At 39.4% G+C, this 72,089-nt stretch overlaps 3 protein-coding genes across 4 annotated transcripts; 1 reads left to right on the top strand and 2 right to left on the bottom strand.

The window, feature by feature from the left end:
- Positions 1-37,297: 37,297 nt before the first annotated feature.
- Positions 37,298-38,432, bottom strand: LOC110906079. The gene is made up of 5 exons (XM_022151392.2): positions 38,311-38,432; positions 38,125-38,209; positions 37,888-38,020; positions 37,597-37,805; positions 37,298-37,490 (listed from the first exon to the last, which is right to left on the bottom strand). The coding sequence occupies exons 1-5, from the start codon at positions 38,390-38,392 to the stop codon at positions 37,379-37,381; spliced, it is 621 nt and encodes a 206-aa protein (XP_022007084.1). The 5' UTR covers positions 38,393-38,432; the 3' UTR covers positions 37,298-37,378.
- Positions 38,433-43,282: 4,850 nt separating this feature from the next.
- Positions 43,283-51,189, top strand: LOC110904311 (putative E3 ubiquitin-protein ligase LIN). Of its 2 annotated transcripts, none has more exons than XM_022150158.2 (8): positions 43,283-43,717; positions 44,170-45,778; positions 46,414-46,614; positions 47,338-47,972; positions 48,082-48,226; positions 48,738-49,004; positions 50,318-50,630; positions 50,710-51,189. In XM_022150158.2, the coding sequence occupies exons 2-8, from the start codon at positions 44,195-44,197 to the stop codon at positions 50,823-50,825; spliced, it is 3,261 nt and encodes a 1,086-aa protein (XP_022005850.1). In that variant the 5' UTR covers positions 43,283-43,717; positions 44,170-44,194; the 3' UTR covers positions 50,826-51,189. The 2 variants fall into 2 exon arrangements, with proteins under 2 accessions (XP_022005850.1, XP_022005849.1); XM_022150157.2 differs by having other exon boundaries at positions 46,411-46,614.
- Positions 51,190-51,767: 578 nt separating this feature from the next.
- On the bottom strand, positions 51,768-54,926 carry LOC110904312 (acyl-lipid (9+3)-(E)-desaturase). The gene is made up of 2 exons (XM_022150159.2): positions 54,816-54,926; positions 51,768-53,130 (listed from the first exon to the last, which is right to left on the bottom strand). The coding sequence occupies exon 2, from the start codon at positions 53,099-53,101 to the stop codon at positions 51,965-51,967; it is 1,137 nt and encodes a 378-aa protein (XP_022005851.1). The 5' UTR covers positions 53,102-53,130; positions 54,816-54,926; the 3' UTR covers positions 51,768-51,964.
- Between the last annotated feature and the right edge of the window lie 17,163 nt (positions 54,927-72,089).

The following is a 72,089-nucleotide window of genomic DNA, read 5'->3' as shown; positions in this document are numbered from 1 at the left end:
TGCGCTCGATCGCCTGAACTTTCTCTGGGTTTACCTTGAATCCATCTTTAGTCACGATGAACCCAAGGAATTTGCCTTCTTCCATTCCAAACGAGCATTTCCCTGGATGGAGCTTTATGTTAACGATTCGCAGAGTCTGGAATGTTCTTTCGATGTCTGTGAGCATGGTATCTTCCCCCATGCTCATGACGACTAGGTCGTCCATGTAGATTTCGACACTTTTGCTTATTTGCCCGCGGAAAGTGTCGTTCATCAGTTTTTGATAGGTTGCGCCCGCGTTGCGCAACCCAAACGGCATTTTTGTATAACAGTAATTCCCGGTAGGAGTGCGAAATGCCGTTTTGTCTTCATCCTCTATTGCCATTTGTACCTGATGGTAACCTTTGTAGCAATCGAGGAAACACTTCCATCTGAATGGTGCGAGATTATCGACCTTTTCGTCGATTTCTGGAAGTGCGTAACAATCCTTGGGGCAGGCTTTGTTGAGGTCCTTGTAATCGACGCACATGCGCCAGCCCCCGGATGGTTTCTCTACCATGACTGGGTTGGATAACCAAGTCTGGTATTTAACTTCCCGCAGGATGCCTGCGGAGAGCAGTTCTTCGACCTGCTCTTGCATCACCTGGTTTTTAGCGGATCCAAGGTGGCGTTGGCCTTGGATCACCGGCTTGATACCTGGCAAGGTATTCAAGTGATGTTGCGCGATATCACGTGGGACCCCTGTCATGTCTGCGGGTGTCCATGCGAAAATGTCTTGGTTCCTGAAGAGAAGCTGCTTCAGGTGCGCTTTTGTGGTCGGGGACAAGGCGTGACCCAATGTAACCTTTTGTTCTGGGTATCTCGCGTTGAGAACCCATTTTTCTGGTTGGTTATTGGGGGTGGGCCTTGCGACCTTGGTCGGACGTATTTCGTCCGACATCATGACGTCTCTGCATGCGTAGATTATCGCGACCCCCGATTCGGTTGGAAAACCGACAGCAGAGTGGGGGACGGACGTAATCATATTGAAATCGCCTTGGGATTCCCTCCCAAGGAGTACGTCATATCTGGAGGTGTGAGGTAAAACCATAAAGTTTACCTCTTCTGTTCTTGTGTGCCTTCCGCTGGTAAGACGCACAGGAAAAGTAATCTGGCCCAGGGGAAAGACAGTTTCCCCTGCGAACCCGGTCAACGGGTAATCTACTACCTGCAACCGATCTTTGTCCTCCTGGTCGAACTGGTTGAAGCATTGTTCGTAGATTATATCAGAAGTACTGCCCGGGTCGATGAATAGACGCTCAGTGCAGTAATGCGCCAGTTGGCCTATAATAACGACGGCACGCCTGTCGCGCGGTCCGCCTCGGACTTTTGGAAAGACGACTTGCTCGTCTTTCCAGTCATTGTCCGGCCTTCTCGCCGCTTTGTGCGGCCTACCTTTACCTCCGTTGATCATGTGGGTGGAGGCCACGTGCATGGTCTTCTTCCCGGAGGAGGTGCCTTCGCCATGAGGGGTGATGCGCTTGGTGGGTTTCTGCCCACCCGGCAGAAGATGTTGTAGTTTCCCCTCTTTTAAGGCTCGCTCAATCTCAAGCCGGAGACTGATGCAGTTGTTTGTGGTGTGGCCCGAGTCCTTGTGATACTCACAATAGAGTGTGAGATCCTGATTTTTCTTGGACTTCATCGGTTGGGCTGGTCGCAAGAGCTATGCGTCCGTAAGAAGGACTTCGCTCGGCGACACGGTGATCTCGGTCCAATTGCGGTCCCGAGAATCTTTCTTTGGGGCCCGGTTGTCCCGTTGGGGATTGTAGTTCCTTGGGTCAAACGGGTTGGTCCGCGGGAAGTATGGTTTGGAAATATCGCGATTTCCAACATCCCGGTTGCGTTTATTGTTACGCTTGGACCCTTGGTGGGAGGTTTCGGCTTGGGGCTGTGCCTTTGCCACATGCGGTTCGAGAGACCGCTGCGTCTGGGCATATGTCTTGACCGCGACCATGACATCTTCCCATTTTTTAGGCAAGCCCTCCTTGCCAGAGATGGTTATGACCATCTGCCTGTCCCTAACGGCCTTGATGAAATGGTTCCGTGCCATTTGGTCTTGCACGTCACCTATCTCTAGGCACTCTTTATTGTACCGGACGACGAATGCTTCTAGAGATTTGTCGTCCCTTCGCCAGATATTCATGACATCCAATGAGTCACGTACGCGACGTCGTTGTTGGCTGAAATGAGCGAGGAACTTTGCATGCAAGTCCTCGAATGAGGCCAGTGATCCCACTGGCAAAGAATCGAACCACGCCCTGTCCAGGCCCGTAAGGGTCTGGGGGAAAAATTGCACCAGGTGGGTTCGTCCCACAGGCCGTTGCACCCTGCGCCCATGAAAATGTTCATGTGGTCGTCCGGGTCGGACGAACCGTTGTATTTCCCGACGTTGAATGGGAATTTTGTTGTGGTAACATGGGCGTGGGCAATTCGCGGGGCGAATTTGGAGTTTTCGGCCGCAGCTTTCGGCCTGTATGGCTGGTTCTCAGGGTGTTTTGAGGCCCTGAGGTATGTGTTGCGGGGATGGGTTGGAGGGACATAGTTGCGTCCTCCTGGTCTGCTGCTGGTGTCATGCGAATCCCTGATATATGTATGGTCGTCCGGGTCGGTGCGACCATATCCTTCGGTATACGGTTGCGGGCCCAATCGGCTCTGAATTCCAGAGCTATGTCGGGATGTGGACCGTCGCCTGTCCTCAACGTAAGGACCTAGGCGGGTATGCACTGGTCCCCTGGTTTGGGACCCGTATGAGGAATCGTCCTCGTTTATTGTGAGGACCTCACAGTAAGATGATCCGCGGTCTTCACGTCTGCTTCTCGAAGCTGGATGTGAATGTACCCTGCCTTCGTATTGTAGAATACGATCGGCAGGGGTGTGCGGTGCTGGGGTAGGCCCAGCTTGTATTTGCGCTTCCGCACAAGCGCGGTTGTATGTTGCAGTCAGGAGGGCTGCCTGCTGGTCATACCAGGTATGAAGGTCCGTGCCTGGTGGGATCACAGCTGTGTACTGTGATAAGTCATGTCCGAACGTAAGGGATGGGCCCCTTTGCGTCGACGTGCCAATGTGTCCGGGTTGCGAGTTTGAGGGATTGACCCCTATCGGACCTAGGTTTATGGGATTTTGGTTATCCCCAGTGTTGTTTTGGTGATCAGTCATGATCTTGTGAGAGGGAGAAGGATGGTTTAAAAAGTGCTAAGAGTAGCGGTGGGCGCCAATGATGAAACAATGGTTACCCGGGCAGGGTTAACTCACTGATCTCGTCAAGAAGGGTTAATCCCTTCCTCCCGAGGATCGTTGACTGGATCACCGATGGGTTGATCTCCTGCACAAGGAAACAAACCGTGACTCGTAACAAGGAGGATGGGATGGGGGGTGCTCCTTGTTACCACTCTCCGGCGTGAGAATCAGTAATCTGCTTGGGAAGCAAAGTATGATCGTAGTAGTAGTGAGAGAGTTGTGAAGAGATACCTCAAACCTGGTTTGGGGTTGGTATTTATAGCCGAGGAGTGAAGGAGGAGGATGATGGACAGACTGACGACATGCTGCACCTTTGCAGGTGTGTCAGGCTTGTCGGGTGTGGAGGTTACGCCACGTCAGTCTGTTGCTTACGTAGTCCTGACATATGACTGTCATTGGTGCTACTTACACTGTGTTGTCAGTCCCACTTGTTGGGCGTATAGGATGCGGTGCGAGCCGCATCGCTGCCTGCGGTAACATCTGATGTTACCGCGTCCCTTGCTTACCCGTTCCCGCACGGACACAAGTAGGTTGTTAGCTAGTGGGGGTTTTGATAAGGGTAATGGTCACTCGCGGTCGATGCTGACGCGAGATCTGGGACCATACCCCTTCAAACTCTCTCTCACCTTCATCGGAATCGAAGAACTCGCCAGCATCAGAACAACCATCGTTTCTCCTCATCACAACTCTCAGATCTCGCTTTTTTTATCGCCATCTCCATAAACACCATAGATCTGGACGGAACCCTAACTTCTCCTCCGCCGCCGGTAGTCACGTCTTCAACAACAAAACCCACCGCCGGTAGTCACGTCTTCAACAACTAAACATCAGTAATCAGACTGTTCTTTTGACTCTCAGATCTCGCCGTTTTTCTCATTCTTTTGACTATTCTTTTGTTCTGATCCAACTTTAATTCATCTTTATGTGTTGAAGTATGATGTTTAGTATATTAGATGTTGGTTTCTTGATCTGATTCTTGAGTTATATAGATTCTTTATGATGTTTTTGATCTGGGTTTTGTGTAATTATTTGTTTGAAGTCACCAGAGTTGATGTTTTTTGATTAGTTTAATCTCATTTGTATTTGTTGAATTATGGTGCTGGTTGTATCAGATGTTGTTTTCTTGATCTAATTTTTGAGTTTTGAAGATTCTTTATGTTGTTTTTTATCTCGGTTTGGGGTATTATTTGATTTAAAGTGACCAAAGTTGATATTTTGGTTGTCAGTTGAAATTTTCTTGATGATTTGATTGTGTATTTAGTTAATAAATTATCTTTTTTATGCTGTTTATAATCTGTGTATTCTGTGATTCTTGGTTTGAAGTAACTACAATTGATCTATTTGTTTATCTATTATAAATCTAGTAACAATTTGAGGGTTTTTGTTACTTTTAGTGAATCTTTTTGCCATGTTATGTTCTAGTGTTGTATGATTCTTGATTAATGGTAACAAAGTTAAAGATTTCTTAATAAGTTTAGAGTTCTTTTGTTGGCTTTAATGATTTGTTTGACAATTATAATCTGTGTTTTGGCTTTAATGATTTGTTTTACAATTATAATCCGGCTTTAATGTTTTTGATCTGTTTTTAATTCGATGTACACTTGTGTATTATGATTTTCCTCTGTTTTTAACGCGATGTACACATGTGTATTCTGATTTTGCTCTGTTTTTAAGGCGCTGTACACATGTGTATTCTGGCTTTGCTATGTTTTTAATGCGATGTACACATGTGTATAGCATCTGTTTTTGTGATATCTCATATTTTTTTTTGTGTATTGAATGTGTAAAGTTGATGTACACTTGTGAATTATGTGAAGTACTAATTGCTGAGTTTTTTGTGTTATTATAGGAGACGTCGTAAACGAGGAAAGTGGAGATGGAAGGTCGATAAGGATGATTCACGTATGAGGTCGATAAGGATGATTCACGTATGTTTGTTTGCTTGGTCGATAAGGATGATTCAGCATACAACGCGACGAATAGTTGTAAAAGACTATGTCTTTTTTATTTTTCCGATTATGTTGCGTTTATTGTTTTCACGAAACTGGAACTTGTAATTGTATGTTTTTTTTTGGTTTGGCAAACATTATGGAAATTGTTATTTGCTTAATATAAAATAGGTTTACAAGTTTTGTTTATATGTATGTATTATGTAGCTAATTACACATATGTACCATGCTGAGTACACATGTGTACTGTTCATAATCCGAATTCTGGTGGTGAAATCTAAAAAATAAAAATGAAATAAAAGATAATGGGGATAATGAATTTAAAATAGGAAAGATGTAACTTAATTCAATTATTAAAATAATGATTTAAATTTATTTTTTATATAATTACAAGCATACCCTTAACAACTAAAAAGGAAATCAATGGTCCAGATTAGTTCACGCAGTTCACGCATGGGATTAGGTTCACGCTGGAACCCTACCCTATATATATATATATACACGTTGTGATTTATATAAGTATTTAGAGGTTTAGGGATTTTGGATAAGTTCTTGTGCCATTAGTGCTACGAAAATATTTTTGACGCCAAAATGTGGCTCACTAGTTCACTAGGTTTTAGTTTGGGTGTTAGAATGGTAAAAATACCGCTAACTAGTTCGTCGGCGCAAAAACGGTGAAGTTGTGATCGTTGCGATGATGTACCGGAAACTTGTATTTCGGATACTCCATTGGTATCCACAAACCTATTTTAGAGTGTATTATATTAGCTACAAGTCATACGGACACTAAAATGCTAGATTCTAGTGTCGCGGACATTTTATTTTGGTTATAATTTGGCGCGGAACGGGAAAGTTAAGGTGTTTTAGTGTCTAGTGTCCCTAGTTAGGGATTTTTATTTGTATTTCATCGGTAAAGTGCGTTCATGCCTTTCGTCGCTTGTTCAGACAGTTTTCGGAACTTGCTGGCATGAATAGTGTGTTCAGATGAATAGTGTTTTCAGCATTTTGCCAACATATTAGGACATAGTTTTTAGTTTTCTCGTGACGTGGCGATTGTATCATTGTTGTTTGACATATATAACCATGCCCTATGATTGCTAGACTTTGTACGACCTAATCGTGCAATAATTAAATCGTAATGAACGTAATTAATCGTTAATTCGAGTGTTTAAGTTGTACGGAATTACCATTATTTTTGCCAGTTGTCACATCGCAGCTGCTGATGACGTGCTGTTGTGGCTGCTGCTGTGTAGGGGTGTGAATTTCTGACACGACCCGAAAACCCGACACGAACCTAACACGAAATTCATGGGTTTAGGTTTAGTCTAAAAGGGTTCGGGTCAATTTCAGGTTGAACCCGCGAACCCGTTTAGGTTAACGGGTCGGGTTCGGGTCAACCTGGTCGGGTTGGCAGGTTGACCCATTTAACACATGTATACTATATTATATTTTTTACAATATATTTTATGTTATAAATTTAATGGGGTGTGTATTTTATGCCATGATTATAACTTAAAAAGAGAAATTAACATAGGTTTTATAATTTAAACATGATATTATTATATATATTTGGGTTTTTTAAGTAAATTTTAATTTTACTATATTAATTTCAGAAAAAATTTAAAAAATTCGGGTTGGACGGGTCGTGTTCGGGTTAACCCACAAAATTTCGGGTCGTGTTCGGGTTGATATGTATGATACGATTTTCGGGTTAGGTCGGGTTGGGGTTCGTGTAAAATTTTCGGGTCCGGGTCAGGTTGAACCCGCCAACCCACGAACACGACCCGTTTAGCACCCCTACTGCTGTGTTCGCTGATCGCTGGCAGGAGACGACGCAAGAGAGGGAGGTCGGGAGGAATTATAAGGGACTATTGGGCTTATTTTAATTATTATAGTTTGAACTTAGACTGTGGGGTATGGTGGGGCTTGGGTTGGGGGCATGAGTTGACACGTGGAGTTGGAGCACTCCCCCCCACTGGTGAGTGACGTGTTCGTGGGGTATGGCGGGGCTTAGGTTGGGGGCGTGGCTTGGCAGTTTATTAAAAAAAATTACAAAAAATTAAAAAAATACACACAACATTAAAAAAAAAGCGTAAAATTTTATTAATTACAAAATAAAAAAAAAACCTAAAAATGATTACAAAATAAAAAAAAACCTAAAAAGCGATTACAAAATAAAAAAAAAACGTAAAGCGTTAGGTAAATTTCAAAAAGCGCGAGCTTGTCGAACGACCTTCGCTCCTTGCCTCGAAACTCAATGTTCGCCACCGCCACCCGGTCCTCGTGGCTTAACTCGCCGCTCAGAACGACTTCGTAGTAGGCCTTGAAACGATCGAGCTTGGGCCGTAGCTTGCGCCATTTATGTTGGCACGCGTTTAAGTTATGCCGGTCGTGTACGACGTTATGTCGGTAGCTTGCGAAGGCTTCCGGCCAATATCGTGTTTGGCCGGGTTGTCGCCCCTTCATAGCGTCAACGACGCTTGTGACGAGAGCTAGCTCTTCTTCGTGGGTCCAAGAGGCCATCGGTCAAGTGGGTTGGGGTAGCGGGTTCGATCAAGTGGGGGTAGCGGTGGACAACGATGGTTTGGGATGGGGTAGCCGGTGGGGTTGGGGTTGCATTTATAGGGGATGTTGACTGTTGGGGGTTGGGGTGATTGCTTGGCTTGGCCAAACGGTTAGAATTTAAAATTCAAACACCCGCTATGACATGGCCAACAAAGCAAATAGGAGGCCGCCACATCGGACCGCTAGCCCGCCCCACGCCCGGCTTCAAACCCAAGCCCCAAGGGCCACGCCCCAACCCAAGCCCACCCGGGGTGGTGGCTTGGGCGTTTTCCCCAACCCACGCACCAACCCATGTCCCATCCCCCACAGTCTTAGGTTGGGTTTGATTAATAGGCTAAGAATTAGTGGGCTTGTAATGCTTAATGAAATAGTGGGTTAATGTGTTGGGTTTTTGGGTTAAGTTGGGTAGTATAAGTTCATATAATTTAGATATTTTTTTTATTATAAATCAGAGTTTACTAAAAAAATTAAAATATAAATCGATAACATTTTTTTTATCTAAGGTGTGCGGACGAAAAATTCTAAGGGGTGCGGACGGGATTTTCAAAGGAAAAAAACATTAATTTTTTTTTTCCGTTGGTGTGCCCGCCCACCCTAGGCTGGAGGTGGGTCTGCCCCTAGTTGTGGGAGGTGATGGTGGAGTAGGGAGAGAGAGAAAGAGGTTTTATATATATGTTTTAACTAGGTTATAACCCGTGAATACTCACGGGTTGTTAATCTATCTTTGTAAAAAAAATAATACATACATATATATTAATAAATGAAATATTGCATGATGAATAAGGTGGATGAATAAATGATAAGAACGTCTATATGGGTAAAAATTAATAAAATGTAATACTGAGAACAACAAACTTCTCTTTTATTCGTTCATAATCATAGCATAAAGAACACTAAACAATTTAAGCAATACCTTCTTTATTAACTTCTTTTTTAACTTCTACTTTAACACGTCCAAGATGTCATTCAGGAATACGGACCAAAGCTTCTGTCCCTCTAAAAACCATCATATCAAATTTTGACTCAGAAATCATATCGAAGATAAAAAAGTGTTCATCTTCAATTTTCATGTCTTCTTTAATGCGATCCCATCTGGTAGTCATATAAAAATTGTCACCATGTTTTTCCATAACAACCAACCATGTACGGTTAAGAAAAGAGGTTATGGTAACATGTTTCGTAGGTGGTATGTTCTTCAACTTATGATGAACAAAAAATCTATCGATAAGCTGCAAGTATAAAAAAATATTTTATATTAAAGAAAGTTTTGTAAAATTTGTCAAATACCACTGTAGTACAAACATAAAAAAAATAAAATAATTACCAAGTGATCTTTATGTTCAGAGAATTGTGATGTTTGGCAATGTAAGAAATCACCTTGAGCAAGTGCAATCTAAAAGTTAGACTACCTTCATACTAAAACATAAGCAATGAATTCTTTGGTAATAGTAGTGACTGAATCATATTGAACCATCCGTCGTGAAAAAAGTACGAAGAACCTGCTTTCTAATTTTGACATTAAAATTTCTTTCATCAAGTGTAATGATTTGAAACATACCATCAGTAGCTAACTTGAAATCAGCTACCCAGTTGTGGTAACTCCTCGGTAAAATCTCTATGCAAAGTAAGAATTAATACAAACATATAATAAAGAAATAAAAATAATTATAACATCAACATACCCAAGAATTCATCTTGTTGTTTAATAGAAAACATAAAAAACAGTTAAGCATCTTCACTGATAATAAAACTTTGAATTAGATGAAGATGCTTTAGGTATTATCTATATTTATAAGAAAAAGTTATTTAAAGACAAATAATATGTAAAAACATGGTTATTCTATTTTCCATATATAATGAAAATTGTTAAACTTTTATTACACATATTTAACAAATTTCTTTAAATATAGAGATACAAATCTATGATGCAATTATCATTAATAAGTAAATGTAAATAATTACTATAATTAAAAATCAACAAAAAAAATGCAACCGTTTGTATTAGAAGATTATAAAATAAATAAATAAATGAATGGTAACTTTACAGGTAATAGATATTTCATCATTACAATCTACATTTATCAACACATCCATCAACTCACCAATCTTCATCATCTCTATTGCAAGAAAAAAAGTCTCCCTTCACCGTCGTTTGGATTCCGGTAAACTTCCTTCCAAAATCCGATTAGCTAAAGGTCGATTTTTTTTTTTTGTGAAATTCAGCAACTAAACATGTTTTAGTTATTATATGCAGAAGATACGGTGTTTTATATGAGACTAAATCGGTGTTAGACATGAAATTGAATTTTAGGGTTTAATCATCTTGAAGCTTTGATAAATTTGGTATGTTTGTCATCTAATATAGATATTTCGTGTGATTTACATTGTGGATTATATATTCAATGAAAACGGTATATTCGGATTTTGTAATGAATAATAAAGGAAGGAAAACATATATGTTATTATAAATTCATTGATTAAAACAAATTTTTTTAGTTGTACTCAAATAAGATGATATGAAAACAGTTCATTTAGTATTGTATATATGGATGTTGTCTGCTGTTAAGGATAATTGAAGATAAAAATATTGAAATCGATTGTTTCATAGAAAACATATGTGGTGAATCATTTGTGACAGTAAACCGTTACGGAGTTCTAAAGATAATAGTAAGTATACTAACATGTTTGATTCAATATTTATTTTGTTATACTTATCAACTAAATGGTATACATATATATTTAACAATAAAATGTTACATAACTTTTCAGGTGATTCCAGAAGCTTATATCACAAACTGTTACTCTTACTCCCCAGTCAACGATTGTTATAACATATATGTAGCAGGTCAGACTTGGAAAGTTGAGACCGACAAAATCAATGATAATTATGTTTTTAAAAAAGGTTGTCCGAAATTATTTGATGATCTTGAAATAGAAGAGGAGGATATGATGTTGTTGATGAAGATGGACACCGTTACATTTGAGTAAAAAAATTTATCGTAGAGGAGTTGAGGTAGTTTTAAGCAAGAAGGAAGAAACTGAAGATGACTCTCTGCTGGAAATACCTAAAGAAACATACTATGAAAACGTTAACTTTGTAAGTATTTTGAATTAAAGTAGCATGGTTTACTACAAAATACGACTTAGTTACACATATTATTGTATAACAGACCTTGTCTGAAGACGAACTATCAATAGATCAGTTGATTTCTGAGGTAATAAGTTTACATGTATATAGATTGGAATACATTACAATAAGATTTTGTGGATTTTATTAATTATCATACACAGATGCATGCAGTTGCTAACAAAGAAGAGGTGAATAAGAACATTGGTGGAAAACAAAAGTCGAAGGTAGGAAGAAAGAGTTTGATGATGGAAGAGAGAAACAACCCAAGAAAAGAAAATGTAATTATTTCGAACATAATAATAGATCAGTAATTTCATTCATATATGTAGACATATTTAGTTAATGATTGTTGGTTAATGTTATTTAACTTTAATCATTGTATTTGACAGTTTAAAAAGAAAGGGAAACAGATTGCGGCATATTGTAATCCAGACGATAGTAAGCGGTTGATATGCGGAACAGAAGTGGAAATGCCAAACGTCTCAACATTTAGACGGAGAACTCGCAGTCGGTTGGTATGCATAGAAAAAGTTCACAACATTTACTTATAAATATTTGTTATACATTAACGGATAAAATATACTACTCTAAATATAATGTGTATCTGTAATAATAAGGTTAACGAAAATGGAAAGAGATATGCTAATGCATTGAAGATATTGGATGTTGAACCAAAACGTGTTGCAAGGATAAATAATGTTGAAAAAACTGATAATTATGAATTCACAAAGAAGGGAAAATACCGCATGGTATGATTTTTTACACTAATCATTCATTAAGAGTAAAAGTATAACAATCATAAGCCTGATTTAGCTGTTAATTCTCGTATACATGCAGAGAATGCCTGTTGATGTAAGAATTGTCGGATTCAAAAATAAAGTGCATGAGTTGAAAGTGAAGAACATGAATGGAAAAACCATCGATATGAATCTTAGGCGTCAGAAGAATGGAGATGGTGTAAGGTATGCAATCGAAGGTTGGTCGATGTTCATGAAGGAGAATGGCCTTTGTGCGGTGACACAATGTATTTCACATTTATAAGTTCAGGAAATCTCCTGATCTTATCACACGTGGATGCAGTTAATGCAAGTTAACAGGTAATCTTATAAGCTAATGTTGAAGGTGTTTGTGAAGACGAAATCATGAGTCTTTTGTGCTACTGATTTTATGTATCTTTTTTTGGACATGCACGTTCTCTTCTTATCATGTTCAATTTTCGTCGTTGGTAGTTTAAGCTTGAAAACAATTAGTGGTATATTATCATGACAGATACCATATTTTTGAATATAACTAACAATGGTATCGACTACAAATGCTTGTTGATTATCGATGTTCAAATATATATATTTACAAATTAAGATGTGGTTGTTTATATGTGATTTGCATTTATTATATAAGTTCTAACTCATATTTACTAACAATTTAATGTAACCTTAAATGTTGAAGTAAACAGTAAAAATGAATTCCATAAAAAAATCAATGAAGAAAAATAAAAGTTGGAAATTACTATTACAATACTGAAAGTATAAATTTAAGAATATCTCTTTGTAGACTACATTGGTAATTTTATTAGTAATGTTCCCATCACTGTCTAAATATTAACATCTTTAAGCCATCCTTACATTTGAATCTTGAAAGCGTCACATATACTTGTCCGTGAGTGTTCAATATCTATTCAAAGAACCTTGAAGATGTTTGAAAGTGTGTAAAGTATCTGTATTTATAGACATAAGCTATAACTTATTTATGTAATTAATAATAAAGATTACTAAAATCACTTGCAATCAAATTAATGATCTGAAATATGGAAACAATCTTATATTTATAAGTTTGGGAAATTAAAGAGAATGTGTCAACTCTAAAATCGAGTTGCTATAATTACGATATTTCTTAAAATAACTATAGAAATGTAACTGAACTGTATAAATATTTAAACAAATGATTAATGTTCATTTCATGAAAAGTAATTCATTAAGGTCAAAAGTAAAATGTAATTTTTCATTTTCTTATTTTTATATTATCGGATGATTAAATTATGATACAATAAATAATAAATGTTGTCTTATAAAATAAGGAACATAACCAAACATTATTTCCAACCAAAAATAGTAAAGAATAAGTCAAAATGTCATAATATATAAGAAAACCATAAAAATGTATTCCAATAGTCCAATAACAAATAAATGTTTTATTGTAACCACCATTTGCAAAATCTCGTTTATCAATTCTTGCCTAAATCTTCGTCAAGATCATTATTCTCAACACACATGCGAGGCTTACTTGCCGCCGACCCCAATCCCTCTTCAATCACATAAACATCACCAAGATTACGCTTCAAATCAGAAGATGATTGCTTCAAGTCACCCACGTAATCCTTTGAAACAGGTGTGGAGTTATCCCCAGTGTAAGAATCACCATCCTAAAAAAATAAACAATTTATAATAACACAACTATTAAAAGTATATATCAATATATTTTTAAAGTTAAACCTTAGAGCATTTACCACCAGCATATTGGAACTCAGACTGACTCATACCAAACGAATCAGAGACATCAAGCTGTAAAAAAATCAAAAACAACAGACAAATTGTTTAAACATCTTTTAAACGGTTTTGTAAGTGCAAATATATTAATAAAACAATCGCTTACCTGGTCAATTTTCCATTTTTATTGAGCTCATCCAAGATGTCAACATCTGTGGTAACAACTGATATTCCATAATTCTCCACACCATTGACAATATTAAAGTCTGTTACTTTGATCACGAAAGCACACTTTAGGTTAACCAACGTTTCAAATTCAACAGGGTATTCTCTTGGAAGCTCATTTGTCGTGAGTAACTAAATTAAAAAAATCTCATGTGTGGTTAGAATGTATATATAAAAATCTAACTGAATTAAATATAAAGTAGTACTAAATAGAACCTCGTCCTGTATTTCTATAAGTTCCTTTGCAGTTTTCCCAACAAACTTCAATGCCTCATGGTCAAACAATGTGTAACACCTAGAAATTTTGTGTCCAATAATGTATTGACACGTGTCTTGAGTTTACACGTGGCATTTAATATTAAATAAAGGACTAATGTTGACAAACCTTGAAAGTATGTAAATTCGAGGGTTATAAATGTCAAACAAGGGTAAGTATACGGTATAGCAACCCTAAACGATGCTAGTACCATCAAACGAATAAATCATGGATCGTACGGAAGCGAAACGCAGAAGAAAGTGAGAGATTACAAGCTACAGGGGTTAACTGTGTCAACATGTTTAATTATACCTCTGAGTGACCCTTTGACGTACCCGAGGCTTTGTAACAGTAAAATACGCTCACTAGAATATACTGTATAAATTCCGCGAAGTTCCGTTTTAAAACGAGAAAGTTATGATCAAATTCGTACGAGAAGGGTTAAAGGCGTCAACAATGAAAGTTAAGGCTTTCCGAATAATTAACAAGATAACCGGGGACTTAACAGTGCGGGTAAATAACACCAGGCCCTTAGTTGTAAATAATCGAGGGCCAAATCGCAAAGTTACCCCTTCAAATCCGAAAGGTCAGGTTATTAATTACCAAAGATTTCGTTACTAATTACAAGATTTTGTTAATCATTACAAAAAGATTGAAAAAGATTTAAAAACAACCTTTACGGACCGCAAGGGTCCTGCCTTACGGACCGTAAAGGGGTGAATGATTAAGCTTGTCTCCGCCACAGGCTTACGGACCGCAAGGCCCAAGCCATACGGTCCGTAAGCGATGCCCAGCGACAGAAAGTTGGCTGTTGGCTGTTTAAAGCGGTAAAACATTTAAGAATGGGTTTCCCAGAGGTATGGGCGTCCCCTACTCGACCCATAGCACCTTAGGACACCTGCCATTCATCCATACTCATTTGTAGTATGTGTTGTAATGATCTAGAGGCAAGTTGTGTACTATAAATAGGCCTATTGTATGCATAAGTTCATCACACCTCAAAACACATTCTCTTGATCATCTCTGGAGCTTCTAAGCTTTATTCTATCATCCTAAATCGTGCTCAAACTTCTGTAAGTTGTTTAAAACGTTTGTGGTTTAGTTTTACTTAGTAATATAGCTAAAAATCAAACCGTCGTAATTACGGTTTGACTTCGAGATCTACAATGGCTCAGTCATATCTTGAATCAAAAGTAGTTATGTGTTGGTATTTATGTGGGTAATAAACCTCTAAAAGGGTTCCCCCTGATCACCACTCTAACTAGTTCAAATATCGAGTCAAACGTATGCTTAAAAAGTCAACAGAAAGCCGTTTTGCGATTTTGTACATAATCTGTAATGTATATGCTATGAAACCTGTTTTGATGGTCATATAACATGATAATAAGTATATAAACTCGTCTAAGCATGTTTGATCCGACCGTTTGCTATATTGACCCGGTTCGGAACCGAATGTCGCAAAAGTTTGACTTTTGCTTTGACTTCAGTTCTGACCCGTTTTAGTACAATGTAGATATGCTTTAGGACTCTCTTAGGACCAGGTCACATGATGGTATCACCCTCTGTGACCGGTTCGTTGTTTGTCCGAGTCTTTTACGCATTTCCGTTAATTACTTAAAAGTTGACCGTAACGCCCTTTTTAAAATAAAACGAGTATTTTGGACACGTGAAGGGACCATAACCTTGCTTACTAAATTCTAAGCATGTCCCTAAAATTTCACGCCAATCCGAGGTCTAGAATGGGAGTTATGCTAAATAGCGCATTTATAAGAAACTTTTGTAATAAACGGCGCAATTAGCATAACGCCTACCTAAACCAAGATTTCGTCACCAAAACTTTTACCCACTGTAGTAAAATAATATTTTGGGATTTTTTAAAGATTTTTAATTAATTTTAACCTGCTCATAACCTACAGTTATGGCTACGGTTCGGTAAATACCGAATATACCCTTTTCGGCCAAAACTTGAGTTCTACAAGGTCTTTTGACCCGATTCCAGTTGCTACTGATTTTAAATAATAAATAAGATATTTTAGACTTACTAAACTAATCGGGAAACTCAGGTTTCCTGTAGAACTCAGAAAGCCCTCTAAAAGTCTTTAAAATGACCGAAAAACCCCTACGGGGCGTATAATGAACAAGAACTCGTTACGGGCATTATGGAAGGTATCCTACTGATACCACAACCTCTTTAAAGTATATTGACTTAGGAAAACAGTGTAGGACTCCTACGGTTACCCGTTGCGCCTATTGCGCGCACGGTTCGGCTTATGTAACTAGTTTACATAAATTAGCCGATACGGGTCAAACCATATCATTTTGACCCCAAGATTCAGAGTGTGAATATTAAACCCGTATAAAACAAGTCTCCGAACTTGTTGGGTCAGAATCACATTCCATTCTCGGTTTTCGCCTTTCACGCGATTAAACCGTATCTATCCCTCGAAACTAACCGGTCTGGGCTACGGCTAATATAAAGACCCGTTAGGATTCTAATAGGTTATTTTAAAACCTTCGTTCCAGATTAGGAGCCCCAGTAAAAGATATCTGTGATTTAACCGATTAAGGACAATACTTGCAAAGGTAAATACTTTTAACTTATTTTCCCTTATACGGGCTTGGGTTACGGTATATAAAATACCGCTTGATTGAGCATCAAATCTTCCATCGCTTAGGTGGTTAATTGAATAATTTGATCGGCTCATTTAAACAGTCTTGTTACTTAAAAGCCTTTGGGGGGTTAATGACCATGTCCCGGATATCCTTGGCATCATTCGAAGAAATGGCCACGACCTTGACAGTCGGGTGTAGGCGTACACACGGTATTATGTCTATACTATTAAAACACGTAGCCGATGGTTTACCCACCTCGGTTTTACGCAATGTGGTGTGTCTATTGATCTTTAACCCGGGATAGATCCGGGCTACTGAACGCAAAGAAGGAACATGTAAATCGTTCACAAGATTATAATTTTAAATAATTCTCCCAAGTTATAAAAGAATTTGTGCCTCGTGCATTCAAATCAATTTTAATAAACATTTTACAAAAGAGTCGGTTGAATGTATTTACCAGTGTAAACTGACGTATTTTCCCCAAAAAGAAGTGCAGGTACTACACGTAATCGGCTGGCAATAGCTCCTTAGCATCTTAAGAAGTCTCGCAAGCTTGATGTCTTATCTGTTGAACAACATTTTCATTTATTTTGATCCCTCATGTGGATACTATTCAACTATATGTGATACAATCGATATTACAATAAATGGTTGAATAATATTTATCTTTATGCTTCCGCTGTGCATTTATATATTGTGGTTTGACTATATTGTTGCCAACTACGTCACGATAATCCCCCACCGGGCCCACAGAGGAGAGATCGTTACTCACCACGATCACGAAGCTGGGCCTTCAAATACGCGAGCTCCTTCGACCACAAGGAGTGAAGAACCGAAAAGGCGAAGAGACCTGTATGAACCTGCGAGGCATTCCACCTCGCATAGCTCGACGCCATCATACCGGCACTCATTCGGGCCAAATTCCGAAAATGATCCCAACAACCCGCAACCCTCCTTCATACCTCTACAGCGTTCGGTGTCGCACCGAAATTTTGACGACCCTACTCCATACTTCAGAGGTCAGTTCAACCCAGCTGACTACATCCAGGAACCTTCAGTTTTCGTTCCGTTAGGACCACAAGATCACTTCTCCGAAGATCACATGGACGAGGATACTGATCCGACAGAACCTGCTCTTGGTACGCCCACGCATCCAATAGAAATCTCTGATGGGTCATCCTTTCATGGTACACCCTATCAGGGACCAGATAGCTTCATGGCGTTGTTTAATCAACACGAGTGGTACCACACGCCACAGACATCACAACAGCCGCAACATCCGCGAGATCCCTCCGAGGATCCACGTTTCGTGGCAGTTACGCCACCACCTCCGCCACCGGTACAGCCAGTAATGCCTGATCCGCCAAGGCGTAGGAGGACAAATGCCCGTATGTCCACACGAGGAGGAGGGGATTTCCACTTCAGCACCCCTCGACACTCTAGTAGTAGCCACTACCCGCCACTACAAGAAGAAGGACCTTCAAGTCCTGTACAGGAGGCGAACTCCGCACCAGCTGCACTAGCTTCGCCACCATTTGGGTATAACCACCCAATACCTGCATACATGGGTCCGTCGGCTTACAACCCGTTCGAACCGTCATCGCAAGCACATTACAACTACAACTATGAGCGCGACCCATATGTGGTAGCGGCTAGGTATAATGCTCGCTATCCCGACGGAGCTCATGGAAACATGGGGGTACCGGACTACTCAGCTCATGGGTACCCAGCACCTCCCAGACCTCCAGTTCCGCAACAGGCGCCACAACCACGTTTCTCTCCTCCTGAACAAGAAGAAATACTCCACCGTTTAAGCCGTGTGGAAAGAGACTTCGAGGAAGAACGTAAGAGCCACCGAGGATTCCTCAAGGACTTAGCAAACCTACTGAAGGGCAAGAAGAAGAAACGTGACCATTAGTCCTTATGTATGTTCTAATGTAATGTTTATTTTAAATAAGTCCCTGCGTGGACGTTTGTCGTATTTCAGTCCCTACGTGGACTTATCTTTAGTCCCATGCGTGGACACTTATTATTTATTAGTCCCTGCGTGGACTTGTCGCTTATTTTAAACCTCTATGTAGGTATGTACTATTTAAAAGTCCCGTTTAGGGCGGTGTGTAATCGTATTAACATTATGGAATGTTATATTATGAATTTCATTTTGTTATTACTATATATGAAATAAATCAAAAATCATTCCTTTTAATTTGATCTGCCTAAATAAAGAATCTTCAGAGTGAAACCTAGCCAGGTGTCTTTTAAGATCCGGCCAAGATGGTAAGACCTAATTAAAAGATTCAGATCCACTGTTAACCTCTGTAAGCATGTTAACAATCATGGCAGATGTGATTCGTTAAAATTACACACGCCATTCTTATGCAAGAGTCCTCTAAAAGGATTCCAAAGCCCAAATTAATGATATAGTAAATCATGGGTTAAATCATCAATGAAGATGATCACTCGCTTAAACATCCATTAGCGATATAGCGCCTACGGGCCGAACTATCAAACATCCGTTAGTGATGTAATGCCTACGGGCCATACATATTGTCATAATAAGGCAAAAGACAGTGGTGGTTTAGGACTCCCTGTCAGAAGGAGTAAAAGGACTACGGTTCAAACCTTCATACCTTGATTCTCTGAAATCTCGGCTAATATTATAATAACGTCCTCGTGACTAGGCTTTTATGCCACTAGCAATATTAATTGTGATTAGGATAAGTATGTTCAAATCCTAAATATAAAGTGAGTAACAAATTAACCGGATATGGTCTTCGTTACCATGGTTAATGAATTGCCATAAAAGACAATTCAATAATAAACTCCTAAATAGAATTTTCATTATCTTCTGCAGCAGATACAAGCTACTATGGCGAATCCTAATGGAGGAAATAGTCATACAAATGAAGATGATTATGATAATGCCCAAATAAATCTAACGGGCGCTCAACTCAAGACTCTTGTCGACAACGCTGTGCAAGCAGCTCTGGATCGACAATATACAGAATCTCGAAGCAGAACTGTTTCCAAACCACCATCAAAGCCAAAGACACACTCAAAATCCCTCAGCAAACCACCGTCCAAATCCAAGAAGGACGACGATAACCACTCGTCCAAGCCCAAGAAGGACGACGACAATCACTCGTCAAACGAAAATAGTGTTCGTCGTGAAAGGGAGTATACTGATGCTTCCCGTGCCAGGGGCTGCACATACAAGTACTTTGTGTCTTGTAAACCCCGAGACTTTACGGGGGAGAAGGGTGCCGTCGAATGTATGACATGGCTGGATGAGATGGACACTGTGGTGGACATCAGTGGCTGTGCGGAAAGGGATGTAGTGAAGTTTGTGTCGCAGTCGTTTAAGGGCGAGGCCCTAGCTTGGTGGAGGGCGCTGGTTCAGGCCTCGGTAAAAGCTGTGCTTTACAGCATGACGTGGGAGGAATTCGTTTCTCTCATCAAAGAAAATTACTGCCCTCATCATGAGGTGGAGAAGATAGAGTCCGATTTTGTGTCATTGGTGATGACAAATCTGGACTGCCAGGCCTACTTAACGAGCTTCAACACGATGTCTCGATTGGTTCATATCTAGTCACCCCGGAACCAAGGAGGATTGCTCGTTTTATCGGGGGGTTAGAACCCGCGATAAAGGCTAGTGTGAAGGCCTCTCGGCTAACGACCTTCAGGTCTGTGACTGACCTCTCTTTGTCCCTCACAATGGACGCGGTCCGACTGAGATCACAGAGGAACAAAGAGGCCGAAAAGAGGAAGCGTGAGAATGATACCTCGCGAAGGTCGGGAAAGAAGCACCGTGGGAACGGTGATGGCAAGAGAGGAACAGAGTCGAGAAAAGAAGGGCAACAAACCGGAGAGAAGCCCAAGTGCAAGAACTGCCAAAAATTCCACTTTGGGAAATGCAGGTTTGGGCCGAACTCACAGTCCCAGTCAAAGACGCATACTTGTGGACTGTGCAAGTCCAAAGACCACAAGACTGTGGACTGTAAGAAGATTAAAGACGCGACCTGCTACAACTGTAGTGAGAAGGGGCACATCAGGAGCAACTGCCCCAAGCTCGCCAAGAAGACCGAGGAAACCAAAAAGAATAACGCTAGAGTCTTCAAAATGGATGTGAAGGAAGCGTTGCAGGACGACAACGTAATCACAGGTACTTTTCTCGTGAATAATATCTTTGCAAGAGTACTTTTCGATTCAGGCGCTGATAAATCCTTTGTAGACCAAAAATTTTGCAAATTGCTGAACATGCCTATCAAAACCCTAAATGTGAAATACGAAGTAGAGCTAGCAGACGGCACTGTAGAAACCGTCTCCACTATATTAGAGGGATGTATGATATCCATTAAGAACCATTCTTTTCCTCTATCTCTACTTCCCTTTAATCTAGCTGGTTTTGACATCGTTCTGGGCATGGACTGGTTGTCACACAACCAGGCCCAGATCGTCTGCAATAGAAAACAAATTGTGCTAAAGACCCCGACTGGTGAATCGCTCACCATTCGAGGGGATACGCAGTATGGACTGCCCGAGAACGTAACTATGCTCAAAGCTTCAAGATGCTTAAAAAGAGGCTGTGTCATCTACATGGCACAGGTGATTGTAGACGAGCCCAAACCGAAGATAGAGGACATTCCTGTCATTTCGGAGTATCCAGAAGTTTTCCCCGAAGACCTACCTGGGTTGCCACCAGATAGGCAAGTGGAATTCAGAATAGATATCATCCCTGGAGCAGCTCCCATTGCTAGAGCACCCTACAGGCTAGCACCGACTGAAATGAAGGAATTGAGGACCCAGCTAGATGAACTGTTAGCAAAAGGTTTCATCAAGCCTAGTTCGTCTCCCTGGGGAGCACCTGTCCTGTTTGTGAAAAAGAAGGACGGATCGATGCGTCTGTGCATCGATTATCGTGAACTTAATAAAGTCACGATAAAGAATAGATACCCATTGCCAAGGATCGACGATTTGTTTGATCAATTGCAAGGGGCTAGCTATTTCTCGAAGATCGACTTAAGGTCGGGCTACCATCAGCTGAAGGTCCGAGATGAAGACGTACACAAAACAGCATTTAGGACTCGCTACGGTCACTACGAGTTCCTAGTGATGCCTTTTGGGCTCACAAATGCACCGGCTGCGTTCATGGATCTCATGAATCACGTCTGTAAGCCGTACTTGGACAAATTCGTCATCGTATTCATCGACGACATTCTTATCTATTCAAAGAACGAAGCTGACCATGAGAAACACCTACGATGTATCCTTAAATTGCTGCATCGTGAGAAACTCTATGCCAAATTCTCTAAATGTGAATTCTGGCTATGAGAAGTCCAATTTCTTGGACATGTCGTAAGTGAGTGTGGTATCCAGGTGGATCCCGCTAAGGTAGAGGCGGTCATGAATTGGCAAGAGCCAAAGACGCCCACAGAGATCCGTAGTTTCCTGGGATTGGCAGGATACTACAGGAGATTCTTTGAAAATTTCTCAAGGATTGCTGCGCCCTTAACTTCTCTAACCAAGAAGAAGGAAAAGTTTATTTGGGGCCCTAAGCAGCAAGAATCCTTTGAGATTTTGAAACAAAGGTTGAGCAACGCTCCTGTGTTGACACTGCCGGAAGGTACCGAAGAGTTCGTAGTCTACTGCGACGCGTCACACACTGGCATGGGGTGCGTGCTCATGCAGAAAGGCAAAGTGATTGCCTATGCTTCAAGACAGTTAAAGGTGCACGAAAAGAATTACACCACCCATGACTTGGAGCTGGGTGCCGTTGTATTCGCACTAAAACTGTGGAGGCATTATCTATACGGAATCAAGTTTGTGATCTATTCAGATCACAAAAGCCTTCAACATCTGTTCAACCAGAAGGAGCTAAACATGAGGCAACGCCGTTGGATGGAGACCTTAAACGATTACGATTGTGAGATTAGATACCATCCCGGCAAGGCGAATGTAGTCGCCGATGCCCTGAGCCGGAAAGAAAGGATGAAACCCATCTGAATCAATGCTAGGAGAATGGAAGTAAAGAATAACTTGATTGAAAAGATATTAGCTGCACAGCGAGAGGCTGTGTTGGAAGCTAATTATCATAAGGAGAAGTTAGGAGTAACTGAGGAGCAGTTAACTCTTCACAAGGATGGACTTTTGAGATTGAATGGGCGGATATGGGTTCCTATTTATGGAGGACTAAGAGATGTTATCCTCCAGGAAGCCCATAGTTCCAAATATTCTGTCCATCCTGGAACAGACAAAATGTATCAGGATTTAAAGACAAACTATTGGTGGATAGGCTTGAAAAAGTTTGTAGCCGCTTATGTAGCCAAATGCTTGACTTGTGCGCAAGTCAAGGCTGAGCATCAAAAGCCACCTGGCTTGCTACAACAGCCTGAACTTCCTGAATGGAAATGGGAGTGTGTAACTATGGATTTTATCACCAAGTTACCAAAAACGAGCAAAGGAAACGACACAATATGGGTTATAGTCGATCGACTGACTAAGTCAGCTCATTTCTTACCCATCAAGGAGACTTATAGCTCCGATACATTGGCCCAGTTATATGTTGATAAGATTGTCGCCTTGCATGGTATACCTGTGTCTATTATCTCTGATCGAGATACTAGATACACGTCTCATTTCTGGAAGAGTTTCCAACAATCTTTGGGCACACGTTTGAACTTTAGTACGGCTTACCATCCTCAGACAGACGGCCAGAGTGAGCGTACTATTCAAACGTTAGAAGACATGCTGCGAGCATGTGCTATCGATTTAGGTGGTAGTTGGGATAAGAACCTACCCTTAATCGAATTCTCCTACAACAATAGCTACCATACCAGCATAAAGGCTGCGCCTTTCGAGGCATTATACGGTAGGAAGTGTAGATCGCCTGTTTGTTGGGCGGAAGTGGGAGAGGTCCAATTATCAGGACCAGAGATAGTTTTCGAGACAACGGACAAGATTGTCCAGATTCGGGAACGTCTCAAAGCTGCCCGTGATAGGCAGAAAAGCTACGCTGATCCAAAGCGTAAGGATTTTCACTTCGAGGTAGGTGAAAAAGTGCTACTAAAAGTATCACCCTGGAAGGGGGTGATGCGCTTCGGTAAGAAGGGTAAACTAAGCCCGCGATACATAGGACCTTTTGAGGTTATCGAACGTGTCGGGTCAGTTGCCTATAAGTTGAACTTACCGGAAGAGCTCAATGGAATTCATAATGTGTTCCACATCTGCAATCTAAAGAAGTGCTTCGCTGATGAATCATTAGTGATCCCACGCACAGATGTGCATATAGATGAGAGCTTAAAGTTTGTGGAGAAGCCTTTGTCGATTGAAGACCGACAGGTGAAAAAGCTCCGAAGAAAACATGTGCCGATAGTTAAGGTTAAATGGGATGCCCGGAGAGGTCCCGAATTCACGTGGGAAGTTGAATCCACGATGAAAGAGAAATATCCCTATTTGTTTGATTAAATCTCGGGTCGAGATTTATTTTAAGGGGGTGAGGATGTAACACCTCGAAATTTTGTGTCCAATAATGTATTGACACGTGTCTTGAGTTTACACGTGGCATTTAATATTAAATAAAGGACTAATGTTGACAAACCTTGAAAGTATGTAAATTCGAGGGTTATAAATGTCAAACAAGGGTACGTATACGGTATAGCAACCCTAAACGATGCTAGTACCATCAAACGAATAAATCATGGATCGTACGGAAGCGAAACGCAGAAGAAAGTGAGAGATTACAAGCTACAGGGGTTAACTGTGTCAACATGTTTAATTATACCTCTGAGTGACCCTTTGAGGTACCCGAGGCTTTGTAACAGTAAAATACGCTCACTAGAATATACTGTATAAATTCCGCGAAGTTCCGTTTTAAAACGAGAAAGTTATGATCAAATTCGTACGAGAAGGGTTAAAAGCGTCAACAACGAAAGTTAAGGCTTTCCGAATAATTAACAAGATAACCGGGGACTTAACAGTGCGGGTAAATAACACGAGGCCCTTAGTTGTAAATAATCGAGGGCCAAATCGCAAAGTTACCCCTTCAAACCCGAAAGGTCAGGTTATTAATTACCAAAGATTTCGTTACTAATTACAAGATTTTGTTAATCATTACAAAAAGATTGAAAAAGATTTAAAAACAACCTTTACGGACCGCAAGGGTCCTGCCTTACGGACCGTAAAGGGGTGAATGATTAAGCTTGTCTCCGCCACAGGCTTACGGACCGCAAGGCCCAAGCCATACGGTTCGTAAGCGATGCCCAGCGACAGAAAGTTGGATGTTGGCTGTTTAAAGCGGTAAAACATTTAAGAATGGGTTTCCCAGAGGTATGGGCGTCCCCTACTCGACCCATAGCACCTTAGGACACCTGCCATTCATCCATACTCATTTGTAGTATGTGTTGTAATGATCTAGAGGCAAGTTGTGTACTATAAATAGGCCTATTGTATGCATAAGTGCATCACACCTCAAAACACATTCTCTTGATCATCTCTGGAGCTTCCAAGCTTTATTCTATCATCCTAAATCGTGCTCAAACTTCTGTAAGTTGTTTAAAACGTTTGTGGTTTAGTTTTACTTAGTAATATAGCTAAAAATCAAACCGTCGTAATTACGGTTTGACTTCGAGATTAGTCTACAATGGCTCAGTCATATCTCGAATCAAAAGTAGTTATGTGTTGGTATTTATGTGGGTAATAAACCTCTAAAAGGGTTCCCCCTGATCACCACTCTAACTAGTTCAAATATCGAGTCAAACGTATGCTTAAAAAGTCAACAGAAAGCCGTTTTGCAATTTTGTACATAATCTGTAATGTATATGCTATGAAACCTGTTTTGATGGTCATAAAACATGATAATAAGTATATAAACTCGTCTAAGCATGTTTGATCCGACCGTTTGCTATATTGACCCGGTTCGAAACCGAATGTCGCAAAAGTTTGACTTTTGCTTTGACTTCAGTTCTGACCCGTTTTAGTACAATGTAGATATGCTTTAGGACTCTCTTAGGACCAGGTCACGTGATGGTATCACCCTCTGTGACCGGTTCGTTGTTTGTCCGAGTCTTTTACGCATTTCCGTTAATTACTTAAAAGTTGACCGTAACGCCCTTTTTAAAATAAAACGAGTATTTCGGACACGTGAAGGGACCATAACCTTGCTTACTAAATTCTAAGCATGTCCCTAAAATTTCACGCCAATCCGAGGTCTAGAATGGGAGTTATGCTAAATAGCGCATTTATAAGAAACTTTTGTAATAAACGGCGCAATTAGCATAACGCCTACCTAAACCAAGATTTCGTCACCAAAACTTTTACCCACTGTAGTAAAATAATATTTTGGGATTTTTTAAAGATTTTTAATTAATTTTAACCTGCTCATAACCTACGGTTATGGCTACGGTTCGGTAAATACCGAATATACCCTTTTCGGCCAAAACTTGAGTTCTACAAGGTCTTTTGACCCGATTCCAGTTGCTACTGATTTTAAATAATAAATAAGATATTTTAGACTTACTAAACTAATCGGGAAACTCAGGTTTCCTGTAGAACTCAGAAAGCCCTCTAAAAGTCTTTAAAATGACCGAAAAACCCCTACGGGGCGTATAATGAACAAGAACTCGTTACGGGCATTATGGAAGGTATCCTACTGATACCACAACCTCTTTAAAGTATATTGACTTAGGAAAACAGTGTAGGACTCCTACGGTTACCCGTTGCGCCTATTGCGCGCACGGTTCGGCTTATGTAACTAGTTTACATAAATTAGCCGATACGGGTCAAACCATATCATTTTGACCCCAAGATTCAGAGTGTGAATATTAAACCCGTATAAAACAAGTCTCCGAACTTGTTGGGTCAGAATCACATTCCATTCTCGGTTTTCGCCTTTCACGCGATTAAACCGTATCTATCCCTCGAAACTAACCGGTCTGGGCTACGGCTAATATAAAGACCCGTTAGGATTCTAATAGGTTATTTTAAAACCTTCGTTCCAGATTAGGAGCCCCAGTAAAAGATATCTGTGATTTAACCGATTAAGGACAATACTTGCAAAGGTAAATACTTTTAACTTATTTTCCCTTATACGGGCTTGGGTTACGGTATATAAAATACCGCTTGATTGAGCATCAAATCTTCCATCGCTTAGGTGGTTAATTGAATAATTTGATCGGCTCATTTAAACAGTCTTGTTACTTAAAAGCCTTTGGGGGGTTAATGACCATGTCCCGGATATCCTTGGCATCATTCGAAGAAATGGCCACGACCTTGACAGTCGGGTGTAGGCGTACACACGGTATTATGTCTATACTATTAAAACACGTAGCCGATGGTTTACCCACCTCGGTTTTATGCAATGTGGTGTGTCTATTGATCTTTAACCCGGGATAGATCCGGGCTACTGAACGCAAAGAAGGAACATGTAAATCGTTCACAAGATTATAATTTTAAATAATTCTCCCAAGTTATAAAAGAATTTGTGCCTCGTGCATTCAAATCAATTTTAATAAACATTTTACAAAAGAGTCGGTTGAATGTATTTACCAGTGTAAACTGACGTATTTTCCCCAAAAAGATTAAGTGCAGGTACTACACGTAATCGGCTGGCAATAGCTCCTTAGCATCTTAAGAAGTCTCGCAAGCTTGATGTCTTATCTGTTGAACAACATTTTCATTTATTTTGATCCCTCATGTGGATACTATTCAACTATATGTGATACAATCGATATTACAATAAATGGTTGAATAATATTTATCTTTATGCTTCCGCTGTGCATTTATATATTGTGGTTTGACTATATTGTTGCCAACTACGTCACGATAATCCCCCACCGGGCCCACAGAGGAGAGATCGTTACTCACCACGATCACGAAGCTGGGCCTTCAAATACGCGAGCTCCTTCGACCACAAGGAGTGAAGAACCGAAAAGGCGAAGAGACCTGTATGAACCTGCGAGGCATTCCACCTCGCATAGCTCGACGCCATCATACCGGCACTCATTCGGGCCAAATTCCGAAAATGATCCCAACAACCCGCAACCCTCCTTCATACCTCTACAGCGTTCGGTGTCGCACCGAAATTTTGACGACCCTACTCCATACTTCAGAGGTCAGTTCAACCCAGCTGACTACATCCAGGAACCTTCAGTTTTCGTTCCGTTAGGACCACAAGATCACTTCTCCGAAGATCACATGGACGAGGATACTGATCCGACAGAACCTGCTCTTGGTACGCCCACGCATCCAATAGAAATCTCTGATGGGTCATCCTTTCATGGTACACCCTATCAGGGACCAGATAGCTTCATGGCGTTGTTTAATCAACACGAGTGGTACCACACGCCACAGACATCACAACAGCCGCAACATCCGCGAGATCCCTCCGAGGATCCACGTTTCGTGGCAGTTACGCCACCACCTCCGCCACCGGTACAGCCAGTAATGCCTGATCCGCCAAGGCGTAGGAGGACAAATGCCCGTATGTCCACACGAGGAGGAGGGGATTTCCACTTCAGCACCCCTCGACACTCTAGTAGTAGCCACTACCCGCCACTACAAGAAGAAGGACCTTCAAGTCCTGTACAGGAGGCGAACTCCGCACCAGCTGCACTAGCTTCGCCACCATTTGGGTATAACCACCCAATACCTGCATACATGGGTCCGTCGGCTTACAACCCGTTCGAACCGTCATCGCAAGCACATTACAACTACAACTATGAGCGCGACCCATATGTGGTAGCGGCTAGGTATAATGCTCGCTATCCCGACGGAGCTCATGGAAACATGGGGGTACCGGACTACTCAGCTCATGGGTACCCAGCACCTCCCAGACCTCCAGTTCCGCAACAGGCGCCACAACCACGTTTCTCTCCTCCTGAACAAGAAGAAATACTCCACCGTTTAAGCCGTGTGGAAAGAGACTTCGAGGAAGAACGTAAGAGCCACCGAGGATTCCTCAAGGACTTAGCAAACCTACTGAAGGGCAAGAAGAAGAAACGTGACCATTAGTCCTTATGTATGTTCTAATGTAATGTTTATTTTAAATAAGTCCCTGCGTGGACGTTTGTCGTATTTCAGTCCCTACGTGGACTTATCTTTAGTCCCATGCGTGGACACTTATTATTTATTAGTCCCTGCGTGGACTTGTCGCTTATTTTAAACCTCTATGTAGGTATGTACTATTTAAAAGTCCCGTTTAGGGCGGTGTGTAATCGTATTAACATTATGGAATGTTATATTATGAATTTCATTTTGTTATTACTATATATGAAATAAATCAAAAATCATTCCTTTTAATTTGATCTGCCTAAATAAAGAATCTTCAGAGTGAAACCTAGCCAGGTGTCTTTTAAGATCCGGCCAAGATGGTAAGACCTAATTAAAAGATTCAGATCCACTGTTAACCTCTGTAAGCATGTTAACAATCATGGCAGATGTGATTCGTTAAAATTACACACGCCATTCTTATGCAAGAGTCCTCTAAAAGGATTCCAAAGCCCAAATTAATGATATAGTAAATCATGGGTTAAATCATCAATGAAGATGATCACTCGCTTAAACATCCATTAGCGATATAGCGCCTACGGGCCGAACTATCAAACATCCGTTAGTGATGTAATGCCTACGGGCCATACATATTGTCATAATAAGGCAAAAGACAGTGGTGGTTTAGGACTCCCTGTCAGAAGGAGTAAAAGGACTACGGTTCAAACCTTCATACCTTGATTCTCTGAAATCTCGGCTAATATTATAATAACGTCCTCGTGACTAGGCTTTTATGCCACTAGCAATATTAATTGTGATTAGGATAAGTATGTTCAAATCCTAAATATAAAGTGAGTAACAAATTAACCGGATATGGTCTTCGTTACCATGGTTAATGAATTGCCATAAAAGACAATTCAATAATAAACTCCTAAATAGAATTTTCATTATCTTCTGCAGCAGATACAAGCTACTATGGCGAATCCTAATGGAGGAAATAGTCATACAAATGAAGATGATTATGATAATGCCCAAATAAATCTAACGGGCGCTCAACTCAAGACTCTTGTCGACAACGCTGTGCAAGCAGCTCTGGATCGACAATATACAGAATCTCGAAGCAGAACTGTTTCCAAACCACCATCAAAGCCAAAGACACACTCAAAATCCCTCAGCAAACCACCGTCCAAATCCAAGAAGGACGACGATAACCACTCGTCCAAGCCCAAGAAGGACGACGACAATCACTCGTCAAACGAAAATAGTGTTCGTCGTGAAAGGGAGTATACTGATGCTTCCCGTGCCAGGGGCTGCACATACAAGTACTTTGTGTCTTGTAAACCCCGAGACTTTACGGGGGAGAAGGGTGCCGTCGAATGTATGACATGGCTGGATGAGATGGACACTGTGGTGGACATCAGTGGCTGTGCGGAAAGGGATGTAGTGAAGTTTGTGTCGCAGTCGTTTAAGGGCGAGGCCCTAGCTTGGTGGAGGGCGCTGGTTCAGGCCTCGGTAAAAGCTGTGCTTTACAGCATGACGTGGGAGGAATTCGTTTCTCTCATCAAAGAAAATTACTGCCCTCATCATGAGGTGGAGAAGATAGAGTCCGATTTTGTGTCATTGGTGATGACAAATCTGGACTGCCAGGCCTACTTAACGAGCTTCAACACGATGTCTCGATTGGTTCATATCTAGTCACCCCGGAACCAAGGAGGATTGCTCGTTTTATCGGGGGGTTAGAACCCGCGATAAAGGCTAGTGTGAAGGCCTCTCGGCTAACGACCTTCAGGTCTGTGACTGACCTCTCTTTGTCCCTCACAATGGACGCGGTCCGACTGAGATCACAGAGGAACAAAGAGGCCGAAAAGAGGAAGCGTGAGAATGATACCTCGCGAAGGTCGGGAAAGAAGCACCGTGGGAACGGTGATGGCAAGAGAGGAACAGAGTCGAGAAAAGAAGGGCAACAAACCGGAGAGAAGCCCAAGTGCAAGAACTGCCAAAAATTCCACTTTGGGAAATGCAGGTTTGGGCCGAACTCACAGTCCCAGTCAAAGACGCATACTTGTGGACTGTGCAAGTCCAAAGACCACAAGACTGTGGACTGTAAGAAGATTAAAGACGCGACCTGCTACAACTGTAGTGAGAAGGGGCACATCAGGAGCAACTGCCCCAAGCTCGCCAAGAAGACCGAGGAAACCAAAAAGAATAACGCTAGAGTCTTCAAAATGGATGTGAAGGAAGCGTTGCAGGACGACAACGTAATCACAGGTACTTTTCTCGTGAATAATATCTTTGCAAGAGTACTTTTCGATTCAGGCGCTGATAAATCCTTTGTAGACCAAAAATTTTGCAAATTGCTGAACATGCCTATCAAAACCCTAAATGTGAAATACGAAGTAGAGCTAGCAGACGGCACTGTAGAAACCGTCTCCACTATATTAGAGGGATGTATGATATCCATTAAGAACCATTCTTTTCCTCTATCTCTACTTCCCTTTAATCTAGCTGGTTTTGACATCGTTCTGGGCATGGACTGGTTGTCACACAACCAGGCCCAGATCGTCTGCAATAGAAAACAAATTGTGCTAAAGACCCCGACTGGTGAATCGCTCACCATTCGAGGGGATACGCAGTATGGACTGCCCGAGAACGTAACTATGCTCAAAGCTTCAAGATGCTTAAAAAGAGGCTGTGTCATCTACATGGCACAGGTGATTGTAGACGAGCCCAAACCGAAGATAGAGGACATTCCTGTCATTTCGGAGTATCCAGAAGTTTTCCCCGAAGACCTACCTGGGTTGCCACCAGATAGGCAAGTGGAATTCAGAATAGATATCATCCCTGGAGCAGCTCCCATTGCTAGAGCACCCTACAGGCTAGCACCGACTGAAATGAAGGAATTGAGGACCCAGCTAGATGAACTGTTAGCAAAAGGTTTCATCAAGCCTAGTTCGTCTCCCTGGGGAGCACCTGTCCTGTTTGTGAAAAAGAAGGACGGATCGATGCGTCTGTGCATCGATTATCGTGAACTTAATAAAGTCACGATAAAGAATAGATACCCATTGCCAAGGATCGACGATTTGTTTGATCAATTGCAAGGGGCTAGCTATTTCTCGAAGATCGACTTAAGGTCGGGCTACCATCAGCTGAAGGTCCGAGATGAAGACGTACACAAAACAGCATTTAGGACTCGCTACGGTCACTACGAGTTCCTAGTGATGCCTTTTGGGCTCACAAATGCACCGGCTGCGTTCATGGATCTCATGAATCGCGTCTGTAAGCCGTACTTGGACAAATTCGTCATCGTATTCATCGACGACATTCTTATCTATTCAAAGAACGAAGCTGACCATGAGAAACACCTACGATGTATCCTTAAATTGCTGCATCGTGAGAAACTCTATGCCAAATTCTCTAAATGTGAATTCTGGCTATGAGAAGTCCAATTTCTTGGACATGTCGTAAGTGAGTGTGGTATCCAGGTGGATCCCGCTAAGGTAGAGGCGGTCATGAATTGGCAAGAGCCAAAGACGCCCACAGAGATCCGTAGTTTCCTGGGATTGGCAGGATACTACAGGAGATTCTTTGAAAATTTCTCAAGGATTGCTGCGCCCTTAACTTCTCTAACCAAGAAGAAGGAAAAGTTTATTTGGGGCCCTAAGCAGCAAGAATCCTTTGAGATTTTGAAACAAAGGTTGAGCAACGCTCCTGTGTTGACACTGCCGGAAGGTACCGAAGAGTTCGTAGTCTACTGCGACGCGTCACACACTGGCATGGGGTGCGTGCTCATGCAGAAAGGCAAAGTGATTGCCTATGCTTCAAGACAGTTAAAGGTGCACGAAAAGAATTACACCACCCATGACTTGGAGCTGGGTGCCGTTGTATTCGCACTAAAACTGTGGAGGCATTATCTATACGGAATCAAGTTTGTGATCTATTCAGATCACAAAAGCCTTCAACATCTGTTCAACCAGAAGGAGCTAAACATGAGGCAACGCCGTTGGATGGAGACCTTAAACGATTACGATTGTGAGATTAGATACCATCCCGGCAAGGCGAATGTAGTCGCCGATGCCCTGAGCCGGAAAGAAAGGATGAAACCCATCCGAATCAATGCTAGGAGAATGGAAGTAAAGAATAACTTGATTGAAAAGATATTAGCTGCACAGCGAGAGGCTGTGTTGGAAGCTAATTATCATAAGGAGAAGTTAGGAGTAACTGAGGAGCAGTTAACTCTTCACAAGGATGGACTTTTGAGATTGAATGGGCGGATATGGGTTCCTATTTATGGAGGACTAAGAGATGTTATCCTCCAGGAAGCCCATAGTTCCAAATATTCTGTCCATCCTGGAACAGACAAAATGTATCAGGATTTAAAGACAAACTATTGGTGGATAGGCTTGAAAAAGTTTGTAGCCGCTTATGTAGCCAAATGCTTGACTTGTGCGCAAGTCAAGGCTGAGCATCAAAAGCCACCTGGCTTGCTACAACAGCCTGAACTTCCTGAATGGAAATGGGAGTGTGTAACTATGGATTTTATCACCAAGTTACCAAAAACGAGCAAAGGAAACGACACAATATGGGTTATAGTCGATCGACTGACTAAGTCAGCTCATTTCTTACCCATCAAGGAGACTTATAGCTCCGATACATTGGCCCAGTTATATGTTGATAAGATTGTCGCCTTGCATGGTATACCTGTGTCTATTATCTCTGATCGAGATACTAGATACACGTCTCATTTCTGGAAGAGTTTCCAACAATCTTTGGGCACACGTTTGAACTTTAGTACGGCTTACCATCCTCAGACAGACGGCCAGAGTGAGCGTACTATTCAAACGTTAGAAGACATGCTGCGAGCATGTGCTATCGATTTAGGTGGTAGTTGGGATAAGAACCTACCCTTAATCGAATTCTCCTACAACAATAGCTACCATACCAGCATAAAGGCTGCGCCTTTCGAGGCATTATACGGTAGGAAGTGTAGATCGCCTGTTTGTTGGGCGGAAGTGGGAGAGGTCCAATTATCAGGACCAGAGATAGTTTTCGAGACAACGGACAAGATTGTCCAGATTCGGGAACGTCTCAAAGCTGCCCGTGATAGGCAGAAAAGCTACGCTGATCCAAAGCGTAAGGATTTTCACTTCGAGGTAGGTGAAAAAGTGCTACTAAAAGTATCACCCTGGAAGGGGGTGATGCGCTTCGGTAAGAAGGGTAAACTAAGCCCGCGATACATAGGACCTTTTGAGGTTATCGAACGTGTCGGGTCAGTTGCCTATAAGTTGAACTTACCGGAAGAGCTCAATGGAATTCATAATGTGTTCCACATCTGCAATCTAAAGAAGTGCTTCGCTGATGAATCATTAGTGATCCCACGCACAGATGTGCATATAGATGAGAGCTTAAAGTTTGTGGAGAAGCCTTTGTCGATTGAAGACCGACAGGTGAAAAAGCTCCGAAGAAAACATGTGCCGATAGTTAAGGTTAAATGGGATGCCCGGAGAGGTCCCGAATTCACGTGGGAAGTTGAATCCACGATGAAAGAGAAATATCCCTATTTGTTTGATTAAATCTCGGGTCGAGATTTATTTTAAGGGGGTGAGGATGTAACACCTCGAAATTTTGTGTCCAATAATGTATTGACACGTGTCTTGAGTTTACACGTGGCATTTAATATTAAATAAAGGACTAATGTTGACAAACCTTGAAAGTATGTAAATTCGAGGGTTATAAATGTCAAACAAGGGTACGTATACGGTATAGCAACCCTAAACGATGCTAGTACCATCAAACGAATAAATCATGGATCGTACGGAAGCGAAACGCAGAAGAAAGTGAGAGATTACAAGCTACAGGGGTTAACTGTGTCAACATGTTTAATTATACCTCTGAGTGACCCTTTGAGGTACCCGAGGCTTTGTAACAGTAAAATACGCTCACTAGAATATACTGTATAAATTCCGCGAAGTTCCGTTTTAAAACGAGAAAGTTATGATCAAATTCGTACGAGAAGGGTTAAAAGCGTCAACAACGAAAGTTAAGGCTTTCCGAATAATTAACAAGATAACCGGGGACTTAACAGTGCGGGTAAATAACACGAGGCCCTTAGTTGTAAATAATCGAGGGCCAAATCGCAAAGTTACCCCTTCAAACCCGAAAGGTCAGGTTATTAATTACCAAAGATTTCGTTACTAATTACAAGATTTTGTTAATCATTACAAAAAGATTGAAAAAGATTTAAAAACAACCTTTACGGACCGCAAGGGTCCTGCCTTACGGACCGTAAAGGGGTGAATGATTAAGCTTGTCTCCGCCACAGGCTTACGGACCGCAAGGCCCAAGCCATACGGTTCGTAAGCGATGCCCAGCGACAGAAAGTTGGATGTTGGCTGTTTAAAGCGGTAAAACATTTAAGAATGGGTTTCCCAGAGGTATGGGCGTCCCCTACTCGACCCATAGCACCTTAGGACACCTGCCATTCATCCATACTCATTTGTAGTATGTGTTGTAATGATCTAGAGGCAAGTTGTGTACTATAAATAGGCCTATTGTATGCATAAGTTCATCACACCTCAAAACACATTCTCTTGATCATCTCTGGAGCTTCCAAGCTTTATTCTATCATCCTAAATCGTGCTCAAACTTCTGTAAGTTGTTTAAAACGTTTGTGGTTTAGTTTTACTTAGTAATATAGCTAAAAATCAAACCGTCGTAATTACGGTTTGACTTCGAGATTAGTCTACAATGGCTCAGTCATATCTCGAATCAAAAGTAGTTATGTGTTGGTATTTATGTGGGTAATAAACCTCTAAAAGGGTTCCCCCTGATCACCACTCTAACTAGTTCAAATATCGAGTCAAACGTATGCTTAAAAAGTCAACAGAAAGCCGTTTTGCAATTTTGTACATAATCTGTAATGTATATGCTATGAAACCTGTTTTGATGGTCATAAAACATGATAATAAGTATATAAACTCGTCTAAGCATGTTTGATCCGACCGTTTGCTATATTGACCCGGTTCGAAACCGAATGTCGCAAAAGTTTGACTTTTGCTTTGACTTCAGTTCTGACCCGTTTTAGTACAATGTAGATATGCTTTAGGACTCTCTTAGGACCAGGTCACGTGATGGTATCACCCTCTGTGACCGGTTCGTTGTTTGTCCGAGTCTTTTACGCATTTCCGTTAATTACTTAAAAGTTGACCGTAACGCCCTTTTTAAAATAAAACGAGTATTTCGGACACGTGAAGGGACCATAACCTTGCTTACTAAATTCTAAGCATGTCCCTAAAATTTCACGCCAATCCGAGGTCTAGAATGGGAGTTATGCTAAATAGCGCATTTATAAGAAACTTTTGTAATAAACGGCGCAATTAGCATAACGCCTACCTAAACCAAGATTTCGTCACCAAAACTTTTACCCACTGTAGTAAAATAATATTTTGGGATTTTTTTAAAGATTTTTAATTAATTTTAACCTGCTCATAACCTACGGTTATGGCTACGGTTCGGTAAATACCGAATATACCCTTTTCGGCCAAAACTTGAGTTCTACAAGGTCTTTTGACCCGATTCCAGTTGCTACTGATTTTAAATAATAAATAAGATATTTTAGACTTACTAAACTAATCGGGAAACTCAGGTTTCCTGTAGAACTCAGAAAGCCCTCTAAAAGTCTTTAAAATGACCGAAAAACCCCTACGGGGCGTATAATGAACAAGAACTCGTTACGGGCATTATGGAAGGTATCCTACTGATACCACAACCTCTTTAAAGTATATTGACTTAGGAAAACAGTGTAGGACTCCTACGGTTACCCGTTGCGCCTATTGCGCGCACGGTTCGGCTTATGTAACTAGTTTACATAAATTAGCCGATACGGGTCAAACCATATCATTTTGACCCCAAGATTCAGAGTGTGAATATTAAACCCGTATAAAACAAGTCTCCGAACTTGTTGGGTCAGAATCACATTCCATTCTCGGTTTTCGCCTTTCACGCGATTAAACCGTATCTATCCCTCGAAACTAACCGGTCTGGGCTACGGCTAATATAAAGACCCGTTAGGATTCTAATAGGTTATTTTAAAACCTTCGTTCCAGATTAGGAGCCCCAGTAAAAGATATCTGTGATTTAACCGATTAAGGACAATACTTGCAAAGGTAAATACTTTTAACTTATTTTCCCTTATACGGGCTTGGGTTACGGTATATAAAATACCGCTTGATTGAGCATCAAATCTTCCATCGCTTAGGTGGTTAATTGAATAATTTGATCGGCTCATTTAAACAGTCTTGTTACTTAAAAGCCTTTGGGGGGTTAATGACCATGTCCCGGATATCCTTGGCATCATTCGAAGAAATGGCCACGACCTTGACAGTCGGGTGTAGGCGTACACCCGGTATTATGTCTATACTATTAAAAGACGTAGCCGATGGTTTACCCACCTCGGTTTTACGCAATGTGGTGTGTCTATTGATCTTTAACCCGGGATAGATCCGGGCTACTGAACGCAAAGAAGGAACATGTAAATCGTTCACAAGATTATAATTTTAAATAATTCTCCCAAGTTATAAAAGAATTTGTGCCTCGTGCATTCAAATCAATTTTAATAAACATTTTACAAAAGAGTCGGTTGAATGTATTTACCAGTGTAAACTGACGTATTTTCCCCAAAAAGATTAAGTGCAGGTACTACACGTAATCGGCTGGCAATAGCTCCTTAGCATCTTAAGAAGTCTCGCAAGCTTGATGTCTTATCTGTTGAACAACATTTTCATTTATTTTGATCCCTCCTGTGGATACTATTCAACTATATGTGATACAATCGATATTACAATAAATGGTTGAATAATATTTATCTTTATGCTTCCGCTGTGCATTTATATATTGTGGTTTGACTATATTGTTGCCAACTACGTCACGATAATCCCCCACCAGGCCCACCGGTGATACACGTGGAAATCGGGGTGTGACACAATGTAAGTGTCACCGTACCGGTTGAATCTTGAACCCGAATTGGTATTTTAAACCTTAAAAGCGTATTTAAATAATTAAAAAACATAGACAAATAGATAATATAAACGACGTACATTGTTGAATCAACAATAATAGAATTTTGAATAACAAACACTTTACCTGGACAGCGGGAAAAATTCTTTTCCTTGACAATCCTTGTTGGAACATTGATACACCTTCTCATCTCTAACATCACTTGTTCCATCTTCCTTATCATAAATTTCAAACTTTTGCTCAAGTTTGGACTTGCAATGGTTACACCCATCATAATACCACATCTTATCAGAAACGATTGCTACGATAGTTCCAACAATAACCACTTTCTTTGGCTGTTTAAAGAATTAAAGAAATAAAAGTTCATTAAAATTTTGAAAATAGTTGAAATATAAAACATCAAATGTTAAGAAAAACCTCTATGATTGAGCCAAGATAAGCAATTGGTGAAAAAACATCATTGTTTAAAAATTCATCTTCCACAGAACACATCATATATGACCCAGCATGGCTACTTGACTCGGTTGAAGCAGCAAGTTTTGAAAGAAACCTATAAAAATTTTTGAAGAAACCAAAATGTGTAATTAACAAAAAATACAAACAAAACGTAAAGTTGATACAATTATAAAAATATAAATAAATAATCAGACTCACTTTTCCTTGAACGATAGCATCTCATCAAAATTGTCGTTAATGAAAAGCCGTGAACCATCAAAATTATTAGAAATCCCCCATTTACCTATTTTTAGGTAAAAATAAATTAAACAATCAATCAGATATATATAAAGGAAGAACATCTATCTATATTGTATGGTATAAATTGTGTAATTGATAAAATACCTTTGTATGTCTTAACAACACCAAAATGGACAGCAACGACAACATGTGCTTCACGATTTTTACTAACCATGTAAGAATACATGTCCTTAGCGTAATCATCCCAAAGAGTTAAATCGATCTGAACATCTCTACAATAGCATATAAGAAAAAAACATAAGTTTAACAAAATTTTATAAAAATTCCCATTTACTACACTTTTCCACAAACGTGTGATAGTAAAAAGATAGCTTCTGATTGTTAGGAACAATCTTGAACGATGCAGTGTTCGCAGCAAGAGATGGCCGTTTTATGATAAGGCATTCATCGACATTTAGATGTCTCTCAAACTTTGGAAATAGCTTATGTAAGCAAAAAGCTTGAATCTTGGTACCCTGAGGGTAAATAAATAATAATACGCAAAGGAAATGTTAAAATGAACTCACAATCAATATAATTAAACGAAAAAAGATTTATGGTATTGTAAATATGTAACAAACATAATACAAATAACAAAACGAAATAAATCAAAAAATTACCATTTCATCCATCAGTATCATATCAATACGATACGTCTATCTTTCATTACCTCTCATCTTCTTTCTCCACAAACTAACAATCTTCACCTTGATAGCATAGTTTGTACTAAGAGCATCGATATCGTTCAGCAAGGTGATGTCACCTTGGTTTTCCATTGTAGCTATGAAGACAACAAAAAAAATTAATAGATTGTGGAAAACAAAATAATATGACTTTAAAAACAAACATAGTTTACCTATCCAATGTACATTAACCAAAGAGAGGTTGTTTTTTTAAATGGAATAATGATTGAAGAACAAATGATCTTTTTATATAAAATTAGAAAAGATAATATTTTTAGTAATATATGATGAAAAATTCAAATCACAAAAAAACATTTTTAAAAATACCCTAATTAAGGAAACTGTATAGTTTTTAATTAGATAAAACAAATTAACATAAATACAAATTTATAAAAGAGAAACTGTATAATCATATAACTAATCATATTCATCAAAAAAAGGGTTGACTTTACAAAATTAACTAATCATATAACTAAGATATGTTAATAATTTGAACGTATACACTTACCAGCTTCTTAGCATCTTCCATCTCAATTAGAGCAGCTATATGTCGATCAAACTTGTAGTCGTCAGTATCCTAAAAAATGACATCATAAATATAAAAAATATAAGCATACAACAATGTACTGGTTGTTAAAGTTTGTTAATATATATTAAAACATAGTTACATACATTAAAAAAAAGACTCAAAATTTGGAAGTTGAAAGTGACCAACGCTATCCCCAGCAACTCCTTCTTCAACATGACTTTCGGTAGTCTGTGGCTTCTCCTTGTGTTTCGACTACATATATAAAGCCCACATTAGTAACAATGTTAAATAAAGTTCAACTAATAAGATCGTATCAATCAACTTTAACAACGAATGAGCGTTGTTTTTAGGATCCATAACTACAAAGGAAGTAATCAATGCTTTTAAAAAATATAACGGTAATCTATTTATAGAAAGAATGTCTATTTACAGAGACCGAATAATAATTCCGAATATAAAAAATTAAACTTAAAACAGTAATTTGTTTATAGAAACAAAAAAAAACTTTAAAAAGAAATTAAAGGTATCGTTAAAGAATTAACAACTAACTAAATAGAAAAAAATATAATTGATAAAACAAACCATATGAACTTCAAAAGATAATCACATAAACTTTCAAAATAAAGCATAAAGACAAAACTTAAAACCAAAGACTATAGATATCAATAAACAAACAACACCAAGAAAATTGAACTAACCTGTTTTGGTTGACGAACACTCCGAGTTCGATTGTCACAAAAGATGGAGGGTACACCATGAGAAAAACAAACCATAAATCATTCAGAACATATATTATTAATTTTTGAAAAAAAAAAAACCGAACAGAAAGGATAAAATCAAATATTACAAACTTAAAAAAGAGAAAACAACTATAACATTCAACTAACCTCTGTTGTTTGTTCAATGATCGTTTGTCCGATTGTTATCCAAGATTTAGGGATTCACATGAAAATCAAAATAAACCAAAATCAGTATGTTTGATAAATGCCCAAGAAATGATTAACGTTCATAGATATTACATAAATCAGAGAATGTAGATGATGATAACAAACCTCCGATCTTGATATTGTTTGCAAAAAACAGTGATTACATCGGATAATGTATATCATAAAGAACAACACAAAAAATACAAAGAAATCTTCAAAAATTGGGATTAAACACTTACAATAATCTAATATAGAAACAAAATCAATATTCCGGAAAAACATATCAGACCATAAATAAAATAAACAAAATCTTTAATGGATTGGTAATTAATACAATACAAAATTTATTACTAACAAAAAAAAACGTAATATGTTTATAGAAACAATGTCTAATTACAGAAACCGAGTTAAAATCTAAAACAAAGAACAATCAAAACTGTAATACCTTGTATAATCGAGGAAACAAAAAAAATCCTCCCAAATGAGATTGAATCGAAATAAAAAAAAGGATTATGTTATCACCTACAAAACTTTAACAATCAAAAAACCAAAACTAAAAGAGTTAATTCGTACCCATTGATGGTGAATTCTGGATCGATGAACAATGGAGAATACCATGTTGATGATGGCTATGGTGGCGGTAGATTAGGGTTCTGTTTGAAAAAAGGAAATAGAATGAATGAAGAGTAATAGAACAAATCTCGTTTTGATTAAGAAAATAATCAACATCTTGTACTCTCATCTGAATAAACAACATACCTGCAATTTTTATGTTCGGATCTGAAAGAAAATAATCGTAGATGAAGTTAATAACAAAATAATTAGTAGCGAATAAAAAAAAGATTCAGAAACATCTAAATAATATATAAAAAACAGTTGCAACCTTGGATCTCTGTCGAATGTTTCAAAGAATCAAGAACACCATTAGGTTAAAGTGATAGAAGATGATTGTCGGTATGTGAGATTTTGTGGAACTGATAGGTTTGATGAAATACATTTACCTGTAATTCTTGAAAGATTCGTCACCTAAGATGATGATCGGCTATAGTATTTTGATGATCGGAGATGGTATGTTGATTTAGTGTTTGTAATCGAATATGGTAGGTAGAAGAGAGAGAACAGAGAGAGAAAGAAGATGATTCATGAAGAATGTTATGCAAAATAATTGAGTGAAATCAATTTAAAGGATCCGAATTCAATATGGGTTATTTGGATAACCCGAAAACCGGCCCATTCAAATCCGGATCCCGTGTATCTTTGGTTTTGTGGTTTGTGTTTTGTGAAACTTGGTTTGTTATAGAATTACATCAATTCTCTCCCAAAATCAAACTCCACTAAACCAATGGTTGCCACATCATCAAAATGGCTTCACCATTCAAGGACACATAGCACACATCATCTCATTTATTAATATATATAGATTTCTAATGAAATTCTTTTTTTTTTAATTTAGATTAAAAAAATACACGTCATCATGCCAAGTAAGATAAAAAGCCATGTCAGCAAAAAACCTAACCAGGTTAGTGCCTGGTTAACTTCGTGGTGGCACAACAACCTAACTGTTAAGTTAAGAGTGTCGGACGTCAAAGTGTTGGTTAAGGATGACAAGGACTACTGACCAATTGTTAAGGGTGATAAAATATAATAACCCAACAAATAAATACCTTGCCGCCTTAGCGAGTACTATGTTGTTCAACCTAGGTATCGTCTTTTCACAACAAGGAATTATAGATGTATGGACTTTTGTTGGGTCTCGTTTCTTTAACTTCACATATAAGTTGGCCTATATGGAATTAAAGAAAATTGCCGCTATTATATACTGACTCAAGGTAAAAACAAAAACGTACGATATTTTCATAATTTTAAATTTGTATTTAACGAATAACTCAGATTATATATTTTTTGTTTGTAACATGCTAACAAACACTTTCCAAAACATGCAGGTAAGTTATACCACTATATGATGTCAAACCCAGACGTGTAAACAAGCCGAATTGGAGCCCACTTAATATGTATAAGCGTGTGTTATATATCAAATTAAAATTATATAAATAATATACCTGTTTAGGTTCATGAGCATACACGTACTTGATAAAGTAAAGCTCGGGCTCCATCTCGTTAATAAAACACTTATTTTTTTGGCTCGAGTTCGGGTTTAAGCTCATTTAATATCGACTCAATTAGATTGGCTCGAGTTTGGGATTAAGCTCATTTAATATTGACTCCATTCGAAATTTAAAGAATCATATCTCGTAGAGGGCTATGCTCGTGTGAATCCTAGTTAAAAAAGGTCTTCGGCCTAGCTTAATAATCAATAATAGTGATGAGCTCGATACCTAACGAATTGATACTAGTACCGAAAATCCATAAAAAGAGGTATCGGTATTGAAAATACATGGCACCGACCGGCATTTGAAGGTAAAACCGGTACCGAAAACATCAAAATTCGTTATTTCGTTACAAAATCGGTACAAAAAATATTTCGATTTGGGAATTCAATACCAGATCCGAACCGGTACCCGGTAAGATTCCTTTTGCTCATCTATGAATAATGCTTTGCGTATGACTAGGTCGATTAGGTTATATGTACTGGGGCGCGAGAAAGAGCCATAGCGCCGCTATGGCGCCTAGAACACCGCCCCCAAGGGCGCTATGTTTCAAAAATGGGTGGAGGGCTTGAAATTTTTCGCGGCGTTATTGTTGTTTGGTTAATTGAGTTGGCCAATCAAAAATAGAAGAGTTTTTTTATATTAATTAATAAAACTTAAAATTATTAAATAGGTAATGATGGGTAGGGGCTTTATGACTACGGCCTCAAATTGCATAACGTCCCATAAAGCCCCTTGCTGACGTGGCACGACACGTGTCGCATAACGCCCCCAAAAGGGCTTTATGACTACACATGGCCTTACAACGACGTTTTCACATAGTTTAGAAGTTTGATCCATTCAATGCCTCCCTGTCGACAATCGAACAACAATTCTACATCGACACAGACGAGGACGGCCTAGGAGACTCCGAAAACCTTCAACACGTGTCACTGATTCGGCCGGCACAACCCCAAAATAAACCATATTTCGTCATTCGACCTTTGTCATCTTCCATTTGTCGCATCCTCTGTTACCTTCCTATCTCCATTTGTCGTTGATCATATTATTATTATTTCTTACTTCTACTACCCAATGGCCTTCACTCAGTCGTTTTTCCAATCTTTTTCAACAATAAACCGTTTCCCCTGTTGTTACCATTCTCTCAATTTTGCAGTTTGTTCTTATCTGATCGGAGATAGGCCTCTGCTGCTTCGCTGGTTGAATCTGTTTATGATCCCGTGGTATGTTTGGATCAAGTTTGTATCGAAAACGTTAAGGTTAAGGGTACGTGAATCCTTTTTCTTGTACCGAGTTGTTATGCGTTCACCATGTGTTTGATAAAATGCCTGAATGACTGGAATTATTTGATGCACCTAATTTGAACGGTTATAGTTGATAATTTTGAGATTAAACAAGATGGTAGTTTATTAGCAGTTGCAAAAGTTTAAATTATAGGTTGAAATTCGATACTGTTTATGCCAACTTACAGTCTATATTTGAGGATTTTCATAGAGTTAAGCTTGTTTTATTTGTTTAAAATACTTTTTAGTAATTTCATATCTAATTTCCATGCTCTCCATAGTGGAAATTTTATGTGATCACATGATCATGAAACCGGTTTTTTGTATTATTGTATCTATGTGGATCATACATGGAAGTCCTGCATGTGTTTAACTGCATATATGAATTGAGATTATAAATCAGTTTAGTGATTTGTTTTTTCTTTATTCAAATAGGATTTCATACCAAAGACTTTTATAAATGGCGATGTCACTGGAAGATCTTCTTGCTGAGGAGGGTTTCAAGAGTGGTAGCGCGAAGAGAATGACCAGAGCTTCATCGGGGGCCTCCACAAGAATCCCACCGCACCCACTTCGAGATGAACGTAAATTCGGCATTCCAAGTCGTTTAAGAAAGACAGAAAGGGCATATTCCGATACCCGTAGATACGATATGCGTGCTGAATCCCCGGGAACTGATAAAGTCATGTGTCGGAGGTCAGTAGAAGTTCTAAAACGGGGGAAAATGAACCGATACAGTGCCGAATCATCACAACAGTTTTCTTCCGATGAGATAGTTGAGGTCAGAGAAGGTATTCGGAAAGTCAAAGATGAAATGGTGGATAATAGAAGGTATAAAGATATATATCTAAACGGCGTATTTAGTCCTCCGATTAGCAAGAATAAACAATATAACAAAGTCGGAGAAGATTTGCAGATTGATAACGACTATGCTACCGATTATCAAAAAGGCGGGAACCGACCCGGTTCATCATCTAGCAGATCTAACAGAAGTACACAAAACAAAGAAAGTGTTCGTGACAATCGGGCCCGCAGACCCGTTGAGATCGATTCTGTTACTGAAGTAGCTCTTGATGAGGTGGCAATCAAAGCAATGATTTCTATTTTGAGCGGTTACGTAAAAAAATACCTAAAGGATCAAGATTTCAGGACATCAATGTATCACAATTGCTTTGCTGCACTTAACTTTTCAAAGTTAGAAGAAGAAATAGTTACCGAAAGCAAAGTTATATCTAACCTTGAACAGGCTATAGAAACAGTCGAAAAAGCGGCGGAGAATCTCGCTGATGCGAAGCAGTTAAAAAAAGCTTCGTTACAGCTAAGTGTGATCACCGGTCTAAACGCAAATGATTTAAAAGATGGATTTACATCTGGGTTTCCGAATTCCGTTTTATCAGCCTGTGGTCACTTATATTTAAGCGTAATATATCAATTACAGAAAAAAGAACGGATAGTAGCGAAACATCTTTTACAAATGTTTTGTGATTCTCCGTTTTCCGCTCGAACCACGTTGGTTCCTGAATTGTGGGAAAATGTTTTTCACCCGCATTTATCGCATTTAGAATCGTGGTATAATCAAGAGGTTAATTCTCTAGCAGACGACCCGCATAACACACGGAAGCTAAAACAACTTAAGAAAGTTTATTACGATATTTTGGATTCGGGTACTTACCAATTTGCATTGTACTACAAGGATTGGATCACAGACGGTGTTGAAGCTCCCTCGATTCCTTCGATCCATGTTCCGATGATTTCCGTTCAGAAAGTTTTAAGCGTGGGTGTGAATGGAAACGCTTTAGATTTTGGCAGCCCGTCGTTTTCATCTCATGCTATTGTCAGCAAGAAGTTATATGATGATGTATTTGGTCAAATGCACAAATCCGTAACTGCTGAGGTGGAAGACTATCAATATTCACAGAGATCAGAGGATGATACGTATAGTTTTGATGGGTCTGTAGTGGAAGATAAAAGAACACTTACCTACCCTTTGGAAGAAGATGGATATAAAGATTTAGATGTCAAAAGGGGCTGGGAAACTTTTCAGGTACGTTAATACTAATATTGATTCATTAGTTAGTTTGCTGAAACTAGTTAATTTCACATAAATAATTAGTGCTTTCTTAAGTAATTACAACTTCGTACACAACCCGTTTTATTACTTTCAAAACGTACATTCAACAGAAGGCCAAGTCGCAGTGTTTTGAAAACTGGACCGGACCAGCTGGTCGGACCGGGAACCGGGGGTCTGACCGGTCCGGTTCACCTTATCAAACCATTTTGAGTCGAACCGTCCGGTTGGACCGGGAACCAGCGGTCGGACCGGAAAACCAACCGGTTGAAATGGATATTTTAGGGGTTGAACCAGAATTTTATTAAAAAAATCAATTTTACCCTATTTATTTTTATAATATTTACGACATCACTCGATTCTTACATCCGGTCTGACCAGCTCGTACATCTGGTTCAATCGGTCCAACCAGCCCGACCAGTGACCAGTAAGGAGACCGGTTCAACGTCTGGTCCGCTCCTAAAAACTTTGCTAATCATAGGTCTGGTTTGAAAGTCGTATCGTTGCAGCACAAATTTCTCTATTTCCTCTTATATAATTATCATTATATTTGCACATACATCTAGCTAAGTTGTAACCTCTACATGCTCTCAAATTTTCAAATGCAGCAGGGTGAAATAATAGCGCAGGAAGAACTTGAACTACAAAGAGCAAACACCTTTGAAGGATTAGAAGGCACTAATATGTTACAGTCACTTCCAGTTGCAAAAGTCAACGAACTTACTCTCAAGAGGCTAGCAAAGTTTGTATTTGGACTGCAACAAACTGAAAATCAGTTACATTTGGATGTTACGAAACATCCCGATTCTTCGGTAATTATATCCAAAACACCCCGTTCAATACACTTTGTTTTTCATTACTACTATCTTAAAATGAAAGGTCGGTGGGGGTTCCCACTGACATTTTTAATCCCTAGACTTTTAACAAATGACAAGTCTAACCTTCACTTCAAAACTTTTGGTTTTTTCACTTCACACCCTCAACTTTTGACATGAAACACTATTAACCCTGATCTTTGAGTAAATTACACATTTACTTCTAACTTTGGATAATTGACAACTTTGATGCCAACCTTTTCTCCTTAATAACTTGACACCTCATTTTATTTGAATTACTTTTACGACTTTACACCGTAACGTGCGACACATTATTATACTTTATTATCAATGCCTAACCACGTTAATGTTTAAATTACTTTTATGCCTTTTCGGTGTTGTCTAAATTACTTTTACAAGTTTACACCGCAACGACCGAGACATTTTTTTTTTTTTTTGAATTTCTGTTTAGTGACATTAATGTCACGTGCGGGTACCACACGTTAATGTCATCATCGTGTACTGTAACCGCAATGCTTATATAGGTTACAATAAGTTAGATCAGATACATTACACCGACACAAGTGTTTTCATATGGTTAATGCATCACATAACATAACGTGCCACCAGCTATGAACAACTAAGGCGTCGCCGCCACAACATGCGGCCTATGGCAACAATCTAGTTCTTCCTAATTTGTAGTTCTCTTATATATTGCAGCCAATAAAATCAAATGCTGATGGAGAACACTTTTTCTTGAATATACCCGAGGATTATATGTGCCCTTTGACCGGACATATTTTCGAAGATCCTGTGACGTTAGAGACCGGTCAAACCTACGAGCGTGTAGCTATCATGGAATGGTTTAGTAAGGGCAACAAAACATGTCCTGTAACTGGAAAAACATTGGAATACCAAACCGTCCCGTTCACCAACTCTATTTTGAAGCGACTCATTGACAGCTGGAAATCAAAGCACTCACGGGAGATGCTATCCTCTGCTTCTCGGCCCATGGGAAGCCCCCGGGAACATGAATACAAGGCTGAAGCAGCTGTTTTCATATTAGAGCAGCTTCTTACTGTTTTTGGTAGAGAGGAAAATACCGCAAATGCTAAGCATTTGCTTGCTCTCGGGGGTTTACAGTTTTTAATCCAAAGATTTCAGTACGGAAATTTAGACGAAAAAACTCGTGTAGCTGCATTGCTGTCAATGTGTATTGAAGCAGACTCTAGTTGCAGAAATCATGTGGCTAGATACGTTGATAAAGAGGGTGTTCTTGAGTTACTTCACTGCAAAGAAGTAAAATCAAGATCAAATGCCGTGTTTCTTCTTTTTGATCTAATTTGTTTGAACAGGTATTTCAGTTTATATACATTATTATCCAATAATCAAAATATAATTTTTGTGTTACCTACTTCATGTTGGTTAAATTTTATAACTTGTGTCAATGGTGTGTCGCTTTAGGAGAAAAGATGTTCGGTTTTTCTTAAGTGGCTTGCAGAAGGAGGTTATAGTGAGTTCTATGCACATTTTGCTACTTTTTCTTCAGAGTTGTTCACTTGAGCAGAAACCCTTGGTTGCTGTGCTCCTGTTACACTTGGATCTTTTGGTATGTTCATAAAAACCTGTAAAAAAGAGTAAAATGCCATTTTCCTCCCTGAGGTTTGGCCAGTTTTGCGACTTTCGTCCAAAGGTTTGTTTTTCCACATCTGGATCCAAAAGGTTTGAAATCTTGCCATTTTCATCCGTCTCGTTAACTCCATCCAGTTTTCTCTGTTAAGTCAAGGGTATTTCCGTCCTTTTTGTTAACTTAAAGGGCAATTCGGTCTTTTTCACTTTATGTAAAAAGACCGAACACCCCTGAAAAAGACTGAATTGCCCTTTAAGTTAACAAAAGGACGAAAATACCCCTGACTTAACGAAGAAAAATGGATGGAGTTAACGAGCTGGATAAAAATGGCAAGTTTCAAACGTTTTGGTCCCATATGCGGATAAACAAACCTTTGGATGAAAGTTGCAAAACTGGCCAAACCTCAGGGACGAAAATGGCATTTTACACACACAAAAAAAAAATTGTCACACATATTTGATTGTTAAGATGTTTGTATTCCAACTGACAGGTGGATCAACAGAAGTACAGTATATATAGAGAGGAAGCTGTTGATACAATTACATCTGCTCTTGACACTAGTCTTTTTGATGAAAAGGTGCGAGAAACATGTTGTAGAGCACTTCTTATAATGGGAGCGCGTATCTCTTTATCTGGGACGGTAATCACACAGGATTATAATCTACAGAAAGCTGGTTTCTATAATAGACCTGAATTGGATGTTATTATTCAGCCTGAATTAGATGTCCTAGAATACAACGCCACCAACATTTTGACGGTAATTTTCTCTCTTCCTAAAGCTCTGTAGATTTTTTTACGCTGTTATGGTTGCAGGATTGGGGTCTTGTGTTTTTAGTTCATGGAATCACGGTGTTTTTTGCTTTATTTATATTTAACGAAACCAGAAAGGAACGGAATGGACAGTGTAATGAGTTTGTACGAATGTAATGAGTGTTAGTGTTTTACTATGAGTATTCTTTTTTGTATTATCCTCTACCTATTATAACAAAGAGTAAAATACACGGATGGTCCCTATGCTTAACCAAAATTTTGGATTTGGTCCCTAGCTTTTCAAAAGTACATGGATGGTCCCTGTGGTTTGCACTTTGTAACACATTTAGGGGGTGTTTGTTTTTTCTTCAAACATCTTCAAGGGGGCTGATGTCTGCAAGCGCGCAGACGTTACCCTTGAAGACTGTTTGATTTTTTTTTTCAAACAGATCTGAACTCAGCTTTTTTCATCTTAAAAAATAAGCTATGGACCCCTTTCTTAAAACATCTTCACACCTCCCTCTTCTCCTCTCCCAAACATCAGCCCCTCCCACCACCGCTCCTCCTCCTTCTCCGACATCCCTCTTCTCCTCCGGCGACCTCCCTCTTCTCCTCCGGTGACCTACCTCCTCCGGCGACCTACCTCTTCTCCGACCTCCCTCCTCCTCCGGCGACCTCCTTCCTCCTCCGGTGACCAGCTCCTTCTCCGACCTCCCTCTTCTCCTCCACTGGATCGAAGCTGAATGTGAATGTTTCGTCTTTGTTTGATGCGCTTCAGACCGGTATCAACTTATAAAAACAAACAGTCTTATATTTTCAGCTTGCAGATCTTCAGACCACATCTTCAGTTGCAGACATAAAAACAGATGAAATCAGCTTGCAGACAATTTATGTCTGCAAAAACAAACAGCACCTTACTCAATAACCTAGACCTGCGAAAACCTTAAGACTTGTTAGCTAGGGACTAAATGCATTACAAAGTGCAAACCACAGGGACCATTCATGTAGTTTTGGAAAGCTAGAGACCAAATCCAAAATTTTGGTCAACCATAGGGACCATTTGTGTACTTTACACTATAAATTATGGGATTTCTTTTACAAATAAAACATAACTAAAGCCCATTACTGTCGCAATTAGTATTATAGAAAAAAACATATATATTTTCTTGTTACTTTTTGGAGATTTAAAAGTAACTTAGTTAAACGTTTTAATGTTCTATAAAAAAATATGTTATTAAAGATTAGCTAAATTAAACGGATTTAAATTGTAATTTTATAATCTATAAAAAGCGCTCTAAAACCAAATGCTATGGCTTATAGGATACTGAGGAGGAAGAGGCTGTTGAAGATTGGTTGATCAGATTGTCAACGTCTCTTGTTAGTGATGGGAAAAACTCGTTTCTGGATTCATTTTCCCAGTGCTTGAGTTGTGGACATCGTGAAATGACGAAAGTATGCTTGATCACGATGGTGTGGTTCAGTTCTTCACTTGCTTCTTTACCTGAGTCCGAGTTCCAGCTTTCTGCTTTCTCGGTTCTTATCTCTAAACTAAAAGAAAACCTCGAAAATAGTGGATGGGTAGAGCACAAGATTCTTGCTGCCACATCTCTCCTTAATTTTACCAAAATTCCAGGTTAGCATTTCCTTTTATATTACATAAAAATATTAAAAATTTGAACATGTTGATTAAGATGAACTGTGAATGGCTACAGATTGCATGAACATCATGTTGACAATGGCGAATGAGATTGCGGCTCCTCTCAGTGAGCTTCTTGAAGAAAGTTGGACTGCTAAAGAATTGTATGCATTAATCTCTCAGGAAGATTAGTGATCTTTTGACATTCTGATTATGATCATACATCCCATGATTTGCTTCATATCCTTATAACTAGCATGGTTTTCCGTCATTGGTTATGGTACTTGACGCACAAAAGGTACATACGTGGCTAATCGCCCATGACCCTTGCTTTGGTAGTTTCAATGTTTTATGGTTGTTTATGGGGACCCGGTTTGTATATTTGTTAATAGACTACCACAGATCTTCCCTTTTCGATTGGTTTGATCTTGTTTGCATTGTACAATTACTATGTATGTGTGATCTTGGTTGTAGAACTCGAAGGAGGTCCTACGTTCATTTGTGTTCATATACAATATACCGTCTGCTAGTTAAATTTTGCTTTGGTTGTAGAACCCGAAGGATGTGTTATGTTCGTTTGAGTTCATATACCGTTTTGCTAGTAAAATTTTGCTTATGTCGTCTGTCAAATATGTAGCAAGTTGTTTCTTCAATCTTCATTTTTGTTGTTTTTATAATCTCTTTTTTCTTTTAACCTTGAGAATTCCTAAAGGAAACTCATGGCTCCGTCAATACTGCTAATCGGCAGGTAAAATAGGTTCACGTCAAAACAGGTTCTGGGCAAGAGTTCAGGTCAAAACGAGCTGTGTAAAAAATATCAATTTGGTTTGAATCAAATAGGCTCTTGCTAAAATGGAGTTTGAAATGATCGTTTAAGAAAAAATACAATCAATTTAAGTTCATCCTTCATATCTCATCTTACGGAGGCTGGTGGCGATGGGTGAAGATGGCGGTGACTACGGTGGCCGGAGGCTAGTGGCGACAAGTGAAGGTGGCGGTGACTACGGTGGTGATGTAACGTTGTTAGTGGGTGGTGGTTTGAGGCATCGTTGACAAGTAGATGGTGAAGATAAACAATAGTCGTGAGTGGTGCTAGCCCATTTAAACCCATTACCCGATTTGAGTTCACCCAAATAAGAGATATATATAATATATTCATTAATAGTTCTAAAACACACCCAACACGGCAACACATACTGCGTTACATCCATCTGACATACACTTGACCCACAACACACACTAACCACACACACTAACCAGACCCAGACCCAGAACCAGGACAAGACCCATTGTCACAGACTTAATAAGCATAGACATCCACTAAACACTTATTAATTCATCTTATTCTTGTACCAAAACACACCTCCTTTCCCTTCATCATCTTGCTCCACAAACAAACATTCCTTCATCTCTCTCCACATGGCTACATAAAACGGGGTCTTGTCAAACCGATAATACTCCCCAAGCACCGGTCTCAGCGCCTTCTGTGCTTCCATCGCATTATAATGAGGCATTGTCGAAAACAAATGGTGCACCACATGTGTGTCGGTAATATGATGGAACACCTTGTTCAACACACCATAGTCACGGTCCACTGTCGCCAATGCTCCCTTTAACCATTCCCATTCCGAGCTATCATAATGCGGCAAGCCAGGGTGAGTATGTTGAAGATAAGTGATCAACACCAGAAACGCGTTCACAACCATCAACGGAACCCCATAGACGCAAATCACCCAAACCAACCCTTTTGCCATAGCAACACGATAAAGGATGAACGATGTGATAACAATCCCGATGTCGGACATGACTATCTGGTAACGTTTACGTTCATTGTACATAGGGCTGGTTGGGACGTAGTGGCAGGCGAAACGGTCATAGGGTCGGCCCGACACATTGAAAGCTAAGTACAAGGGCCAGCCGAGAGTGAGAGTGACGAACATACTGACAATGCGGCCCACTGTGTTGTTAAAGTATTTCGAGTACCACGGGACTTTCGATCGGGATTTGGGGACGAAAACCTCGTCCCGCTCGAGTGATCCAGTGTTGGAATGGTGGCGGTGGTGACTATATTTCCACGAAAAGTAAGGGACGAGTAAAGACGAGTGGAGAACAAAGCCCACAGTGTCGTCGACCCATTGATAATCACTAAACGCATGGTGACCACATTCGTGGGCGATGACCCAGACTCCGGTGAGGACGCAGCCTTGGACTACCCAGTAAGAGGCCCATGCGATGGATGACAAAGGGGTGGGGAGGTGGTGGAAGTAGGTGGTGGCAATGTGGTAGAGGACAGCGGTTATGGTGAGGTCAGACAGCACGTAGGAGAACGAACGGGTTAGCGACCGCTGGAAGCAGTGTGGTGGGATGGCTTTTTTCAGATCGCCGATGGTGAAGGGTGGTTTTGCATGAGGGACTCGATCGAGTGGGTTGTTTTCGTTGGTCACAGACGTGTATTCTCCTGCACCCATATGTTGACTGTTTGACCAGACTTTTCAACCTGCAAGCAAGAACAATATCTTTATATTTACAAACAAACATGCCTAACCTTTTCTTTATGAAATAGATACATAAAAAGTAGATACGAGACTATCAAATACACATTATATTACGTAACACGATTACTAATTACTACTTTTGTATAATAATATTATATGACAGTATGTCTTAAATGTTGTCTCCATTAAATCAGTGTTTTTTAAAATATATTGTAAACACATTTTATGCTTAGACCACCCGTACTGGGGGTTTTTGGGTGTTTTTCCCCAAAAAAACGCCCCTTAACGCCGCCAGACTGCCCCCCTTGGGCGTTGTTTTCAGAAAGGGGGGGGGGGGTGTGGTCTAAACGCTGGGGCATTATTTATTTGTCCAATAAGAAGCTTCCAAGTAATATTATTTGTTTTAAAAGATAATAATTGGGTAATCATTGATGGGGCATTGTCCCACACCCATATATGAAAAACCCCCATAATGCCCCTTTGCTGACTGGGATGACACGTGTCGCACAACGCCCATTGATGGGGGCATTATTCATGTGTACTACTTACTACACATGGTTTTATATTATCTAAAAATGTTTTGAAAGAATAATGTTTTAAAAAACGTGTTTAGACATAATGCGTTTTTGCCCAAATGTTATTGGCATATGAGTGGATTTAACGTTAAAAAACAATCTGAGTCTGGTCTAAAGGATAAAATAAGGGTGAAAATGAGCCGAGCTAGAAAAAAAAAGCTCTAACGAGCCAGGCTTAAACGAGTTGAAGCCCGAGTCTAAAGGTGAGCTTGTTTAGTAAACGAGCCTGAACTCGAGCTCGCTCACGAGCCTAAACAAGCCCATCGGTTATACAATATTTAATTTGATATATAAAATATATATTTAAATAATAATAATTACTACATATAAAATTATGAAAAATTACTAAATTATATACAAAATAATAATAATAATAATAATAATAATAATAATAATAATAATAATAATAATCATAATAACTAATTAATAAATTATAAATAAACCGAACTCCAACTCGCGGCTCGTCTCCGTTTTCACCCTAGGATAAAACATGCATAAAATGAACTCACTATTTATTTTTGTATTTAACGATAAATGAACTCACTATTTATTTTTGTATTTAACGATTTTGTTTTAAAATAAATAGAAATAATTCGTAGATCTAGTCGTCAATTTACACTTGATTACAAAAGCCATGAAATTCATGTTTCTTTAGCTTTAACGCAAAACATTTACCGAAAATACATCAACCCAATATAAAAGCTGATGCTTTTATTATTACTACCAGAAAAAAAAATAAACAATTGACACCTGTCAATGATTTACGCACTTTTATGACTCGACTAAAACAGAAAATCTTGTAAAAAAAAAAAAACTTAAAGAGTTGATCACAAAAATCAAGAAGAAAATCAATCAGGCAAGATTTTACAAGTTAAAAGAGTACATATTGAATGAAAACACATGAAGGAAGCAAAATCGATCACATGCAAGACAGATAAACGCACAAATTTAAAGGAAACTGAGTGAAATGAACCAAATCAAAGTCACAGAGAAGAGAAATCAACTGATCTGTTCATCAATCATAAATGCAGCAGCTAAGTAAATTAAATTAAAAATCAAAAGCAAAATTCGATAATTAATGATTTATCGAAATGCGATGATTCAAACAATACCTGAATCGATCGATCGATCGAGCGACAGAGGCTTAGGGTTTTCACTTCGTAGAAACGGTGAGTCTCCGCTAGTGAGACAGACGACGATGTGCTTCCGTTCACAGAAAGCGTTGCTGGTTTAGCGGTTTATATATAGAGAGAATATTTTTCATAAAGTGTCCCTGAGGTTTTGAATATTGGACGAAAGGACCTTGGTCAGAGAACACTTGTCACCGATAGTGTTTTAAAGGACAAGTGTTTTAAAGGTGCCACAAGAAACAAACAAACATTCACCGATTTCAAACAAGTGTTTTAAAGGTTGCTTGTTGTAACGCTATGTGTTACAAGGTAACGCCCCGGCTACATCACTGGCCATCGGACTGTCTTAAGGGGCGTTACCGACTGTAAAAGGGAGAACCGCGTTAGCCGGTTCACCTTGGAGGAATATTTCATTTGCTACCATGGAAAAAATACCAAGTCGGCAAGCAACCGATCAAAGATTTTTAGCTTATATAATTTAAATATTATTTTAATGGATGGTGGATGGTTAAAACCAGTAACATTACTATGAGGTGCAGTGAAAAAAATGAAAGAAAATGGTCTGATGATGTGTGAGTGATGTAGGAGCTACCGTATGACTGGTGGTTAAAATTTGTGAGACGATAACACATGGTCTAACATTTTCTGTTCCAAAGCATTAAGTTAGGGGCTAAATGATATGAGTCGCTTGTGAGCTACCCAAGATTGAGTCATTAAAAGCTCGATCAAGTCGGACTTAAACGAGGTCGAGCTAAAAATGGTTTGTTTAATAAACGAGTCCAGACCCAAGCTTCAATAATTGTTTATAAATAAATTAATGAAATAAATTATAAATAATAAATGAGCCTAGGCCCAAGTTTCACTTATTGAGTAAATGTTTAAAAACTATTCACGTACCAAACTCAAACTTTATAAATTAAGCTTGAAGCGAGCTCAGCTCAACTCGACTGTACCTCTACATAATGTCTAAGGTATATAAAACTAAAAAACCGTTAATAAATAAACAAGAAATGATATTTTCACCCAATTCGATTGATTTATTTTCACCAGGATTCAACCAATTTGAGTATGTTTATGCACATAACCGAACCTTTAACACCGTTAGAGACAGTCTTTTCAAGAAACACGCTTACAAGAAACCATCACGAAAGATATGATGGTACGCCATCTATAATGGTTAATGCTCTTTAAGGGATATTTTCCGCTACATCAGTATCATAACTCTCGTTTAAAAAAAATATGTAATGGTTCACGCCCTTGATTCCCTCCAATCATTACTTTCCAATTTTTTCTTCCCATTTGGCGTTATATTAGAAATGTCTCCCCCTTTTCATGCCCCTATAACGCCCAGAGGCGTTGTTGAGGGCGTTTATCAAACCCCTTAATGTCCATTATGCATGATTTAAGATTATTAAAGTTAATCTATCATGAAAATTTGATTAAATTTCCACCAAGGATTGTATATACTCTATTTGTGAGAAATTTTACGATAGCTTTTAATCTAAACCAAATGAGACTATATTTCAATAAAGAGAGGGGATCGCCTAAATCTCTAAAATGAACAAAAACTATAAATCTATGGACCATCTATCAGTTTCAACTTAGCACATAGTTTGGCAATTGGGGGAATGTTATTTAGTGAAATTTTGTAATAATGTATGTAAATAAGGGCCTGTATATAAGTTTATAAGAATCTTTGAGGGTTTCTGGAGCGTGGGACCCTAAAGCAAAACATGCAAGGGACTACACCACACTACACGCATGTAGCTTGATAGTTCAGTCCTCACACGTCATCCCCTGCGGTTGAGCCAGATTATTATTACACCATGTGTAGGTGGATGTGAAGAGAATGCCCCATGTTTGAGCGTTTTGCGACATGTGACGGTCCAGACAGCAATGAAACATTATGAAACGTTTTTCTGACTGGGTGTAGTGGTATAATGCCCCATCAATTACCTAATTATTATTATTTTTTTTGTTTTTTTTAATTAAAACTAATGAAGAAATAGGTGTAGTGGCATGATTGGCCAAAAAAGTCTTGATCCGGCGTTTAATTTGGCATGCCCCAACCCAATTTTTGAAGAAAAACGCCCCCGAGGACGGTCAACGGGCGTGTTTAGGCGTTTTTTAGGGAAAAACGCCAAAAAAACCTCACTACGGGTGGTTTTAGCATTTAAAATGGACGGTTGGGGTTTCATACCACCATTACTAACCAAGGGGTTGATGTATTCGATTGTAGCTAGAGACAATTCCAATGCCGGAAGTAACATTGCCTACACAAATACATAGCCACATAGGGCCCGTACACGAATTCAATCGTCACCGTATGAAGTTGGTTTCTTTATTTTATAAACGAAAAAAATACCAAAATGAAAAACATGTCTTGTTTTTGTTTACTTTTGTTCATTTACGTCCATTTATGTTCTTTCATTTACATGTGTTTATATTCGTTTAGAATTATTAACGAACGCATTAAATAAACATAAGCACGTTCATTTCATTAATAAACGAATATGAATAAAAATATTTATTCATTTAAGTATTCGTGTTATCCCAGAGTTGGGATTGAACCCTATCAGAGGAACAAATAATGTAAAGCCAAAACTGGATCAGCTCAGTGGATTCAGAATAAGCAGATGCTGATATACATATCTCTCCCCTTGAAAGTGATTACAACAACTGATGACCTCCTATCTGCTGATCTTACTAACTGCTGACCAATAACTGCTGCTCAATTAAAGATCTGATAAAGACTCAAGTCCTGCTGATTCAATCTACTGCCTTGAGTCAAGCACTGCTGATCCGGATAAGTGTTGCTGGGTTCACAGCAGTAGAAGGTTGCAGCAGTTGTTCTATAGTCTGTTATGTAATAGAATGTAATAGCAGTAGTTAACACAAGCAGTGTCTGTATAGATCAGAGGTTAGAGTTTGTTAGGAGGTTAGATGTCACTTTCATGGTGACGTCAGCTAAAGATGCTCAGTAGTTTGCAAGTGCTTATAAATAGTACAGTACTTTGTACTGTTCTATTAGCTCTTCACATCATTCGTCTTCTTTGCACGAACAAACTGCTGAGCTCTGGCTGAGGGGGAGTTTGCATTCATTCATCATCATTGTAATCGTAATTGAAATAAATTCAATCATTCGGTTCTTTGTGTAAAGATGTTTGATTAAAAGTATTACTCTCATTTGATTGTATACAAAGTTTGTGTTCATCTTAATTTCCGCTGCACACTCGTTCATCTCCATCTTATTTTACAAACAAAAATACAATCAAAAGGAAACTCAGATCCAACAATTGGTATCAGAGCTAGAACAGTCAAATTTGATTTAACAGTCATTTTGACGTAAATAGTTCAGCTCAAAACAGTTGATACTGATCGTTTGTTCGTCGTTGAAAAACAGAGTAAGGATTAATCACCATTATAGTTGATTTCTCAGTACCTGTAAAACAACAAGAATGACGTCACAATCTCAGGACGATAAAAACAACATTGGCTCGCTCTTTAAACACCTATGTTAAAAAGAAATGAGTACAACATCTGGCAGAGGAGGATGGGTCACATCCTCGCTCAACAAAGCACAGGTTGTTGGAAGTCTGTTATCTTTGGTCCTCATGTTCCTACAGTGCCAAGCGCTGAAGATGCTAAAAAACAAGTTCCTAAACCTGTTGAAAATTATACTGAAATGGATTATCAAAAATTTGAACTAGATGCTAAAGCATTTAGTATTGTTGCATCAGCGCTCCCCAACGAAATATATGCTGGACTGTTACATTGTAACAGTGCCAAAGAGTTGTGGGACGCACTTAAGGAACAATTTGGAGGTACCGAAGAGGTCATAGAAAACAATAGGGAAATCCTGAACCAACAGTATGAAACATTTTTTCATGTTAAAGGTGAATCACTGACTCAACAATTTGAGCGTTTCAGTTGTCTCATCAGTGAACTGAGGCTTGTTAAGGTCACGTTTACAAACTCGACTCAAAATAGCAGGTTCCTCAGATCACTGCCAGAAAAATGGGACACAATTGATATTGTCACCAGAACTGCACCCGAGTTCAAGGATCTGACCTTGACCCAACTCCATGGTCGACTCCTGACCTTTGAAAGGGAGTTGAACCAGAAAAGGAAGTTACAAGAGTCAGGGAAAACCGTTGATGATTATTCATTCGGTAACACTGCTCTTCTGGGTCAAGAAGAATCTGGTGGTAGTGGTAAGGATCAGGGTTATGATCACTACATTGACATAACTGCTGGTGCAAATTTTAATAACCCTGATCCTCACTCTACAGGTTATGCATTCACTGCAAATGAAAACCAGATGTCAGACAATTTAAGCTTTGAACTCAATGATTTACAGCATTTCGACCCCACTGACCTAGAGGAAATGGACATCCTGCACCAACTGGCCTTGCTAAGTGTTAGAACTAGCAAGTTTTATAAGAGAACTGGGAGAAAATTTCCAGGTCTACATGGGAACCTAAGGGTTGGGTTGGATAAATCGAAAATCAAGTGTTACAAGTGTAACAGGTTGGGACACTTTGCTAGGGAATGTAGGAGTCAAACATCTGGTCCCATGGTCAGTCACCCTAGTTCAAATCCTAGACCTCAAAATCAAAACACTGTACACTATGCTCAATATGCCCCAGCAGCACATGTGAACACTGCTCACTATGCTGTTGCCCCTATGCCAGTGCATTATGTCCAAACAGCTGCTCCACAGATCCAATATGTTCAAACCCCTGCTCCCCAGGCACAAGTGCATTCTGCACCTCAAACTACTGCTCCAGTAGTTACACAACCAGAACAACAAATTTTCTTTCGAGCATTCACATCCAAGGCATCATATTCTCAGTGTGGTGTTTTTAAAATATAAAAAGTATAAAAAGTGGTTGTGAGTGTAGGAGAGAAAAAATGTTACTGTTCATCTGTATATTTGGGGGGACACTGTTCACCCACTATAATTTTTAATATATATTGAAAGTGGTTGTGAGTGAAGGAGAGAGAAAACTGTAATGATAAAGGTATAAAAATATTATTTAATTGAAAAGGAGAGAGAAAAAGTATTTGTTTTTAGTGGAAATATATTGATATAGGAGTTGTTTTTTAGTGGAATGTATGTATAATTTTAGGGGGTTGGATGTGAATGCTCTTAGTCAAGAGTTTGTTGACTGGAGCAGTATGCCTGAAAATCTTAATGATGAAAATTTTGCACTGTATGCTTCAAATGATTCTTCTTACAATGAATTTTGTTTGATGGCATTAGAGTCAATACAGGAGGAGGTTGAATCTGAGGAGGAACAGCTGAAAGTTGAAACAGTGGAAGAGGTGACTGAAGCAGTGGTTACTGCTGTGACTGATGAAGTACTGCTGGGAGAAAGTTCAGGTACCCTGATTGAACCAATGACAGATCTATGGTCAGAAGAAGACAAGAAAGATGAAAAGGCTGGTGAGGAAGAAGAGAGAGCTGATGAGGAAGAAAATCCTAAATGTGATTGTGCAATGATGGCTGCTGCCAAGGTATCACCTCAAGTTCTAGAAAAACTATGTTCTGACAATTGCATTATTGCTTTTGCTAACATCAAAGAGGTGAATGAAAACCTTAGGAACAAAATCTTAACTGATGAAGTCAAATTTGAAAGATCTTTAAAAGAACTTAAAAACAAGTTGTCTGAAAAGGAAAAAGAGATTAGCAGTTTGAAAGAAGAGCAAAGCATAACCAAAACCCAACTCCAAACTATGGTAGAAAAATACCAAGTTTGCAAAAAGGAGTTAGAATCCACCCAGATCACTTGTGAAAAATGGGTGGAATCATGCAAAGGGTATGAGGTTATGCTTGAGAAACAGATAAAAAGCAATGTAAAATTTGGGGTTGGTTATAGAAAACATGATGATGAAAACACTGCTTTTGAAAAATCTGTTTCAACCACTGATGTAACTACTGAGTTCATCCCAACAAACAAGGATGGCCAAGAAGTGAAAATCACTGACAAACTTGGTAACAAAATCACACTTGACAGACCAATGGGTCCCTCTGCATTTGAGGAGATTGAAAATCATCAATTTAAACCAAGATGGTCTGATGAGTGTGATATCCTTGAAAACTTCAAGCCAATGGACTTTACATCAACTGATGGTGTCAAGGCTCCAAAAGCTAAAGTCATTCCTCTTAAGGATATTCCAGCAGTGGTCAAAACCTCTGCTACAAAGGAGTCTGAAAAGAGGAAGAAGAAAGAGAAAATTGATAACTTGTTTTGTGAATTCTGTGAGAAGAGAAACCATCTAACAAAAGATTGTTTCCATCTAAAAGCTTATGACTTAACCAAAACAAGTGTCACTACTTCAGCTGAAAGTTGCAGTGTTTGTGGTAAAACAAACCATAAAACTCAGGCATGTGTGTACCTCAAAAACTTCAATGAAAAGAAGAATGAGTACATGGCTAAAACATCCTTGAGTTCATCAGCACCTTCACCATCTGTCAAGTTCACAAAGAAACAACCACTGTTTGTGCCAGTTCAAACAGCTGTCACAAAACAGCTGAACCAAACATCTGTCAAAAGAGATGTTCAGGTTACTGATGCACCTCCTGCCAATCAATTCAGAAAGGGCAAGGAAAAACAGTCTTACCAAAGGATTCCACACGTTTATGAGGTCTACAAAAAGCCCTCTAAACCCAGAGTGAATAGGCATCCTTTCGGTTACCAGCAGTTGATTGGGCAAGACCCTCAACAGTGGTTAGCAAGAAACAGTACTAAAACTGTCCAAACCCCTGACTTAACCACTGCCCATCACACTGCATCCATACCAGACACTGTTGAGACCCCATCCAAAGCCCTGTTGGCTTTGGAGTCCTTAATGAACTAATCCTTTTACTTCATGTGCAGTGAGCTTCTGCATGCTTTGATAGTCTATGGTATGTAGATAGTGGAGGCTCCAGGCACATGACAGGATGTAAAGCCCTCCTCAAAGACTTTAAAATCCATGGTGGGGGTGATATATCCTTTGGAAATAATAGTAAAGGGAAAGTTCTGGGGTCTGGCACAGTGCAATCTGGCAATGTAAAATTTGAAAATGTCAATCTAATAGACAATCTAAAATTCAACCTTCTGAGTGTGTCTCAAATGAGTGACAAAGGGTTTGGGTCATTCTTCACAAAAGATTGTTGTAGGATTGTTGGACCAGAAATGGTCAAAAAGATTGAAGCAATAATTAAAAATGGTCAAACAAAACTTGTTGCTCAAAGAAGTGGCAATGTTTATGTTGTTGACATGTCTAAAGAGTGTCCCAGAGCTGATGCCTGTCTGTTCTCAGCTGCCTCTAACAAAGAGACAGAACTTTGGGACAAAAGACTGGGACACACAAATCTTAAGACAATAACAGAAATTTCAAAAAATGGTTTGGTGAGAGGCCTTCCACAAAAATTGTTTTCATGTCATGAACATTGCATTTCCTGTTTAAAAGGAAAACAGCATAAAAGTTCCTACAAGTCCATTGAGGAGTCCAAAACAACCCAGTGCTTGCAAATGCTGCACATGGATTTGTTTGGCCCAGTTCAAGTCATGAGCCTCAAAAAGAAAAGATACTGTTTAGTTATAGTTGATGACTTTTCTAGGTTTACATGGACTTTCTTTTTGCACTCTAAAGATGAAACTGCAGGCATATTGCAAGACTTTATAACACAGGTTGAAAAGCAATTTGACCTTCCAGTGAAAAGCTTTAGGAGCGACAATGGCACAGAATTTAAAAATAGGGAGTTGGATGCCTTCTGTGTGAAGAAAGGGATTGTAAGGCAGTACAGCATCCCTAGAACACCAGAGCAAAATGGGGTTGTTGAGAGAAAGAACAGAACTTTGATTGAGGCTGCCAGAACCATGCTTGCAGATTCAGGTTTGCCATTAACTTTCTGGGCAGAGGCAGTAAACACTGCTTGCTATGTCCAGAACAGAGTTTTAATCAACCCCAGGCACAAAAAGACTGCCTATGAAATTCTGTATAAAATCAAACCACTGATCTCATACTTCAAGGTATTTGGCTGCCCATGCTTTATTTTGAACTTAAAATATTCCATTTCAAAATTTGCAGCCAAAATTGATTGTGGTTATTTTCTGGGATACTCAACCACTGCCAAGGCCTACAAAGTGTTCAATGCACGGACCAAGGTAGTGGAGGAGACTTTGGATGTAAAGTTCAATGAACTTTCATCAATGAAAATCCCAGCAAATCCTGCTGATCTGTTTGATCTTGAAAATTCACATTTGAAAATACTGCTGTCAAGACTAACAGTGCAGGTCCATCAGAGGATACAACACCAGACTATGGGTATGAAGTCATCATCCCTCAAAGGTCTGCCACCAAAGGGAAAGCATCAGTTGTTCAAAACATCTGTGAAAGCTCAACCACTGCTACATCAACAGTTGTTGATCAAAGTAGCCCATCCACCACTGCTTCCACATCCTCAACTACTGCTGACAAAAGTCCTCAAACAGTGGATAAAAGTCAGCAGTGGTCCACTCCATTACCACCCATTCCACCACCTTTTGAAGCTACTGCTGGGTCATCAAAGTCACCAGCAGTGGCTAGCTCAGATGATACACATTTGCAGCCTTCACCAACAAATGCCATCATACCATATCAAGGAGATTTAATCTTCTTGAGATCTCATCCACCTGATCAAATCATTGGCAACATCAATGAAGGGGTGCTCACAAGAAGCCAAACCCAAAACATTTGTCTTTTTGCTGGTTTTCTATCACTCCATCAGCCAGTCAAGTACCAAGAGGCACTAAAAGACAACAGCTGGGTAGAAGCCATGCAAGAGGAGCTCCAACAGTTCAAGAGACAACAAGTATGGGAGCTTGTACCACTGCCAAAAGAGGTCAGTCCCATTGGCACAAAGTGGGTCTTCAAGAACAAAACAGATGAAAGGGGCATTGTTGTCAAGAACAAAGCCAGGCTTGTGGTTCAAGGTTACAGACAGGAAGAGGGGATTGATTATGATGAAACATTCGCCCCTGTTGCAAGATTGGAAGCTATCAGACTGTTTCTGGCCTTTGCTGTCAACCACAACATAAAGGTGTTTCAGATGGATATCAAAAGTGCTTTCCTCTATGGTACATTGCAAGAAGAGGTATATGTATGTCAACCTCCTGGCTTTGAGGATCCATTTTATCCTGATCATGTCTACAGGCTAAACAAAGCCTTGTATGGCCTGAAACAAGCACCTAGAGCCTGGTATGAAAATCTTTCCAACTTTCTTCTCTCAAATGGTTTCAAAAGAGGTACCATTGATAAAACACTGTTTCTTAAATGGAGAGGGAAAGATTTAATGATCGTCCAAATTTATGTGGATGACATTATTTTTGGAAGCACATGTACTAAAATGTGTGAAGAGTTTAGAGAACTCATGACAGCTGAGTTTGAAATGAGTGCAATGGGTGAGCTGCAATGCTTTCTTGGTCTCCAAGTACAGCAAATGCAAAATGTTAACTTTCATTCATCAAAGCAAATATGCTAAAGAACTTTTAACCAAATTTGATATGAATGATTGTAAACCATGCAGCACACCCATGGCCACAAATAAGCTGGTCATGTCTGATGAAAAGGATGAGCTGATTGACCAAACACTTTATAGAAGCATGATTGGGTCTTTATTGTACCTAACTGCATCTAGGCCAGACATCATGTTTGCAACATGTGTCTGTGCAAGAAGTCAATCAGCTCCCAGAAAATCTAATCTCATTGCTGTAAAAAGGATTGTCAGATACATAAAAAGTGCTCCCACAATTGGTATCTGGTATCCAGCTAATGGGAATATCAAGCTTTCAGGTTTTTCAGACAGTGACTTTGCTGGTTGTCACACAACAAGGAAGTCCACTTCAGGAGGGTGGCAGTTTCTAGGTGATTGCTTAGTTTCTTGGCAAAGCAAAAAGCAAGCAGCAGTTTCAACATCCACTGCTGAGGCTGAATACATTGCTGCTGCAAGCTGTACAGCCCAACTCCTGTGGCTTCAAAATCAGTTACTGGATTTTGGTATCACTGCCTTAAAGACACCACTTATGCTGGATAACCAGGCAGCAGAAAATATCATCAAAAATCCAGTTTCCCATTCTACCACCAAACACATCGACATCAGACATCACTTTGTGAGGGATTGCTATGAAAAAGGTTTGATTTCTCTGCATCATGTCCCAACTAAAGACCAGCTGGCAGATGTGCTCACAAAAGCACTTGATACAGCCACTTTTGAAAGTCTGGTCTCTAGGATTGGGATGCTGAACATGGAATAACAAGCAACATCTTGTTTTTCTATGAATAAAAGCAACAAAATGTTTTCAGAAAATCAAAAATCAATCCTTAAAAATAGCTTAAAAATGAAAATTTCATTAAAATCCTTAAAAGTCTGCCATAACCACTGATTGTTCAAAAGTCTGCTCTACTTCAAAAAGTCTGCCCATTGCTGAAAGGCAACCTCTGTTCTCTCATTCCTTGATAACCACTGTTGTTCAAAAGCAGTGTCTTATCCACTGATATGCTATCCACTGATAGTTAAAATCATCCACTGCCCCCTTTCCACTGCTTTCATCCGTTGCTTTCACCAAAAGTATTGTCCTTCATTTTCACCAGTGGTTGTCACGTGGGCAGTACATAGCAGTCAGACTTTTTGTAACGGCTGCCACGTCAGCATTCACTATCTCTCCTATAAAACTCCCCACTCACCATCCAAACAGGGTTTTACTGTCGAATTGAATTCATAAAAATTCTCTTCTCAAAACAGTTTTTCTTTCCATCTCTCACAAAATTTCTTCGATCAATCGTTTCAAAAATGACAAAATCGAAGTCATCTGCAAAACCCTCATCAAAATCATCGAAAACAACCTCTCAAAAGGCAACTACCACTGAACTTCCATTCAAAAAATCTCACAATCTTCTGGGTCTTCTCACAAAACCAGGAACCACAGATGTTTTCGATTCCAGTATCACCATCATGGCAAAATCAAAGTACAAAACTTTGCTCACCGCCGACGCACCCATCTACTTAGCAACCCAAAGGGAGTTTTGGAAGAATGCAACCCTTGAAAAACAAGGAGACATTGTCACTGCAATCAAATCTTCCATAAAGGGTAAAGCTGTCCACATTACACCACAATCCATCTCCGAAGTCTTTCAACTCGATGACCAGGCAGGTAAAACTTCCTTCACCAAAAACGAGTTGCACATTGACTTCATTGAAAGAGGGTATGAAGCCACAATGATGACGAAATTAACTTTAGAAAAAGGTTATTTTCCTCCTGGACCAAGATTTTTATTTCATACCCTCCTAGTATGTGTTTCAAACAAAACCACTTCTTTCAATGAGATCCCTATAAAGATTCAAAATCTGGGATATGCGATTCTTATAGAAGAAAATTATAACTATTCTCGGGAAATCTTTAAAGATTTGGTTAATAATGTTGAAAGCAAATCATTTTTACTGTTTCCAAGGTTTTTAAGCTATTATTTTCAAAAGAAATTCAGTAAGGATGATTTGCCTCTAATAAACCAAGGTGAAATAACTGCAATAAACTGTCTAACATCTGAAACATTTTCACGTATGTTAGCACCTTGCAAAACACAAGCAGGGGTACCTGAGCAAACTTTAGCAGCTACCACTGCTCCTTAGGTATCTGCTGCTGAGCCTACTGCTCTAGGTGATCAAAGCAGTAGAACAACTGTTTTGAAACCCACACCTACCAAACCAAAAAGGCCATCCAAAAAGAAAAATCAAAAACCCTCCAAACCAATCAAAAAGGCAACTCTGGCAGATGAGATACCAGAGTTAATGCCTGTGACAACACAAATGTCACTAGAAACCACTGCTGCTTCTTCCTCACAGCAGTTGGTACAAATATCTCAACCCATAACCATAACTCCTCCTGCTTCTTCACAAAAAGGACAGGTTGTACACAAAGGGCCACCACATCATGATGCTCTGGATACACTTGTCTCCATCATCCACAGCTCACTGCCCGGAGCAACTCCGCCTTCTAAACCCACCATCACACCCTCAATTCCACCAAAAACACAACTACTGTTGGATGCAATTGACTTGAACCAGGCACTATCCAGTCCTTCTCAATCACCTATCAATGAGAATATACCTCAACAAATGACTGAGCCTGTTGTATCATCCATTGCTAACCCACCAACAACGCCTGAGGAGGTTACACCCATTGAGTTACAAGTAACTCTTTGTGGTAATCCAAGTGAAGCAGCCACTACAACTGTTGAACCTACAGGTTTACAGTTGGGCAGTGGTTTCATTAATAAGACTTCCTTGGAGGCAATTCCTTACATAGCACCTCTGCCAACCACCAGTGGATTTATATATCCAACTGGCATCATCAAAAGGTTGTCAAGTGTTGAAGGAAGAAGACCCCAGTACCAAGAAAAAGGGACATCAGTGGTTAGTGTTTGGAATAAATTCCCTACATCTGCCACTGATAAAACCACAGTTAGTGGGAAATCAGATGATCCCATTAAATTGGGTGATGATTTAAAGTACCAGAAATTGACGGATCGTGTTGAGAAACTTGATAACTCTGTTGCAGTGCTCAAAACTATGCTCCAGCAGTTGTTACAGGTACCAAAGGTACAATCCACTGCTGTTCCACCTCAAGCACCTGCTCTACAACAAGCACCTGCTACAAATGAGCTCTGGAATCTCTTTCAACCTTATCTCCATCATCAAGCACAACTGGCAGATCAGCAACCTGAAAAACATGTTCAACAGCTGAGAAATGCTATGGAGTCTAGGTTCAAAGACACTCAGGCTGATTTAAAGGCTCTCAAAACCCAGATCCTGCACTCCACTGGCACTGCTCCTCCACCAGTATTTTTCATTGATCACCTCCCTGAAGATAATGCCAAAAAGGGGGAGAAAATTCAAGAATGGAGAAGAAAGGGAATAACTGATGGTCTTTACCTTGCACCAGAAAATTCAAATATGACCAAGCAGATCCCTTTGCCAGATGGTAGTAAGAAAATTGATGAGACTACAAATGCACTTGCAGAAGCACTTGCTTGTGTAAAAAGGGATAGAGAGGCCAAAAAGAAAGCCAAGGTGGATTATCCGGATCAGGGTACTTCAGGGTCAAGAGATGATGAAAATCTTTTTGATGAAAAGAAGCAGCCTACTAGAAAAGTAAGGCTACCCAAATCCATTTCGGTCAGGCGTTCAAAGTCTGTTCAAAAACCACCTCCCAAAACAGGTGTTGTAACTTCTGTTGTATTAACTGCTGTTGATACCTCAGTAGTTTCAACATCTGCCCTCACTTCAACACACACCACCTCAACACACACTTCATCTACTGCTTTACCACCATCACCACCAAAATCACAATCACCTCCTGTCAAAAGGCAGAAGACAGCAGATGTTAAAACATCTGCTGTAAAGACAACAGTGGTTGGAACACCAGTTGTTTCAACAGCTGTTAGTCTATCACAAACCACTGCTACTACAACCACCTTTCCATCCAAAACATCATCAGTCCCTCCTCAAATAAAGAGGAGGAGGCTAACTCCTAAAGATGATGTCACTTCACCACCCCAAACATCTTCAAAACCTTTAGCTCTTGTCAATATACCAAAACCAGTTCCACTTTCTTCTGTTCCAATGCACAAACCTTTACCTCCTGCAGGTGTTCAATTTCCTCTTGAACTAGAAGCTGTCAGAGAAGAGATAAAATCCTTCTATACTGAGGATGACCCTTCCAAAAGGAGTTTGACCTCAATCAAAGGATATCCATGGCCCAAAAAACATTGATGAATATTTGAAGATAAAGGCCAAACAAGCAGAGGATATCTCACAAAGAAACTCACAAGGGAAATCTGATAAAGAAGTTTCAAGATACTACCAATATCTGCTTACACAAGTCAATTCCCTAGAATGTTTTGCAAAGAATGTTAGTCAACAAATTTCTGAAAGAGCTGCTGAAACTCTGAAGAAAGACTACATTGAAAGCATCATGTTTTACAAGAAATACAAAGGAGAGAGACACATGTATAAAGAGTGGACTGTTCCTGAGCTTGAAGCTGAAGCAGAAAGAATACAAGATATGATAAAAAGGAAAGTCACTCACACTCCTCCTGATTGGGCAAAATTCAAAAGAAATATTCCTGACAAGCAGTTGGAACTAAAAAGAATGAAAGAAGAATTGGTTGTTGCTGATTTTGGCACCAAAAGACAAGTAGCTAGATGGAAGGAAGATTTGGTCAGGTCAACCTACAAAAGGTTGGAGGAATTAAGGAAGAAAGATCCTAAAATCCCTCAAAAACCTGACTATCCTGAAGCAGCGGTTTCAAAAGGACCATCAAAGCTGCAAATCAGGAGATCCACTGCTCCAGCTGGTACTTCCTCTTACAAAAGGAGGAGACAAAGCCAGTTAGGAGCTGAGACAGTTCAAGATATTCTTTCGGGCAATATAGTTTTAAAAGAAGGCGTGTTAAGAACGTTGAAAAAAGAACTTGAACAAGAAAATTCTGCTCCCACTGCTCAGCCAGTGATGAACCGGCCAGCCTCTCCAAATACTTCTGCAAATAAGCATCTCCCAAGAAACCCACCAGGCTCAAAAATACAAAAGTGGGCAACTGACAAACAGACCCGCGTATTGACTTTGCTCAGGTCTGGTGGAGAAGTGAAGATAATATCAAGGGAACAAGCTCTTGGCCTGAGTCTTGAAGATTTGCAGGATCTTCTTGATCTTCCACTTAGCAGGGATGATGAAGATACAGATGCCCTTAACTTTGAATTGCAATTTAAAGGCCAGATAAGGGAGCTGTTGATGAGGCAATAAAATATCCACAATAATGAAGAGTTTTGGCATTATCTGTTCCAGGGGGAGATTGTTGGGATTGAACCCTATCAGAGGAACAGATAATGTAAATGTCACACCCCCAAAATACCACCTAGGGAGTGTCCCTGTCAGGCGTGTGACAAACCAATAACGAGCCACTAATCATATTGAACCAATCATAATGTTGAATAAAATCATCAATTATTCTGGAAAGTACTGTTAATAAGTTTAAAAGAAAACCAACATGTTCAGCAGAAGCAAATAAAAGAAAACATAATTAACTGTTTCAGTTTAAATGTGTGAAATCAATAAACCCATCATTCGTATCCAATCAGCACGACCCATGACCACTCCAGCTACTTCAGACAGCAAGTTCCAAATCCGTATAACCTAACAACCTGCGAGCATGCAACAAGTGTATCAGACAACGCTGGTGAGTTCATAGTTTTACGAAAACGTTGTTTACCAAGTATGTAGTTAATCCATTGAAGTTAATTCCCGAAGTAATGTTGAAAACAATGTTGATAATACCCCAATACAAGACGGCTTCTGATTATTTTGCCCTTTCTCCAATGCTCCTATCAAAGCATTGGTCATGACTAGGTCATTAGTTCAACACCCGCCCTCCCAGGAACGGGGTGAGCTTGCCAAACCTAAGTAGCGCTACTAACTAATACCATGTTACCACCCAGGTAACCAAACAACACGGAGGGACTTTAAAGGTGATAGGAAGAGTATATTATCCAACATTCCCGTTTTTACCCAAAAGACTTATCCCTTCCAGGGATACCCACTGACTGTCCCAACCACCGGGACGCATGCTCAAGAGATGAACTCACCTGTGGTTTGCTCGGTAAGACTTAGTTACTTGTTTATCAATGGTTTACACACGCCCTATCATGGTTATCGTCAATAATCAGTTTCGAGTACACATGATCCACATATTTCATATACAATCAAATAGCTCATACTTGATATTAATTGACATCGGATCACATTGAATCAAATTCATTCATGATGTAACTGTTAATATAACCGACCCACATCATCATCTAGTGATCATATCATCATCTCAACATTTAATGCACACCTAATATGCTTGCTGCCAACATTATAAAACATCTAAATTGTTTGATTAGATCACCACAGGGCCGCCATTTTTAAGTCAACATCATTAAATATGCAACTATTATTAGATCATTTACTTTCATTACTATTGGACCTCTAATAACTAGTGACATAACAACATGGGTCTTGGGAATTTGCAAATTCAATAATTCAATGGACTTCCACTTTATTGAACCATCATCTAATGACAATGAATACAATTTGGCCGATAACTATTTTGTCAAAATCACCGACTGCTTTTCATTAAATACATGTCATACCAAAGAAATATTCACTGCAATCCTCCTAAATCTAGGGCATCTTATTCACTATTTATCAAATCAATGTAAACTATGTATATTTTCAATAAGTGGCCGACATATATTATCAAAACTTGAAAATTCTGGACACTTATCTTGAACAGTGTGTAAGCAAGGTGTATTCAATTAACGTCCGACAACTTTTAGTTAATATGTATTCAACTGATTTTATCGGGCCTCATATATTATCCAAACTTGGGCCTTAAAGGTGTGCGATTACAACTAATTCAGCAAACAGAACCATCCGAAAAATCATTAATTCATGCAATCACAGAGCTAATAATCATAGTCTTATCAATTACCAAAACCCTTCGGCCGGATCTTACTTCGTATACATTCATAATAATCACGTAACATAACATGGTACACATATAAAACTCATACATGAACAAGATCCAACTAGTAATATACAACACATATAAGGATTCACTAACCACGATTTGATCAAGTAGAATGATACTCGACAGGGGGGGGGGGGTTCCGTCCACTGTTGATACGATTTGGGGAATATGATATAGGGTTTTTGGCTTGTGTTTCACGTCTAGAATGATTCACGTATTCATATATTATGATAACTTGGGCGGTTATCATAAGTAGCCGAAGTGGGCTTAACATAACAAAGTTTGGGCTTATGAACCTGTGTGTGATAGATCTCAAGGTGTCGGCCCAACCTACCACCAAACATGCAAATCAAATGTGTAATCCGTTAGGGGGTTTGGGTCCAAATTCTTATGGGCTTGACTTACGGGCTTGACTACTCAATTGGACCGATGTGGATTAAAAGTAAAACACATACGCTCAGACAATCACGTTTACTCTTAACAATAATAACATAATAAAATACTTAACAAAAAGCTTAGTATAGCAAAACGTAGAGTGAGAAAATTATGGAAAGTTATGATCGCGAGGTTAAACAACACTAACCTTGGAAGTTCGGGTCGCGAGGTTAAACAACACTAACCTCGGAAGTTCGGGTTGTCACATCATCCCCAACTTGA

This window comes from Helianthus annuus, chromosome 14 (genome assembly GCF_002127325.2).
Source record: "Helianthus annuus cultivar XRQ/B chromosome 14, HanXRQr2.0-SUNRISE, whole genome shotgun sequence".
Taxonomy (NCBI): domain Eukaryota; kingdom Viridiplantae; phylum Streptophyta; class Magnoliopsida; order Asterales; family Asteraceae; genus Helianthus; species Helianthus annuus.
Note: the sequence above shows the minus strand (reverse complement) of the source record. Positions and strands in the feature narration are given on the sequence as shown.

Excerpts from the sequence above, each read along its gene's own strand:
- LOC110906079 (XM_022151392.2), bottom strand. The coding sequence starts at position 38,392 with ATGTATTCTTACATGGTTAGTAAAAATCGTGAAGCACATGTTGTCGTT. Across the intron at positions 38,210-38,310 it reads TGTTGTTAAGACATACAAAG|GTAAATGGGGGATTTCTAAT; the intron begins GTATTTTATCAA and ends ACCTAAAAATAG. Across the intron at positions 38,021-38,124 it reads ATGCTATCGTTCAAGGAAAA|GTTTCTTTCAAAACTTGCTG; the intron begins GTGAGTCTGATT and ends AAATTTTTATAG.
- LOC110904311 (XM_022150157.2), top strand. The coding sequence starts at position 44,195 with ATGGCGATGTCACTGGAAGATCTTCTTGCTGAGGAGGGTTTCAAGAGT. Across the intron at positions 45,779-46,410 it reads GGGGCTGGGAAACTTTTCAG|CAGGGTGAAATAATAGCGCA; the intron begins GTACGTTAATAC and ends TTTCAAATGCAG. Across the intron at positions 50,631-50,709 it reads TAATTTTACCAAAATTCCAG|ATTGCATGAACATCATGTTG; the intron begins GTTAGCATTTCC and ends GAATGGCTACAG.
- LOC110904312 (XM_022150159.2), bottom strand. The coding sequence starts at position 53,101 with ATGGGTGCAGGAGAATACACGTCTGTGACCAACGAAAACAACCCACTC.